Raw genomic sequence first — 64,628 nt, forward strand, 5'->3', positions numbered from 1 at the left:
ACCATCCAATTTGCACGTTATGAGAAGATGCTCTCCAATATGTCACCTATGCAATATATATATATATATATATATATATATAACCATGTAATATAAATGTAACTATTTTCAATTGAAAAAAGATAAAAGTTATGTTAACATAATTTGAAATTTCAACATCTTTTCTTAGAAGTAAATTGAGCTCTACGTTCTTTCATAGAACTAAATTCATCTATGATTGAATCACTGCTAAATTTTTCAACAACTTCCTTTTCTATATACACAGTTAGACAATCATTCAAGAAATTATCTTCCATCTTGTTTCGGAGCTTTATCTTGATTATTTTCATAATTGAAAATGTCCGCTCTGTAGTTGCAGTTGATATAGGAAGAGTAAGAACAAGTCTAATAAATCTGTCAATAAGAGGATATATCACTGATTTTCTTATCTTCACCAAGTCTTGACATAACTCATGAATACCAGATAATTCTTGCAATTGATGATGATTTGGAATGTCGAGTTCAAAATATTGAAGTTCTATTCTTAGACGTACTAGTTCTTGCTTTTAACAATTATGAATTGGGTCTATTTAGCCCATTAACAATTATGAATTGGGTTTTTTTATTCTAATACATCACATTGGGTCAATTTACTATGGAACATCAAATTATATGTTTAATTTTTGAAAGTTAAATAATTAGTACAATAAAAAATAAATAACTTTTTCTGAAGAAAAAAGGTAATTCAAAGATGACTAATTCATATATATATATATATATATATATATCTCAACTCTCATAATATAAACTAAAATTGTAAAAATTTAGAGGGGGCCAATTTTATTTTACACATATTTACATATTATGAATTAAAATTTTCAAAACTCATGGCCCCCTCTGTCCCCCCTTGGCTCCATCATTGTAGGCAACGCTGTACATGCACATACGTGTATGGATTGCATGTTTGGCTTGAATTGGTGTCTATTCTCTTCGTGTATAAACTCTCTTGGTTAGCCTAATGTATATGTTATAGGTCTATGGTATAATACTGATTTTACGAGAAAACAAGTTAGAGGCAAATTTGTCAATAGGATCAACTTTACAAAGTTGGGGGGGGGGGGGGCTTAAGCCCCCACCAGCCCCCCCTTAAACCAGCCCCCCCTTAAATCCGTGGCTGATGGTTAGTAAGATGCAAGTAGTGCAACCTTTTGTTTTAGTACTAGATTCTGGTGCTATTGCAATTTAGGCCTGAGGATTTGGAGTTTAACTGTTTTTAAAGTTAAAGTTTGAAATGTATCCTTACCTTAAGGGGAAAAGAAAAGAAATCATGTACCATTTGGTAATTGAATAGTGTAGAGAATTTTTTTGGATTAACCAAGAGATAAGAAAAGAAGGAAAAAAAATAAAAGGGTAAATAGTATTTTACTCTTGTGTGATTTAATACTTTTTCACATAACCCTTTTGTGATTTCAAAATTTATTGATAATCCCCTCGCACTTTGAGACTAAAATGTTAAAGTAACAAAAATAAGCTCCTCCTGGGTAGCTCAATTGGTCACGGGAGCCTCCTTAAGACCCGTTGTCCATTTTCCTCTACTAGGAATCGAGTCCCAGTGATTACCGGTTGGAGGGGATGGGGCCTCTCTTCTTGGGTCTCAGGGGGATTAGTCGGGTCCGACATACCCGAAGCCCGGATACCCCTGAGTGGACAAAATAATAATAATAATAATAATAATCCTCTATAATAGATCCAACTGAAATGTCAAGATGAGTTTTGTTTAAAAATTAAAATGACTGAAGTGACAAGAATATCTAATTGTTATTTATATGACATTTTAACCTCTTATGATTTAGTGTTTTATCATATAATCCTCATAATTTTTAAAATATATACATAACCGCCCATGATTAATAAATAATTTATATCTTAACATAGAGATACTTCTAATATTTTAGTCAATTTTGTTACAAATTCCATCATTTTGACATTATAGTTTTTGAAATCATAAGAGGGTTGGAAAAAGGTACTAAATCATAAGGGGATAAAGTATAATTTATCCAAAATATGAAGGAGATTGCAGGCAGTGATATTATTGTTTTAGAACGGGGGCCGTTTAGGAACTTGAACCAATATATCTTACCAGCTTGGCCATGAAAATTCCCACCATTATTCCTCTATATAAAACTCTTGGCCGCTTTGCTTCCTTTGGATCATGGGATTTGTATTTCAGCATTTGAGTTATCAAGCTCACCTTCATCATAGTCATCTTTGCAGTTTTTTTCAGGAGGCTTAATCGATATAATTCTGCAAATGAAGGTACGGTTGAAATCATTAAATATCATGCATTAAGGGACATGCAAGTTTTATAGTAATGGAGCTCAGGCCTGATGTTAATACCTGTGCAGATCTTTAGTTGGATGCAAAGTAAGCTAAATGGAAACCAGAGATCCAGCAAGCCAAATACAAAACCAGCTAAATGTAAGTGTTCAGGGTTTTTCTCTGCTTCCTATTGACTTGTATTCAGGAATTGTTGTATCTCATCTTACCTGAATTCTCAGAAAATATTGAACAGCTTTGTTCTAAGCTCCGTAGCTAATTCATTAAATGATTGATCAGCTTCATCAAATTTTGGAGGCTCTGCTTATAATGGATAGAGGAATTGTCAGTTCACCACTATTTTAAGTTCTAAGAAAACCATCATTTATTTATTCCTTCCCTGTGACAGACCATCTGATGCATGATACCTGCAAAGAAGAATTCAGTGATTGGCCTAGTGGACTACTGGCTATTGGGACATTTGGAAATAACAATCCAAATGATCCAGAGAAGTCTAACTTGCCAGGAGAGGAATGTCCAAGTCAAGAGTATCCAGAAGAATTTACGCACGAGGAAATGAGAGAAATTCATACAGAACTGAAACTATTACTCAACCAACAAGCCCTTGCTGATTCTGATTTGGCTGAGGAATCTGCAAATGATATTCCACAAGAAAAATTCTTTGACGTTTCAAAGAGTTTTGAAGATGACAGATCAACCTGCGGCGAGCTTATTTCTGATAATTTAACAAGTAAAGGACGTCATTACCAGAGCAACAAATCAATCCATACCAAAGGCAAAAATAGTGATATGGATAAGAAGAATAACATCAGGAAAAGGTCATTGTCTTTTCTTATTCGGAAAGCATTTCACCGAACAGTTAAACCCCAGCTCAGTCCCCAGTTCAAAGATGCGCTTCCAGACCTGAAATTGGAGAAATCAATACTGGAAAAGGTTTGCATTCATTTTGAGCCCAATTACAAACTAATGCATTTCCATGAGAAGGGTTTTTCTGTAACATTCTTCACTATTACGAATTGATGATCCTCCGTTCTGAGCAATCCTAAAAGATTCCTTAAATACTTGTCAGTCATAGGTTAGTGGTCCATGTAGATGATAGATATCTAAGCGGAACTTACTAAAGTGGAATGCCATAAAAATAACATACTCCCATCTGAACTTAAGGTTGGCAGGGCGTCGAAAACACAATAATGCTTAGCGTGAGAAGAGTAAACATGGCATATTCTTCGAGGAAGATGATTTCTTGGACTAATACATCAATCTACAGAAGTTTTGAGATCCCATAACTGAGAATCCTGAAGCAAAGATACAGTGGAAGAGCGAAGACAACTTACAGAAATTGAAAGGCTAAAGGCAACGAATTACAAAATGTTTACCTGGAATATATGAATAGGAAATATGTAGTTCTAACATCATCATGTAACCGAATATCAATTAGAATTTTTCCTATCTTCTCTTGCTCTTCAACCGACAAACCCCTTTAGTGCTTTCCACCTCCCACCCACCCCCGGGAAAAAAAAAAAAATTACCTTCTCTTGTCATCAACGTCTCAGTTAAAAACTTAGTAAGTTGAGCTCAGAAGGTTTTAATCTTTCTTTTGATGATGACTACTATCTATTGAATTTTATCTTACCTTGTTTTAACTACTAAGTTGGAATTCATCTACACAGATTCTGAGGACTATACTGCACAAAAAAGTTTATCCCCAAAGTTCTACTCCAAAGGCACCAATAAAGAAGTGCCTGGACAGCAAACACCAGTCTGAGACTGACGGTGAAGATGAAATGCTTGATAGCACCAGTGAAGGGAGTAAATGGGTCAAGACAGATTCTGATTGTGAGTTCTCAACATTTTCGTTCAGAGACTAACTACCTTAAACCTACTAGCTAAATTCTGTCCAGTGGGCTTCATTTTTCTCCACCTAAGCAATAACAAAGAAAATGATTAGATGTTCTTGTGATTGCAGTTATTGTCCTAGAAATATGATTTACCCCGTCCTTAGCCAATTGCAGGATTCAAAAAGGTAATTCCATACTTCAAAGACATTTTCTGGACAATCTGTGTAACTTCTTCTTCCTTCTTGTTCTGTCTTATTTTGCATTTCAGCTATCAAACTTTCTCAGTAACTATTTCAAAATTATCTTGCTATCTTTGAAGAATTAAAGGCTGCTCAATTTTCCAGCTTTGGTTATGTAAGCATGTTCTGGAGAGATTCAGTATTAGGCGAAGACGACAATATGGCATTCCATCCATACTTTATGAACGAAAAAGGTTTAAGTCGATGATATGGTAGAGTTTTTTGATCAGCAAAATGAAACATTCTCCCAAGAATTATTCAACTGGAGGGCGTACATAGAAATGTCCTATTTTTGCCATGGCTGATGCACATTAGGAAATTCTATGCTATTGTTACGGCCATGGTTTTCACGATGTAATCTATGCATGTTTCAGTTTTTCCGACCTGTGTCGTGAGGTCGGATTGTGAGTTGCTGAAAGTGGATATTAATGTGTTGGTCTTGCATTCTTGACAGAAAAGAATGAAACTTGTGCGTTGAGTAATTTGATCAGAATCATATCAATAAGGCTTTTTCTTCCCATCAATCCACATTTTCGAATATGCAGCCCACTTGACTAACAGAAGTAACACGATCAATTTTTTGAAGATAATATCCTGCATCGGTTTTGGACTTTTGTCTAATGATCTTGAGGCTACTTGGACTTTTTTTTTCTGAGCCAAATGCAACTGTAGCGTAATTTGTTTGTAAATTCCATAGCAACGACATTCGTTACCACCTCCGAAGTCAGCCAGTCAAGGAAGAAAGACATGTTTGTTATCTGAAAGCTGTCGATTCACGAGTCTCCAAGCAAAGGTTGCTGGATATTATACTTATAGGTTCCAGCTTTGCCTCTTGTGGATCTGCACAGATGAGTAGTGAAAATTTAGGGAACTACTCCGCACAGATGTAGTTATTTTTCGGCAGTCACTAGAACTGTTTTGATCATAATGATGAAGTCTGGTGCAAGTAAGACATGGAAAATGACTATTTGTTAGATGCCAACATAAAATCATCCAATACATCAATGAAAAATAGTAAGGCTCTGAAAGTGATATAAATACTGCCCTTGTTGTTTACTAACATCAGTTATTGTTTGTTTCTGTGTTAGAATCGCCAAATCAAATTGCCCCAGAAGAAGCTTAATAATGTAGCTGAGCAGCATTGACTTCTAATGTACTCCCGGGTTGGAGAACAGCAAAGCAATTTTGGTACTAGTACCATTTATTAACATTATTAACTTTAAATGTTGGTCAAATGGCTTCTCCAGGAAATTTGGCATAGCTATGTTGGTCAAATGGCTTCTCCAATATTATCTTGGCTGAGCTATGGGGAATCAGAGATGTAATGGAGCTTGCTATCTCTCTGAAAATTTTTCAACTTGAAAGTGAAGTAGGTCGTTCAGATGTTATTTCCTCTATCAATTCTAACGAAAATGCTGGTCATTATCTTCATCCCATCATATCGGATTGCAAATTCCTCCTATTGGCAAGCTAATCTCACTCATGTCCACCGCGAGGCCAACAACAGATGTGCTGAAAAATTAGAAAAATATGGGAGGCAAATTGGATAGGGACTTCATTGCTTTTGATATCTGTTCTCGTGAACTAGCATTTGTCGTTTACAACGTTTTGAAAGGGATTTGTCCCCCTCGTACTGTTCCTTCGGATCGTAATGGTTAGGAGCAATAAGTAGCTAATCATCACCTGAGTGTCGAGGAGCACAACCTTTACCAAGATCCGTCGCGGATCACAAAAGAATGAAAATAAAAATGCTACTTACTACTAAAGATAATGCAAAACATTGGTTCTGCCTAAAAAATCCCAAACCGTCCTACCAATGTATTAGCTTGATAATCGTAATTGGGCATATAGGAATTGGTTAAAAATAATTGCAAGTATAGGTCAACCCATTTTTAAATTTTAGGCATGTTCTTAACTATGCATTGTATCTGTGAGGAATATGATATCGAAGAGCTTTTACATGTCAAAACTCAAAAGAGGAACATTGACTAATGACATTATTACGGAGTGAATCATGGGACTTCTTAACCAACAAAAAGATGATCTTTCTGCAAAAGAATCCCACCGGCCAAAATGTTTCACCAAACCCTTCACTCAAAAAATGGTAACTTTAATCATAACTAATGCTCCATCTCCAAACTCGGTTCTTCTCACTATTTTAAATGGACAAATTACTCTAAAGGTCCTTGAACCTTTTATCAAATGTACCCCAGACTACCAAAACTCTTATTAGGTTTGGTCAATTGAATTTTGCTAGACGCTTCTTTTTGTCTTTCTGCTGAAGTTCGTGCTTTAAGTATCCAGCAGCTGATATAGCCTATAAACTTTCTCATCTGTTGATCATTTTCTTTTAAAAGCTGATGGGGTGCATGTTGTTCTTAGTATACATGCCTGGTGAATCCATTAATTTTTTTTTCTAACCATGTCCTAAGTAGCTTGCGTATACTAGCTAGCGTCATCATTCATCGATCAAGCCTTACTGTTACGTTCCGCTGATCCTTGTGTTATCTGGTTTATCCTGTGATCAACTTCAAACTCAGGATCACAAGATTGGGATTCTTGAAAAATATACGCATTGATAAAGCTTATCTAGAATGTAATATGTTATTGGTGCCACACTAATGAATTTCAGCAGTAAATTTTCTGATTTAATAATTTGCAGTTTTTTTTTGGCTTGATGATCAGCTTGTTAATCATGGCTTCATATCTGAGTTTCATCAAACACATCTTTGGTATAATTCCTAGTAGTTGTCCAGATTCTCTCTCTCTCTCTTCCCATGTAAAGTTTTATACAATAATCTCCTTTGTGTCATCAAATATTTAGGTAGATAATGAAACAGGTTCGGCCATCCAAGCATTATGTTTTTGTTTATTGCTGCAGAAGCTAGGAAAAGTGATGTTGTCCCTTTACGCTCTGTATAATATTTTGACAGGAAAAGTTGTTGTCTTGTTACGTGATGGTATAGAAAGCTCCTTGGCACACTTCGTTCTTTTGATCAATTTGGTACATTCCGAACCTCAGATGGTATCTTTTTCGCCATATCAAATATGTACAGGAGTGTGTGTTTATTTTTCAGCCATTTAGAGAAAGCGTACCGATTAACATCTTGTACGTGTGCATTATTACTCACATCACAGCTAATGTAGTTTTAGAGGGTGCATGTGAGAGAGTAATAGCGAGACATCTCTATTCCGACATTCCCATGGGTCTAGATGTCATCAGAGGGGAGAATGTAGTCTTAACTGGGGAGCTGGTATCCTACATATATATATCCTTTATATTTATAAGAAGCACTTTGTGCTTCTACTGTTGCCTGTTGGTGGGATTTCGAGTGCACGTTGTGCTTTAAGCTGTTGTGCGTTGGGCTGCAGATTTGTACGTTGAGTGGTGGGACCGTTCCTGCTAAATTGGAGCCAAGCACTTGATGTGAGCCAAGCACTTGATCTTGGTAGACTCAATGCGCCTGGTTCATGGTATTGTACTTTGCAGTGATGGTTTGTACATTGATTGGTCCCACTGCTGCTTCAGCTTTTCCACTGATTTGAACATTCCACTGGTGGCTGTGCGGTTGGGTTTGATAGCTTCTGTTGTACTTCATTGCTGTGTGGATGGAGAAGTAAAAAAGGATTTTTCTCTTGAAATTAAATAATTAACTTCGGTTATAAATGATTATTATGAATGTTTACAATTTGATTACGTAAGTGATAATATATAAATTTATATATATAGTTTGTGAGAAACATAAGATATGCTTTATTCTTAAATTTTGAACAACCAATTTGATAATTTGTTATAGCGTTCAAAGTAAAACATGCAAAAAATTTTGTGTTCTACTGCATAATTGTGTGGGTATGAAAACAATTCGAGCAATTGAAAATCTCCAAAAATTTGGAAGAATTTAATGAAAATATGTACGTTTGTGACGAACATAAGATATGCTTTATTCTTAAATTTTGAGGAACTCCTTCGATCATGTATTATAACGTTTAAAATAACTTCCCTTAGATGATAATCAAAAAATTCACAAAATACTAAATTTCTAAAATGTCCAAAAAAAATCAAGAATTTAATCAAAATATTTAATTAAATTGCAAAAATAAACCATGGATTCAACTTCGTCCCACAAATTAAATAAAATGTTTAGATAAAGTATTAAAATCTGTATAATATTAGGAAATGTCTTATATTATCAAATTATATTATCAAACATTAAATCATGTAAAATGTTTTATATTATCAAACATTTTATTTATATTATCAAATATTTAAGTAAAATGTATTGGTTTCTAATATAAAAAACGATCAAGTCTTTTAAATCTTATTTACGTCAAGAGTTTACGAAAAGACCTTTTGAATTGAATCTTTTGAATTCAAAAGATAAACATGTGATAGTACACAACAAAATTGAGATTCAAAAGATCAAGTCTTTTCGCAAAAAAAATTCACTAATTGCATTCATGTGATTCCTAATATAAGGATAAGGATAATGATGTATATATTTATTTTAAAAAATAGATAAATTGATAAAGCTAATAATCATCAAAAAATCGCAGAATTATGGTGGATATAATAATTGGACTTCATAGATTTATAAAAGCAGTACATAAATATTTATGTAAATGAAAACATATAGATATAGATATATTTCGAAATTACTGAATTGAAATATGAAAAAAAGGTTCATCAATTGCTATTATTTATTTTGTAGTTATTGTTCTAAATATAAGGATGTATATATTCCTATATATATTTATATATTTATATATATTCCTATATATATTTATATTTCATATAAATCATGTACATTTATTAAGTGATAAACATGGATATGTGATAAACATGAGATATACTTTATTCTTGAATTTTGACCAAAGACTTCAATCATGTGTCATAGGGGTTAAATCAGTTGTCTCCCACTACCATCTATTTTTTACTGTTTTGACCATTGTGATCCTTGTTTTGTGGAGCAGCTTCTTCCTAAGATTGGCTATATGTGTCATTTCCAATTTCTTTGTCTCGGTTTTCCATATTTCTTGTTTTTTACTGATCAACGTTCAATACATAACTAGCAGAGATTTCATGCAAACAGTTTCCTACATTCACAGAACCAGTTTACATGCAAATTACAGTGCATTTTACATCTTACAACTTGCTTCATACAGCTTGCTTCAGATCAGGTATTCTGTTATCCTAACCCAAACTTAGTTCACATCAGCTATTCAGTTGTTCCATGCTACTGGAAATTTGTTTTATCTCTATCTGTACTCAGGTGGTGGAAATTTCATATAATACGCAGTAGCACAAGTACTTTGATCACCTTCGTCTGCTATCTTCATGGAGGTTTTCTACTCTCTTTGCTTCGTTCAGCAGCTTTTGTAATCTTTTTTAATATATTTAGTTCATAGCTTATTTCATCTGTACTCATAGACTTCATGCTTTTTAGCTGAATAGTTTGTTCCTTGCGCATCACCACTTATATACCTATCTACTGATATATGTACAAACAATATATATGTGTGCATACGCCTAGATTTTCCTCTGTCTATATTCGTTGCTTCCTTCGTGTATACGTATAAAAAACATGAGCTGCTCCAAACTATCCATAAGAGATGATCCTGATAAACTTCGTGAGAAAAGGGATAAGCGAAATCGTAAAAAAAGAGAAAAATTTGCTGCTCTATCTGTCGAAGAGAAACAGGCTCAGCGCAAAAAAAACAGAGAAGCTTATCAGAGAAAAAAATTGGAGAAAATGCTTTCCAAGTCGTTGCCACAACAATTTCAAGAGGCTTGTCAATCACCAGTTTCTGCATCTGTTATACGTAACCTTTCTCCTCAACACTGTTCTCATGGTACATAGTGATTCAAAAACTCTTATTATATTCTGATAATCTGTATGTGGATAGTATATTCATCATAACCTGTTTATTTCCCTTATTTTGTTGATGATTAGCTTTGAATGATAAAGTTATCGAAGCTATTGGTTCTCAAACTTCCAAACACAATGAGAATATCGATCGAATTATTGGTTGTAATCAAGGTTAGTCATAGAATTCATTGTTCTTTACCAACTTTTGTTACAATTCCAGCCGCTGCCTTTATGTATATTCAATTGCGTATTTTTCTGGCTCACCTTCAGCTGATTCACACAGTGGAGTCTCATACTCTCATTTTACAGAACACTTTACAGGTACCATTTCTATCTACTTTAAATCAATGAATTCAACTAAATTTAGTTGTATATGTATCTGTGTTTCCTGCTACATTGTAGTCAATTAGACTGTCCATTGTTTCTTATCCTATTTGAATTGCATTTTCTTCTTTATAATATTCATGCCACCAATCTCAACTCTATCTATTGTAATAGGTGCTTCAAAACCTGGTATTCAGATTTCTCCATCTCCAAATATCAGTGATGAACTACCTTCTGCTGAGTTGGGTAGAAAATTAAAGCAACAGATTTCTTCCTTCTCAAGTTATGAGAAAGGTACATATTGTACTTTGTTTTTGATATATCCCTCCTACTCGAATCATAAACAGTATTCTATTGATACAATGCTCTACTTTCAATTTTTACATGCAGGATCTGCTTCTAACTCTGCTACACAACATACATGTGTAGCTACTGACATGATACACAATGCAGGTCATTTAAGCTTCAAAATTGATTATTCATTGTTGCTTATTATATATAATCATCAACATTATGATGATGAGCTATATTAACATTCTTGTTTACTTTTCAGATAAATCATTCATATGCATGAACTGCTACAAATTCTTGACAGAAATAGCTGAACAAACTTCAGGTCAAATCTTCTTTCAGCTTTTTAACAAATTTTGGTGATGCGATTGTGTCTAACAAATCCATAAACTTTATCTTGAATAGATTTGTCAGCTATCCTCCCAACATACCAAGTATATGAAGTTCCTGATAATCGTTCTGCTAAAACAAGAAGAATTGCAGGTTACTAGCTCTGATGTGAATTTATTACCTTGTATACAGAAAAACTCAAATCACCTTATTCTCAATTTTGTTGTGTACTATCAGGTTTCTTATTCCTGACTATGGTTGTTTTATCCCATGATAAGCACAAATCTCAACCATTTTAAATCTTGTTGTTCGATCCTCATACAGTGTATTTCAGACTCATATTTCAGTAAACTATTTCCAAACTAATATGGGATGAAAAATCTATCAAACAATCATGTCATTAAAATATATTAAACTGTTTAATTGCTTCTGATGTTGATCAGACAACTTCAGTATGCATTATATAACCTCAAACCGCTTCTATTCATACAAATAGCTTGATCATATTGCTACCACTACATGTATAAAGTTAATGGCTTCTCTTTCTAACTATATATACTTGAATCCTTCAGGCAAAAGACATTCATCAGCGAAACAAGTGAAAGCTATTAATAACAAAAAGAAAAAAAACAAAGGTATAGATTACAAATCACTGATTATTCCTCTTTTACCTCCTTATCTTCAGTTCCAACCTTAAGTTTAGCTGAACTAATTGCTAAATCTATAGGTAATCAGGCTGTTGATGGAGTTCATGCACTCCAATTTATTAATGATCAAGCAGATAGATTACCTGCAAAAGTTGATTGTCAATACTGTGGAGCCAAAAAAATGCACTCTGAGACACCTAATTTCTGTTGCTCTGACGGACAAGTAGTTCTACATCAGAATAAATTGCCAGATATTCTTGTGGAACTGTTCACTGGTCATTCTGATGAAGCTTTATCCTTTCGTACATATGTGAGAACATATAATAATATGTTTGCCTTTACTTCCTTTGGAGTACACTATGATAAATCGCTTTGCAAGAGAACAAATGGCATTTATACCTTCAAAGTTCAGGGACAAACCTATCACTTTATCAAAGACCTTATTCCACATGGAGGATCTGGATTATATCTGCAACTGTATTTTCATGATACAGATCATGAGCTTCAAAACAGAATGGCAGTTTCAGAAAGATTAACAGAGAGTATAGTAATGAAGATCATGGAAGTCATGAAGTCTAATCCATATGCATGTTTTCTCCGCAGTCTAAGAAACGTTCCAAATTTGGATTCATATCAGATAGTCCTGAAATCACATTCACAAAATGATCAACGAGTATTCAATCATCCAACAGCTTCTCAGGTTGCAGCTTTTTGGACAGAAACAGAGAGTTCAGGAACAAGTTATGCTAGACACATTAAAATTTATACAAAAGAAGGAAGGGATCACCTCGTGCAGTACTATTATGGTTGTTACGATCCTCTGCAATATCCACTATTATTTGCACTTGGTGAAACAGGCTGGCATCCTGGAATCAGAAGATTCGTCAGAGAAAATCCCAAAAAGAGAAAAAGATCTATTCACAGAAACAAACCTACTGCTGTCCTCACCAATTACAAATCTGCTGAAGAGATGATATCTGCTGAAGAACAAGGTATTCCTAACATGAATAACTAACACATTATCTATATGCAAATGACTTATACATTACTTATATACATTGCTCATATCTTACTTATATAATTAGTAACTACTTGTTTTCAGAACATAGTATTCCCATTATTTTCTATTAACCTCAGATCATGCTATATCTTATCAACGTATGCAACTTCATATGCTGAAACCAGTAACTGATACCTTATTTTTGTAACTTTCAGTTTGCAATGATCCTGAAAACAACGGTGAATTTGTGTCAATGCGAGAATATTATGCTTATAAATTGCAGATCAGAGACAAATATTCTCCAAACATACTCAATACTGGCAGATTACTTCAGCAATATGTTGTGGATATGTACATCAAAATTGAAAGTCAGAGATTGGATTACTATAAGAGCAAACAAGAATTCATAAGAAGGGAGCAGCTGCAAGGCGTAATGGATAGTGTTATAACAGGTCAATGCCAAGGTTCAAAAGTAGGCCAACGAGTAGTGCTTCCAGCTTCATTCATAGGAGGTCCTCGAGACATGAAAAGGAGATATGTTGATGCTATGGCTTTGGTGCAGAAATTTGGCAAACCAGATTTATTCATTACAATGACTTGCAATCCTTCATGGCCGGAGATAAAGAACCTCATGCTTCCAACAGATGAAGCACATAACAGGCCAGACCTGCTCAGTCGAATCTTTCATGCAAAGCTTGATGTTTTAAAACAGGAGTTATTCAAGAAAGAAATATTTGGATCTGTTGCTGCTTACACATATGTCATAGAGTTCCAGAAACGCGGTCTACCTCATGCTCATTTCCTCATAATTCTGAAGCCATGTTCAAAACTTTACTCCACAGATTCTTATGACAGGATAGTTAGTGCAGAGATTCCAGATCAGAGCAAAAATTCACATCTTTTCAACATGGTCCGCAGACACATGATTCATGGCCCTTGTGGAAAAAGAAATCCAACCAATGTTTGTATGCGAGGAGAACATCAAAAAAAATGCAGGAACAATTATCCAAAGCCATTTGCCGATAAGACTTTTCATGCAGATAACACATACCCCACTTATCGAAGAAGAAACAATGGATACAAAATGATGGTCCGTGGACATGAGCTCGATAACAGATGGGTTGTTCCATACAATCCTTACCTTCTTGTAAAATTCAACTGTCACCTGAACATTGAAATCTGTTCTACAGTCAAGGCAGTAAAGTACATGTATAAGTACATCTACAAAGGTCATGACAAGATTCATTTTCTACTTAATTCACAGGATTCTAGTGAGCTAAATTCTGATGGTCATGTCCCTGCAATCGATGAAATCAAAGACTATCAATCAGCTAGATGGGTATGTGCTGTGGAAGGTATATGGAGAATATACAGATTCCTACTATTTCAAATACATCCTGCTGTTATTCACTTACAGCTTCACTTAGAAAATTGTCAGCCATTGAATTTCAGAGAAGACCAAGACCTACGTGATATAGTAACAAATAGATTTGCTAAGAGAACCATGTTGACAGAATTTTTCTACATGAACTCTACTGACTCTCTGGCTCAGAACCTCAAATGCACTTACAAACAGTTTCCTGAGCACTTTGTTTGGTATCCAGGAAGGAGAAAATGGGAACCAAGGAAACAGAAAGACTGTATAGGTAGGATAGTAACAGCCAGTCCAATGGAAGGAGAACGATACTTTCTCAGATTGCTGCTCACACATGTCAAAAGTCCAACTTCATTCGATGACTTAAGAACAATAAATGGAGCATATGTACATACTTTTCGTGAGGCAGCAATTCTCAGGGGTTACTTTGAATCTGATAAGTCACAACAACAATGCCTTCAGGAAGCAACTATGTATCATATGCCATATACTTTGAGAAGATTATTTGCCACACTACTTGTTCATTTCCCTCCTTCAAATGCCAGATATCTTTGGGAACAATTTGAAGAGCCATTATCTGAAGATATCAGCAGAACTCCACAAATATCAGCTGATCAAATCCGCTTCCAGGTACTATACCAGATAAATCAGTTCCTACAATCAATGGGAAAAGAGATCAATCAGTATGCTTTAGTTCCAAATATCATGAATTTTGATAGCTTGAACAACAACACTCGTGATATAATAGCTGAAACAAGAATCTGTGTACCAGAGCATGACTTATTAGCAATTGAGCAATTAAATGCTGATCAAAAAATTTTTTTTGATATTATTATAAATGCAGTTTTTGTTGAGAAAAAAGGAGCCTTTTTCATTGATGAACCAGGTGGAACAGGAAAAACATTCCTTTATCGAGCACTACTAGCAGAAATCAGGTCAAAAGGACACATAGCTCTGGCTACAGCATCCTGCGGAGTTGCGGCTTCGATTCTGCCAGGTGGAAGGACAGCTCACTCAAGATTTAAGATACCAATTGGTGGAACACGAGATAAGCAATGCAGAATTAGTAAACAAAGCTCATTAGCAAAACTGCTGCAGTCTGCAATTCTGATAATCTGGGATGAAGCTCCAATGACACATAAGACTTCAATTGAGAGTGTTGACAAAATTCTCAGAGACATAATGGACTGCAACAATTTGTTTGGATCAAAGGTTATTGTTTTTGGAGGTGATTTTCGTCAAGTCTTGCCAGTAGTAACAAAAGGATCAAAATCTGAATTTATTGATGCAAGTATAGTGAACTCATACATATGGCCACAGCTACATAAGTTGCATCTCACTCAAAATATGAGAGCAAGATATGATGCAGAGTTTACTGAATATCTACTTCGGATAGGAAATGGAACAGAACCACTTATCTCCAAGAATTCTATCCAGATACCTGTATCAATGCTGATAAGATATACCAATGAGGAAGAATCAATGAACACATTGATCCGGACAGTATTTCCAGATTTGAACGCTTTTTCCAAGGACAATTTCTCTGCAATTAATCGTGCTATTCTGACAACAAAAAATGACTTTGTAGATCAAATTAATCAGAGGCTCATTCTACAGTTCGAAGGACAATTGCAAGAATATACCAGCCGAGACAAGTGTATAGATACCTCTGAACAGACAATCATGGAAGATTTGCTAAACAGTTTGACTCCAAATGGTTTTCCCCCTCATAAGCTGCTTCTCAAACCATACTGCCCCATCATGTTACTGAGAAACATTGATCCGCCTCAGGGATTATGTAACGGCACCAGACTGATATGCAAATCATTGAGCTCCAATATTATGCATGCAGTTATAACATGTGGAGAATTTGCTGGAAAAGAGGTCTTCATTCACAGAATTTGTTTCAGAGCAGAGAATAATTCAGATTCACCAGTATCATTCGAACGAATCCAGTTTCCTGTTCGACCCTGTTTTGCTATGACAATAAACAAAGCTCAAGGACAAACACTTGATTTTGTTGGCATATATTTGCGTGAGCCGGCTTTCTCCCATGGACAGCTATACGTAGCAATGTCAAGAGCTAAGAATAGTAGTTCTATTAAAATTCTGATTAAACCATCGATATTTGATGACCAAGATGACTCAATTACTGAAAATATAGTATATACAGAAGTACTAGATTTAGCTTATCAATAACTCTCCTAACCATGTGCATATCAGTTATTTCTCTATATTCATGATATTACATCTTTTTTTCCCTTCATTCAGTACTCAGCTACTTTTATTATGAGTTGCAGGAGGAAAAAAATATGCTCTCATTTCCTGAAATAATTCCGGGACTACAAAACTGGACAACTATGGTTCAGGTTCTAGACAAGCAAAAGCCATTACTCTCAAAGGCAGGAAATCGATATCAGAAGCTCATATTAATTGATCAGCAGGTAATGGAAATTCCCAATTTCACCTCATGTTCTTTATTACTCAATTTTGATATTCACATCAAAACAACCATGGCTATTCTCAGGGGACAACGGTTGAAGCAATGATTTATAAATCAGACATTGAGTTTTTTCGAAATCATTTTCAACTTTACAAGCGATACATTCTCTGCAATGCTAGAGTTGAGTACACACCATCGGAGTATTCCACTCATCCAAATCAGTGCACATGGTACATAGACAACTCTACTCTTGTTCAAGCAGTGAATGAAGTCGAACCACCTCAGATTCCAGCTGTGTTCAGATTCTTGCCCTATAGAAGATTTCACCAACATATGGATGATAACACAGATATAGGTAACCAACAAATCTTACTACTAACTTGCTACTGAACGCAATTTTCATTAGACTTATAACTCAGCACAATTCAATATCAGATGTCCTAGGCATTGTTGCTGAAGTTCATCCTCGAATAGAAAGGGCCACTACAGCTACTAGAGAAGTGGTACTCATAGATAAAAGGTAAGTAAAACCATGCATTTATTCTATATCAGTTCTGAACCACCACACATTCATACAAATACTCGGTTCTGACAAATGTTTCATGTATCAATCAAATACACTACAGCATGATGCCAGTTATTCTAACACTATGGGGCGAGCATGAAACAGATGAAGGCCAAGCACTTGCAAATATAATTGACACAATGCCACTGATTGTTGCACTTCGGATTAAAGTATCATCATATCACAGTGAGTACATAAGAAATACATTATGGTCTACATATTTTCTGACTTAGAACGTACTGATAATATGATCTACATTACGGCATGTAAATATTGCAGCACTGAACCTGTCAACAAAATTTGGATCAAGCATTCTCCTTAACCCTCCAATACAGCAGGCTGCTGATCTCAAACACTGGTGACAATTTTTGTTAGCAAACATCATTTGAAAATATTTTCTATTAACTGCATATTATAAACATTACAAATAAAACTTCTCTATTCACTCACAAGGGCTATTGAGAATGAAGCAGAAATCAAAAAATTGATAGCAGAAAAAGCATACCACAACCGAGTCAAGCTTCTACCACAGCCAAGAGATGACGAGCTCACCACTATTCAAGACTTTCTGGCATTTCCTACGGTAAATTCTACATCCCATCATTTATTGACAATAATATTTTCAGATTTCTAACTGGTCACTGTAATTCAACACAGAAAAAAGCTTACTGGTTGCGTGGTACTCCAAAATTGCTAGACAAAAGCCAGCGATTATGGTATAATGCTTGTCCACAATGCCATAAATCATTCAGAGCAAAGCCTATCTGGAAAATTGTTTGCACGTCATGCAACAAACATGTGAACATAGTTACAAGATGTCGATTAACTGTGGAACTTGCTGATTATTCTGGAGTTATAACGCTTGATCTTTATGATAACGATGCCCTTCAGTTACTACCTTTCACACTTTCGCAGATGCAAGGGTTGGAAAACAAGGTAAGAAAGACTATTTCCATATGCATATAGAATATTGTGATTAACAAGTAAGTATACTGTATCTCATGTCAAGCTGTTGATTTTAATTGCACAGCATGAACTCAATTATCAAGCTATTGAAGAAGCTGTTAACAACACTCTCATAACATGCTTTGTGAAGAAAATAGTAAACAACCATGCATCTGGCAGTACTGAAAAATACTCTGCCATTATTCTGCACAAAGCCCTCCTAGCAGAGGTTATATCACAAGTTCCTTCGATCATTGGCTATTCAGAACCAAATCCAGAACTCCCTTCCACCAGTATTGATGAAAATGTGGTCAGTCGTGCTCCAAAAGACACAAATGTGAATTCCAGTTGTCTCTCTACTCTTAAGATCACTGAGAGCCCAACCAAAAAGCAACGGAGCGACAAGTATCAAAAACAAGATTGAAAATGGCATCTACTGGTTTTTGCTATTACATACTTTTGAAGCTCTGCTGGGTTAACTTTTGATAGCTGAAGCTTTCCTGTATTTTGTGGTGGTCAAATATTCTACCAGCTTTTGTACGCTTGCTCAGGTTTCCCTGCACTTTTGCTTAAGGATAGTTAGCTAAGCTTTTTCAAAGTGCAAACGTATCACAGTTTCATGTATAACTTTTGATCTCCGCAACTTGCCTGCTCAACTATCTATCCTTTAACGTTTGCTTCATCAAGTGTTAGTACAGTTTGTGATTTGCAAATATTTCAGGTGCTTTTGTACAGTTTATCAACTTTCCGTGCATTCCTAATCTCCCTTCACTCCTATTCTTTTCCTTTATGCTATCAGTCAAAACAGATTCAAAATTTACAATCATTTATTCATTGCACCTTCATTTGCAAAATAGCCAAACACCACACTACAATGGAACTGATTACCACCTCACCAAATACAAAAACAAATACACCAAGTACAAATATCATCCAACTAAACTTGGTAAACACAGTATCCAACCACCAACTTACAGATCGAATACACTAGAGTACAACAGCAAACATTTCCATAGTACAAATTATAAAAACTCATAGAAACATACATAGCTATCCACTACAAATTTCTGCCACTCGCATCACAAAATCCACCCATGGCACTTTGAATTGCTTTTCTCTGTTCTTCAACTTCTACTTCCATACGACCAGCAATGATCTGCAGAAACGGCAATTCTCCAATATTTCCCAATGTACTTTCCAGCACACGAGCTTTCTCCGGATGCCGATAAAAAGATTTGAACAAATCATATATCTCATTCCTAAGTAGAATATTATTTGCTAGAACTCGATCTGCACCACTCAACATCCCATTATCTTCAGTATGTCCAACCAAATTTCCCCGCACACCACTTAGTGATAACCGATTGAACATAACCTCAATATCTGGATGCAAATCACGCAATACTCCAACACGATTATGAGTGTAATTCATGTTAAACTAAGAAAAAACCACAAACACAAATCACAATATACCAACCAAATAATGAAATCACAGAACTAAGAAATTTATACACAACAAGTACATCATAAACCAGAAACAGACAAATACAAAAAACAAAATTATACTATACACATGTGAACCAAACAATAATAACAAAGACATATATACCAGACAAAAAAACACTATACACACGTGAATCCCCTACTCTTCCTACGAACCAAAACAAAAGCAATCAATAGTCAAAACACATGTCACCCTCCCAAACATGAACCTGTCCCACTACATTGTCCCAACATTCACAGAAAGCTCCGTACTCTATATTATCTTCAAACACATACCTTTATCAATTTTATTATATCCAATCCAATCTCCTACAATTATTCACCATTCATTAGTCCAAAATCTTATATATAACATGGAACATATTAACATATTGCATAAATATCCTTCATTTTATTAGGCATTTGATCCGAATATAAACTTTTAAACACATTCATCAGTTTATAGATACAAATCTGTGTAAAATCTGAACTTCTTTGCTAAAACGATTATATTCTTCCCAAAAACTCAAGCCTACATTCATAACACACTCATACAAATAAAAACATCAGTACTTTATACAACAGATAGAAATACATATCATACTACTTTATCTAGCAAATACAGGATTATCATATCCTTCACAAACTGACAAACACATCTTAATGCTTAAAAATCATACGCCAAATACAAAACTATACATGTCACCCAACTCCTTAATCACTTTCGCCACCCATGTCACTAGAAGATGGCGGACTGGGAAAGTAATACTTTTCTTCTAACACCTCCAGCCTCATTCTATTGGCAATCAACCCCAAAATCGGATACCCTCTTCCAGTCCTAAGCGCAGCTTCCAAAACTGAAGCCCAATCATCATGCCTGTAAAGCTCTTTCAACAAATCACATAATTCATTTTTCAGCAAAACATTTGCCACCTGAGCTCGTGCAACAGGTTCTGCCGGACAATTTCGACACCCATTTCCCATAGGATAAGCTGCTCCACGAACAACAGCCAGCTGATTAACCTCTTCGTCCACCTCTGGATAATATAATTGAACAGTGGGAAATCTTCCGCTTCTGCTCGCCATTCCGACACACTAACTATCTAGAAACAAGTATCAAATATATACTACTTCTCACTATATGAGCTTCAACTACGTAAGCAACAAACAACAGTACGCCCGTGAATTTTCTGTACTTTTTACCCTCCTGTCTCATACCACCTGCACACGCAAACAACTAGCTACCGTGCAAATGTCAAGACCAGATATATTCTAACATCGTCAACAGGGGTGAACATTCTGCTACTTAATAGACTAACATCCCTTGATAAATATATAATTTAATTCAATAAATATAAAATATAACACTAATATACACCAACACTAATCAATAAACCTATATACAAATATAATATATAGTAACACTAATTTACACAACATTAATTTAATATATACACATACAAATTAACCATTAATAATAACTAAGCATTAATTATTCATCTATCTAAACAAAAACCTTTTTTTTCTTAAGTAACTTTTTAAAACCATTTTATTCAACGTATAGAAACCAAACTTTAGCACAATTACGGTCCTACCTAGCGCCCGCGCATTGCGCGGGCCAGCCCCCTAGTATATATATAAAAAGGAGTTGTTGTATGATTCTCGGGTGATTTTCATTCTACGTCTGTTTGTAGGGGTATTTTGGGAATGGTAAAACAGTAACTATATTGATTAAACAAAGTGCACAAGTTTCTGCTGATTAATTTCGCATGGTTCATCTACTGTACCCTTTGGTGGCTAATGGTTTGGCTGCTTTGCCATTGATTTAGCAAAGTGGGTAGAAAAATGAAATCAACTCCCCTCAAGTATGTTCAGCTAAATTGATTTTGCAAATTAAATACATTTAAGGAAATATTAGTGCACTAAAGTTAAAGATGAATGCTTGAATTGTAATGGTAGAAAGCTCCGTCTTCTTCATCCTTGAAAGCTCAAGAACCAGTAATTCAGTTCTTGCAACAAATGACACTTATTTGAATCAACACGTTGATGAGGCCATTAAAGTGTGAAAGGTGAAGAATCATTTGGGGTGATTAACTGCAGGATCTCCTATTTTCTTCAACATTTGCTCATCAATTTGTAAATTAGGTTACAATAATGGCTGTTGTTAAGATACAAAATTATGGATTCAAATGGCTCTATTGTACAGTATCAGAGTTGGGTTTGTAGAGGTATGCTCAATTTTGCTCTTACTTTCTGGTCTATGGACTGTATAGCTTCCATTCAACAATCAAAATTATGAATAAGCCTTTGTGGTTGCTATTGCAGGCAGGTGAAGTATGGAGAGATCTCGCTCTTAGATTATACTTTGTTGCTAAGGTACAAGGTAACTCTATATTCCCACTTGATGTATGTCATCTGTTGATTAAATGTGATTATGACTGTAATTGATCCACTTGAATTGTGTGCTCGAATGAATAAGTGTGTGAATGATTGTTCCACTTTGAAAATTATATTGCAGTTGATGCAACTTATTAGTTCAATAGTTAAGCAGCTGAGATGTTGTGTATGGATAAAAATTGCTATTTGAAAAGACAAGTGGCTATATTTACATGCTCTATTATTTTTGTACTGAATTTCGTAGACTTGATAATTGTCTGATGCAAGTTAGTGTTTGTGACAAGGAAAATTGATTTCCCCTCTACTTATTTGGAGATGCATGTATTGATCAAAATAATGGTTTTTAGTTGTAGTAGTTAAGCAAACAAATGGTATATATATCCAGATTTTCTATGTTTAAGTTTAGGGCTTGTGGGTTGAAATTTAGGATGGATCAAACAAACAATATCGATAAACTTAATGCTAAGAAGAAATTTCGAAATCAAAAAGCAAGAAAAAGATATACATTATTACCCGTGAAAGGAAAAGATAAAGTACGACAAAAACAACGGAAAAGTATAGAAAATACAAATATGTTCTGTTGAAACAACTGAACAGAACAATGGTCCTGATTGGACAATCCAATTAACTTTGTTTGAAAGATTAACTGTAGGGGAAAATGATACATATGATAACACCGTCAGCTTCCATTTATATTAGCCATTGAAAAGGAAAGTAGGGGACTATGCCAACAACCTCTGGTTATTATTTGATGCAAATTATGTGATGCCAAGTTATTTAATGGGAAAAATGCACTTTTCATCCTCAAAGTTTGGGGGCTTGACCAATTTTATCCTCAATGTTTAACCCCAAACACATTTCATCCTCAATGTTCCGTAATTTTGACCAATTAAGAACAATTGACGGGAAATATCCAATTGACCGTTACAACCAACGGTTTTACCCAACAAAAAATGGGTAAAACCGAATGGAGCTAACTTTAAAGGAACAAAATGCAACGGACGGACGAAAAGCTCCATTGTTGTCCTTTTTCCCTCTGCCCTTCAACCCCAAAATTTTCTTGCCAATCTTTGCAGCTTTAAACATTCATCCTCAGAGCATCTGGCAGTGGAGCTCCCTGTGCTCTCATTTTTGCCTAAATGAGGAGCAGAAGTTCTGAAGTCTCCAGTGGTTCATCAACTCCATTCTGCAAGTGTGGGTTAAGAACAAAAATGAGCACCTGTTGGCGCGGCGAGAATTCGGGAAGAAGATTCCTTGGTTGCTCTCTGTGGCCGGTAAGAAATATTTGTCTAAAAATGTTGGTCCTTCAATGTGTTAATTTAGCTAACTAATTTCTGAGAAATGTCATTATTGTTATGGTAGAGACCCGAGAGATGCAGGTACTTTGAATGGGTTGATGAGCCAATTTGTCCAAGAGGGAGAGTTCTCATTCCTGGTTTGCTGAAAAAGACTAACAAAATGGAAGAACAAGTTGAAAGAATGCGTAAGAGGGAGAAATTTTTTATTATAATAATTGTGCTTTTGGTGGTTTTGCTAGTACTGAGTTGGAGCAGTAAAGGCGAGGAAAAAGTAAAGGGAGGCAAGTTGCTGCTAAGACTGGAGTGATTTTGGTAAAATTGCAGAAGAAAGAACATTTTGAAGCTGGCTGTGTTTGTTGTTGGAACGAGAGTTGCATTTTTTCCTATGAAGTAATATCCAATTGCAGGGTATAGAAAGGGACTTATTTTGTTTGTACAAAGGTTCCAAATGAACTCTGCAATTTATGTAAAAGGTGGGATTTAGGAAGGGAAATGTATTTGGCAACAATGCAATTTATGAACTCTGTAATTTATTTTGTTTGTAAAGCTATGCGTTGAGTGTAAGAAAATGGTCCTTGTCAAAGTGTTGTTCATATCATAAATATAAAATGGCCATGAACTGATAAACCACATGTACTGATAATACAAACAGATGCAAATAAACCACGCTAGAAAACAAATGCAAATAAACCAAACTGGCAACTAAGCTGAAAACCAAGATTGTCCCACATGTACTGATAAACCAAGTTGGAATATAAATGCAAATAATACAAACAGATGAACATGAAAACAGTTGCCATATATGTATATCATAACTTCAATACAATTAAAGTGCATTCTCAATGAAATAAAGCAAGGGATAATATCAGAAACCTCCCCTGAGGTTTCTTGAAATATCACTAAGCTCCCTCCACATTTTGGAAATCTCTCCTACCACCCCTTGAATTGACATTTTCTTAACAATGTCAGCCCCTCTAAGCAAAAGTAACAATAGATTAAGCATTTTGGAGGAGGGAGAGTATTTTAGTTCCCTTCATACCCTTAGTTTGACTGATACAGTGACAGAAGAAAGTTGCAATAGGTGAAAAATATGAATTGGAGAATATTTTCCTGGCAGAATATTTTCCCTTCATAAGCTACTTTGAATGCTTCTACTGGTATTAAAAGGTGAAGGAACCGCTGGTGAAGTAAGGCAGATGGAGAGGTAATTGGGCAAAGCAATGGCTAGTTCATCCTTTGCTAAATAAAATCAAAGCAAATCGTGTTAAATAAGGAATCGGAGGGCATAAGAAAGCAAATGATGGAGGCAGTGGGGGACAATATGCAGGAAAGGAGCAATGTTGAGGAGAGGAAGTCAAGAAAAGCAAGTAAGTTTAAATAGCCTGCCTGCCTGCGGGTTTCCCCCTTATGTAAAATGACTAAAAGCTGCGTTTCTGTTCTATTTATATCAAACACATACTCTCAAACCCTCACCTGAAGGGTGAGGATGAGAGGGGAGGTTTGCTGGGCATCCTAGGGCCCTCCGATGGGCATGTGCAACTCAACGCAGCTTGCATGTAAAAAAAATTTTTTTTTTTTAAGTAATTTGTTAAATAGCCTGAAACCCGCTTGCGGGTTTCCCTGCCTGCCTGGAACCCGCTTGCGGGTTTCCCCCTTATGTAAAATGACTAAAAGCTGCGTTTCTGTTCTATTTATATCAAACACATACTCTCAAACCCTCACCTGAAGGGTGAGGATGAGAGGGGAGGTTTGCTGGGCATCCTAGGGCCCTCCGATGGGCATGTGCAACTCAACGCAGCTTGCATGTAAAAAAAATTTTTTTTTTTAAAGTAATTTGTTAAATAGCCTGAAACCCGCTTGCGGGTTTCCCTCTTTTTTTTAAAAAAAAATAAATAAATTCTATGGAAGAAACTTTTGTCTACTAACCAACTGTATACACTACACTTAGAGCTTGTCATATGTATTGCAACTTTAATCTACAAAGCTAAGCTCTTCTTATGTATTACAGCTTCAAAAAACTCAATATTCATCAACTTTTTTGTTCATCAACTTTATAAAGGTCAGGCATACATCATCAAATCACACATTTTTTATAACATCCAACATCAATAATACTTAATAAAACAAGAGCATACAAAGGGTCTGGTTGGATTATAAACTCAGTCATCAAGTCTAACAAAACAGAAAAATATAAGGAAAACAGAGATCCCATAAAGCAAACTACATGATCTGTTGTTGAACATGGGTCCATAAATGAAATAAAGCCAGCTATCACATTACAGCTTGCACTTCCATAATTACTAGGCAAAGCAAAAGTTGAAACAACAAAAGTCATTCACTAATTACAAAAGCAGCAACTTGGCTTGAACAAAAGCAGCTTGGCTTGAAGAAAATTCAGCATGTTGTTTCTCCTATCACAGTACTTTCTCCTTTCCCTTCGATCTAGATGAACTAGGAACACTTAAATCTGCCTTGCCAGCAGCAGCAGCATGCATATGAACATCTCTAATCCTGAAGGGCATCTGTACTTGTTCTTTAGTTTGTGTTCTGGGTTCCTTGGTGCTATATTTCACTTGAGACCTTGACAGCCCAAACACTTCGAACATATCCTGGTCTACTTGATCTGGGGCAGAGGATGTTATGTCAATCTCAACCAGTGGCTCAGCATCCTGTTGATGTTCAATGTTTGAATCATCATTACAAACTGCAGCTGCAACTCTTCTTGTATGTCTATGTCTCTTCTGCACAAAACAGTGAGGTAGCAAAAATCAAATTGCATAAAGACAGAAAAATCAAAAGATGTAGCAGGTTTTTCTACCCTTTTATTTGAAGACTCAGCAGCAGGCTTCTTGGTTTTCTTTGTTCCCTACAGTTTAAAAGGAAAACATGTCATTTATATACCAAATAGCAAAGATAGCTGTAACAAGTCATCAAAACAACTTACAACTTTTTTTCCATCTTGGCTAGCTGGATTGTTGGTAGAAGCAGCAACTTGGCTTGAACTAATATCAGTTTCTGCAACTGCAGGATCTTGAGCATCTTTGAGAAGCTTGCAGGACCTCATATTATGTCCCCTTTGATGACAGTATCTACACTTGTTAATCTGTCCCACTCTTGTCACCTTCTTCTTAGTTTTTTCCTTGGCTTGTTGAACCTCCTCTGCACTTCTCCTTCTCAGCTTTTTAGGCCTTCCAGGTGCTCTCCCATATAAGGGTGGTAAAGGACCTTCACCAACATCAGTAAGCCCCCATTCACTTTCTCCATTCATGGGACACACTGATCCTTCATAGCACTTCATATATGTCTCCACTGTATACCATTTTGAAACATATAGCAGAGGATCCTTTTTAGCCATCCACAATGCAGCAATGGCATGGGGACAGGGAATACCTGTTAATTCCCATTTTCTGCAAGAGCATGTTTGCTCCTTGATGTTCACTGCATATTGGTCACCATATGGGCAACTGACTTCATAAAGATCATCATTTGACTTGAATGGAAAACAGTCAGGTGCTCTATCTACATTTTTCTGCATAATGTGAAGAATTCTGGGGCAATAAGGATAAGTCTGCCACTTCTCTTTGGCCAGATCCCTATTTTTTTGCATTCTCTGCATCATGTACAACCGTATTGTTTCAAACATTTCAATTATTGGCTTCTCCCTAGCATCAAGAATTTTGCTGTTGAAGCACTCACAGATATTATTCAATAACATAGCACATTTAGGATGAGTGCTAAAATAAGCTCTGCTCCATTGACTTGGTGGTTTGCCATCAAACCACCTGGCTGCCTCTATATCAATTTCAGCCATTGCTTCCATTCTGCTACTGAATTGAGCTGGTGTTGTTGCTTTGGCAACAGTCCATAACGCTCTCCTCAAACCTTCTCCTTTGAAACCAGCAGATGAAAAGTTATTGTGCAAGTGTTTCACACAAAATCTGTGGGCTGCATTTGGAAAAATCATATCACATGCTTCAATTAGACCTTTTTGTTTGTCACTCATTATTGTCCACTCATAATCCTTTTCAATCTTCAAATCTTCTTTCAATAGTTTGAAGAACCAGCACCATGAGTCCTTACTTTCACCCTCTGCTGCAGCATATGCTATTGGAAAAATGCCATTATTAGCATCAACTCCAACAGCTGCTAGCAAAACTCCTCCTACTGATCCTTTCAAAAAAGTACCATCTACTCCAATAAATTGCCTACATCCAGTTAGGAAACCATGCTTCACTCCAGCAAAACAAATGTACAGCCTCTCAAATCTGCCTTTCCCTGTTTTTGAGTCTCTAAAGCCATCAACAGTTTTCATTATAACAGTGCTACCAGGGTTGGATCTTAGAATTTCATGCATATAAACTCCTAATTTGCTGTACTGGTCCTTTTCACTGCCCTGAACAATTTTCATTGCTTTTCTCCTTGTCCTATATGTTTGATTTTTTGTGAAGGAGCACCTATTTTCTTTCATTACTGTCTTCCTAAAATGCTCCAAATCTAATTTAGGATTACACCTAAACTCTTCACAGTACTTCTTAGCTACCCATCCAGAATGCACAAGAGGATTATCATATGTAAAACCACATGTGTGATTATCTTCAAATGTTCTTATTTGAATAGTTCCATCCCCACTTAATTTTCTAGCATATATAACCCAATTACATTCACTATTTCTGCATCTAGCCCTCACCCTCACTCTATCTTGTTTCACAAACTTACAAGGCCTGCCTTGTTTCACACTATAATTATGTACAGCAGTCTTGAAAAGTTTCAGACTTGTGAAGGACATATACAGCTCTAATTTTGGATTGTCAATATGCTTAGGATCAAAAGTACGAGACCTCAATTTAGACTCTTCATCATCAGACTCATGAATGCTTTCAAAATCAGATTCAGAATCAGGAACCTGTTCTGTTTCATCAGAATCAGGAACCACCTCTGCTTCATTCAAAGGATCAGGAACCACATTTTCTTTCCTGTGATTATCTACTCCCAACCATTCAGCATTTTTGTCAACATTATCATGAAATATACCATCATCAGCATCATCACCTATTTCATAATCTGAATCAATAGCTGAAAAAAAAGTCTCATCACTTGCGTCAGAATCATTATCACAATTATTAGCAGCACACCTTCCTTGACCTTCATCCCTAATATTATTGTTACCATCACCATTTTGGAGTTCATTTTCTGTCTCATCTACCTCATACGGATCATAACCAAGTTGTTGCACTAGAATTTCATGAAAAGATACTTCAAGATATAAGTTAACTTCCTTAGTTGGTCCAACCTCCCCCTTAACATAACCATTTAACTCCCTACTGCTGTCTATCCTCCTAAAGGTGTTATTTTCCCAACCATAGTACACCTTATGACCATATACACCAGCACTCTCAGTTAATCTATCCACTTCAAAAACACTTAGACCTATACTCTCAACATAGTCAAACACACACAAATCTCCACCTTCGTAATGGGGATCAGGAGTATATGAAATGAGGCCTCCATGGTGACATCTTAATGTAATAAATGTGCTGCCCGTTTCTGGTTAAAGAAAAGAAAATAATATAGATCAGACTCTTCAGGAAAAAAAAATGCTTCATCATTTCAGCATAACAAATTGTTGACCCACACAAAAACTACCAAACAAGGACCACTTTCACTTTTTCCATACACATGGCCAGATACACATGGCCGGCAAAATATACCAAGTATTATTGTTTATTAGTCACTCTCACCACAAATTTATAGTCAATCGGCAACTATCATCAGACATAAGGGACCACATTCACACTATAATAATCAAACCAAGACAAATTTTTTGATTTATTTATACCTCATGCAAATGGCCAAATCTGGAAAAAAAATAGCCGTAAATTGTAGTGGGGAAACAGTACAAACACAAGGGACCACATATCAGGTTTCCTTCTCCAAAAAAACACATATCTTTATGCAATGTAGTTGTTGATTTTGGATATAAATACCGTAATTTGGGGGTGGACAAATGTGGAGCTCTTTCTTCCGCAATGTCATATTTTTCTTCACCTAAAATGCTCCACGGATGCCGTCTATGCCCTCCTTCTTGCTAGCAGATGCTCGAAAAGTGGATGGAAAGATTGGCACAAAAATTTTTAGGGCTGACAACGGAGAAGAAAGAAGGAGAAGACAGAAGCTTTTTTCCTTTCGTTTTGCTATTTTGTGCATTTTTGTCCGTTAGAAAAAATGGATCCATTCGGTTTGACCCGGTTATATTGGGTATAAAGTTGGATCTAACGAATTGTGCTTCTCACGTGCAAAGTTCCGTCCCAATTTTTGATTTGTCCTCCAATTCCCGTCAATTGTCCTTAATTGGTCAAAATTACGGAACATTGAGGATGAAATGTGTTTGGGGTTAAACATTGAGGATAAAATTGGTCAAGCCCCCAAACTTTGAGGATGAAAAGTGCATTTTTCCCTTATTTAATCACACCACAGGTTTCAATCTCCACGCTTAGCGTGGGACTTCCTTCTAGTGTTTACTATATTCGGGACAATTCTTCATCAAAGTATGCTCATTGGAGTTTTGCTGCACTATCATGAAGGGTGTGGAAGAGGATGAGCTTCTGCGACAGATGACTGGCGTCTCTGCAGCGGAAATTCAAAGGGTAAAATTTTCACGCGTCGCATTCAATGATCTCCACAATCAACCCCCATTCTTACTATCAGGAATTTTATCTTTATTTCCGTTGTGAAAATTGAAAATGAATGCAGGAACAGTGGCGCTTTTGTCTTCCTGTTTCATTATCAATTTTAAGATCTCTCCTTCAATGGACTCTCAGGCACAGAGAGCAGAAAGAAATGCATCAGATTTGAAGGGTTTCGTGCGAAAAAGAATGGAATTTCTGGATTTGGATTAGTCACACGATCTTATCCTACGAGAATGCCAGAGGTATGCATTTAGAAGATAACCTCCTTATTATAGAGGGATACATTGGTAGGAGGATCTCAAAGCCAAGTGCACAGAAGAATAGCAATAAGATCAATTTAACCATCTGACAGTGAAAGAAAACAAGCAGATTTAAGAAATATATCACCCCAAGACCTAATTCATTGCTAGCAGTGATGGAAAAGAGCCTGGAAACTCAAATTTAATCGCTTCATGATGTAAATGTGGTTGCATTTCATTCATTTTTGTCTACAAAATACACAAAAACGAGCCAGTAGCTCTATACAATCAATGGAAAAAAAAATACTGATGACTTGTATGGTAGTTGCTGAAACAGTCGTGCCACAATTTATTCAGTCTGTTTTCTTGTAATTAAGCTCCACAAGGATTATTTGCATGAGAAGCATAAAGGCGAGAGCCACAAACTTTCAGAACAAACATATACGACTCAGTCAGGGAAAGTGAGCAAAGAAATTATGGACTCGTAGTCTGGAAAACGTGAAACGAGCTCAGAACGTTTTGCCAGCTCAAAATCCTCAAACTGAAATGCTGGAGCGCAGGTGCATCCTACAAGAGAAAAGTGGTTCTCGAAATCCCTAGCTGGATTTTTAACTGCCTTCATGTCATTTGAAATCCTAATGTCCTTGGTTGGGAACGAACCAAACCAGACATTTGGAGGAACCGTGTACTGCACTCGTTGATTATCAGCAACTGGATCAGGACCAATGCAGGTCAGCTTGATACTGCCATCCTCGTCATTTAATTCCAACACCTGGAACAATTAACGTTGACAACCAAAAGATGGGGAAACACTACATAGCCTCTAATTTAATGGGAAGAAAAAAGATTTTGTTGATATGGATGCTTGTGAGGTAGATTATGAGGAAGCAAGATTACCGCTGAAGCCTCCACTATGAGCCCACCCTCTTCCCATTCCTCCCCAACCAAAACATGATGCCCTTTGAAAGGTATACATATACATATACATACATACATACAAACACACACACACACACATGCATGCATGCATACATCTATTAAGTACAGCAGAAAGCCACAGGAAGCTTTCTGCCTTTCATGATATCAAGGGAGGAAAAATGAATTTGGACAAGAAAGCTTGCTCAGATATCAAGTTGGAGACAAACTTAGTTCAACTTCTGTTGGAATCATCACAAAACTTCGTTACTCTTGACTCAATAAAACTTTTCTGACCAACAAATTACATGTGGAATGAGATTCATTTGAAAGATTGGTCAATGACAGAAAGTTTTGTTTGTGATGATCTAGCCAAGTTTGACAAGTTCCAGCCAAAAGCAGTCAAACAGCATGAAATATTAAAGCCAATTATTGCAAAGAAAATACACAATTTAAACTCACTGAAAGAGGCTCCCCAACGTAAAAGTGCCAAGTTTCTGCACATGGAATTCTGTGAAGGTGAGACACACTGCCTGAAGGCAGCAAGAAGTATATGCAGGTACTGATAGGCCGATCAACCTTGTCTGTCAAGAAACCAAAATAAGGATTCTGGACGAGAAACTGGATAAACAAAGCCATGTGGCAAGACTAGTTGACATTTAAGAGTTTGATTTAGCTAAGCAACTATATGCATGTGGAACTATCTGAAACAGACTCTAAATCTCCATCTCTATCTAGTGGGGGGAGCATGAAATTTTCTTTACTCAGGGCACAATTTACATTGCACCTAAAAATACATTTTTATCTTGTTCATATCTCACACTCGTAACATTATTGGATTTGGTTTTCCTAATTTCAAAGTTGGCATCATTTTAGCTTCACTATATTTTGAAAGCTGTTACATGAAATAGGCTAAGCAGACACAACAAATTCATACATATTCAATATTATAGAATTGAAAACAGATGCATTTATACTATTTATGTTTGGTATCTAAAACTTGTTTAAAAAATGTTTACATACAATACTAATGTTTAGAAATTAATTATATGCAACATTAAAATATGATGACCAAGACATAAGAAAATGAACAAAGTGCAATGTTTTATATTTTATCTAAATGTATATTAAACTCAGTAAATTGTAAAAGTTAAAGGACTATGGTTTAATTTTTGTTAAGTTCAACATTCATTTACACAGAAATTGAAATAGCATGCCCATGAAATCTAAGGAAAAGTTTTGAGAAGTTATGGATAAATACTATAAATTTCTAATGAATGTTAGTATTTCTTTGATGTACTCTAGTGGGGGCACAAGCCATAACTGAATTAAATTTTTCAAGTTTATACTTAACGTAATTGGTCAGTAGGGACGCTCTCAGTTCAAAGATAACAACAAAGTATAGAAACGACAGAGCACCCCTCTGGAACCAACCTCACAAAGAGCACAAGAAACTCACAGCTCCTTCATCCTTAAATTCATGGAGCACCATAACCAGTGACGGAGGAAGAGGAATCTCCAAATTTCTCTTTACCTATGAAATATTCCATTACTGGTGCTAATATGTTAAATTTGAACCGGATTTTATAAATTTTGGAGGTTTCAGTCAAATCACTCCCTCGTTGAGTTAGCATTACAGTTGTATTCAAGCTCAAACAATCATCACATGAAAACATCATAATTTTGACTTATACTTTAAAGCTGACCATCGGGATTCTTCTATTTCTTCTTTTCTTGGCTTCGGCAAAATTTTCTGACTCCTGATTATACAGGAAGACGAGCAATATCATACTAATATACATTCATTAGCACCAATATGTTGTGCTGCAATAATTATGTGACCTGTACTGTAAACGACAAAATCTACCAAGTTGCTGCAGCAATAAAGTAGTCACTCAAAAAACAAAATAAAGATCGCCAATTCAATCCACAATCAAGATATTAGTGTTGCAGGGACTAAAAATGACGCATATCAGAATAAACAGGGACAAGATCAACAAGCCAGGAGTGAAAAGGGGCAGAGAAGATTTACAACGAGAGGGAAGTTGAGACTTGGAGAGAATGATGGAAGTGTCCCTCATGGTTTCAGAGTAAAATCCACCTTCCGGGTGGGGCTTTAGATTCAGCTTTGCTACGATCTTTGAAGTTGTAGCCATCTTTTCTCCAGCCTTCCTCTGTATTTTTTTTCACAGTGCAAACCCTTAGAAGTAGACCAGCTTGCCAAACCAGGACGAAATGGGGCAGCAGGGCAGTTGCGGCATTTTCTTTTTCATGATTTAAATATTGGTATATCCTGCCTGTCATATCAATTTCGTTTCTGCAAGAGCACCAATTTTACATGATTTTCTACACGTAACTCATACTGTGCATATATGAGAATTGAAGGTCATAGCATAACTGGATTAGTATTATGCATATAGCAAAAATTATATGCAAGCATATCTTGTTTCTATATAATTCTCAAAATCTTTTGAATCTACAACTCAACTCAACTAATAAGGACTCCGTTTGTATTTGAGAGTTTTTCAAAAACTTGTTTTTCATTCACAATGCTACAGTAAAAATTTTACAAAAACAACTTCAAAAACACTCATATCCAAACAAATATTTTAAAAACAACTCCAAATATACAAAAAATAGGTCATCTGCAAATCGAGAATAATAAGGTCATCTGCAAATAATTCTCGATGTGAAAACACAGAGCCTGGGTTAATCTTTGAATAGAATCTTTGAATAGAAAAAAGAGTGGATTTGCAAGTTTCCAATCTAACATCTCTAATAAAAAATTAAAATTGTTTAATAGAGTTAGTCACCTATATGGCGTGTGTACTATTAAAAATGATCGTTGTGATCCATTATCTTTAGGATCGTATTCAATTTTATTCATAATTATATGTTACTGCATACCAATTCAGGTGCTATAGTTTCTTTTTTCCTATTCATGTTTTTTTTTGTTTCAGATGTAGACTTGCACTGCACAAAACTGATTCCATTCGGGTTTCCTAATTTTCCATTTAAAGTTCTATATTGATTTTATTTTGTAAAAGTAAGAGTTTAAATTACTAAAAGGACAAAATTAGATACGACCTTGAAAATAATTAGAAACGATCAATTTTAACGATTCACATGCCACGCACATTACTAACTCCGCTAGAAATTTTTCGTTACTAGATTGGTTTTTTTCGTTTTTTTAGAATAAAAATAAGTGACTAAAATGATTGCGATAATAGATAAGGAACAAAATTGACCAAAACCCCATAGCCGAGAGACCAAAATGGCCAATTTCTCTTTAGACGAATGTCCTCCATTTGACACGGTGTAACAAGCAGCAGTAACATTTGACACCAAATTGCAAGAGCATTGGATTACAGCAGCGTACATTACACGATACTTGCAAGAATCACTACTACTCAGAAGCATTTCAAGATTCACTTGCCCTTCCGAATCTCCAACATTGAGGAACTTCCAACAAAAATAGTTTATTATTGTTGCTGGATCACTACCAACTTTGCAAGGAAGAACGGTACTTTCTATTATTGTAGCACGCAGTGTCAATAAGAAAAGGTTCCTAAGGAAGAATATCTCCGAAGCTCCTCCCTTAGCTCCCTACGTATTTCCACCCTGGAAAACTCGCTTCATTAGTCCTTGCAAAGAGCCTCCCATTCCTGCACTAACTGCTTCTGCAAGATACTTAGCCTGAAAGAACAAAATTTACAAAATTCAGCTAAATCTTGCAGTAACATAAAAAGCTTTAAGACACAAACTTAGAAACACTCTCAAAAGTGACCTCCTGAACACTCTTTTTTAAATCAAAGGCATCTCTTATTCGTCCCCCCAGGAATGACCATGTATCGCGAAAATCTGTCAAAACAGAGGAAAAAAAATGAAACTATTATCAGTATCTAGTATAAAAGCACACTCTCAAGCTTCAAACCACATTTGCAACTATTTAGGAAACTAAGCAATGAGACACATGAACCAGAAAAATGGCCACCATATGTTTACATTAAGATAGTATCCCAGGGAATAGATATTGTATGAACGATGAAATTAGAAGTATATTTCTTAGGATTTCCTTTCTGGACTGGGAAGAGGCGGTTTTGCGAGACAGAGATCCAGGTTTTAACATGGCAAAGAAAGTCTGACATTGTGCAAAATTATCCAGTTCAATAAGAATAGTTTTCTAAAATATAGACATACCTGGGGAAGCATCAGTTAACATGTATAGCTCAGTTGTGGAGTATATCCCACCAAGAACTGTGCGCTTGACATACCAATCAACATCAGTGGAGTCATCACCAGCAGCATGCCAAATCTCATCCATCAGCATTGCTCGCTGCTTGAAACCTGTTGGGATATTTGCAGGTTGAGCCTGAGCAAATTACATGTTAGAATCTCTAGCGTCACTATATCATGCATAAAGATTCCTAATAGGGAATGGATTCATACCTGTATGCTCAGGGCTTGAGGCCATTTTGATACGTAAGGAGCCTGCATTTCCAATCTAATTCGGACAAGCTTTGCAACACGAGCGCTAGGTATCAAGTCTTTCAAATCCTCTCCCGAGTCAATTACATCAATAAGTCTGTGCAGGCACTCATCCATGAAAAACTGAACATACAGATGATTGGAGGAAGCAAAAGACAAGGTGGTTAGAATGCATTTGGAGCCTAAATTAGTTAAGATTAACAAACATAAAGGTATTTGGGGAAAAAAATTACAGAATAATTAAAACACTCCTTCAAACATGCGTTCTCATCAAGCAAAAATGCAAGGGAATTGAATACAAGAAAAAAAAAAGGACTTCAGCTATTCAAACGTTCAAAAGACACCAATGCTAGTATCCCAAAAAGGTTGCAGAAGTTTCTACAGGAAATAAGCAAAAAGACTTGCGCAAATGCTAACTCAATGTGGTTCCAGCTAAATCATTCTCATTTGGAACACATTTACTACTCTACAAAAATCTAATGCAGAATATAAAAAGTCTCTAGGAAAAGCTTATGTTTCATTTTTATGCTCATATAACTATTAGGCCAGTAGATGAACATTTGCAACTTAATACGCAATAATCTTCAGTCAACAGCTACTCCAATTGTATGCCTATAACATCCGCTTGCAAACTCTGTCTAGACGGCCAAAAATGCTGGTTACCATAACAATAACACAATCAAAGACCACCAGTTTCATCACATTACTTAAATACTTCCATTTACAGTAGCATTGAACAAAGCAATGGATACTTAAAAGCTAGTGTTATAAAGTAACGATGATTATACCTCCACTAGAGCAGCATCTTTTCGCCGAAATGATCCAACAATGGAAGGAGACACCCCAACCTCCCTGGCTCCTGCTATCAAAGCTGCTTCCGTCCATCCCAGTCTAATCTACACAACCCATTTCACCAGCAGAGCATATAAAAGCCGCAAAATTAGAACAATGACCATATAAATCATGTGGGAAAACAAATTATCAAATTTAACTTGATTTAGACATGAATATAGGCGAATTTCCTCGTTAATGTATTTGCCCCAAGAAGCTCAAATGTTTAATAAAGTCAAAGAGCATCAATATCTACAGAGATATACGCACGTATATAATTAATTAATTATGCATATCAGAAGAAAATAGAAAAGGGGGGAGAAGTGCTAACCACGTGATGGAGGGACGCGTGAAGCACGCGCGCTTGTTCATCCAGGTACTGAGTTCTTCCTGGTCGCGAGGTCCTCGAACCCTGACCGTCATGATCATGTTCACGCGCTTTCTCATCGTCATTCAATCCCGCCATCGTCGCTGTGGATGATGATGAAGACGACGAGGCATGGTCAAAATGTCTACTGTTTTTATTGGGAGTTGTTTCGGATGTTGCTGACGTAAGAAACCGAGGCTTGTTATTTACAATTGAAATTCCTTGAATCGAATGATTAGTAACTTTCCGGAGACGGCATAACGCCGGCAATAACCGCTTCGCCGCCGATCGGTACATGGCCAAGTTGCCGTGGTTGGGGCTCTGCTCACTGAGTCTCGTTACTTGGCGTGGTGAATATGCCTTTTCCCCTTTTTATTTTTTGGCTTTTTCAAAAAAAAAATCTATAATTAGGTTAATGGCGCCACGTAGATTTCTAGTTTGGTGGTCACCTGTACTTTTTTTTCTTTTTTTTTTAATGTAAGTAGGAGGTAGGATGTGCAACTTGATCCGGTAATCCGAAAAATCTGATGATCCAAATCTGATCCGAATTAGAGGATATTCAATCCGGTGAATCATATGCAGATCAGATCATATCCAAGTCAAGGTGTTTTTTGTGATTCATGGATATCCGATCCAATCTGCATGTATTTTTTATTCTTTAGAAATTTTTATACATTAAATCCACTAATTTATAATTGTTCTATCTGTTGTTTCTTATTTTTATTTTTATGTACTCTTCCAAAAAAAGGCTTTTTTTGTATATGATGTTAAATTTTTTAAACATATTGTCAAATAATTTGTGAATAAAAAATTATAGATGAAATATTTAATCATATTTGTTTGAGTCAAAATAAGAAAAAAATGTGGAAGTTGCTTTATATTGCAACAAAAAAAGATCAATTTTTACTAAAAGCTCTTTTATGTGATTAAAACCTCATATGTGACTACAACATATCATTTATATGATTTTTGGAAACTCCAATACATTTAAATTTCATTTTATCTTTGAAATTTTTATTTTTTAAAGAAATTTTAAAAATCGAATATAGATAGTGGATCCGGATGCACATCACAAAATGACTTATCCAAATTTTATGGGCCGGATCAATATTTTGGTTCGTAGCCGACACATGAACCTGTCAGGAACACTAGGTAATGCGACGTAGTTTTGAGGAATACGGCGTAGTTTGAGGGAAGCTCACACTTCTGGCAAATATGGTGTCGTTGCACTTAAGAAGTTAGTTAGGAATTCTGTTGCAATTCGTTTCAGTTAGTTGCATGGTTAGTTGCCAACTTCAGACACGTTTGCATGGTAGTGTAAGAAATTTCTATAAATAGCCAAATAGAAGAAAGGCTTGGCAGACAAGATTCATCACAAAGTATTATCAATAAAATCTTTCTTTACTTCCCTCATTTCTCTCTCAATTCATGCAGTCTTCCTCTTCTTATTCCTCTTTATTTTCTTCCTCCGAGAAATCATCAGGTTAATTCCTGACAAGTGGTAATCAGAGCCTTCAATCCTCGGTGCAACTTAGCTGCAAATTCAAATGGCAGACGGTACCAGACTCAAGAATCTGGATGAACAGCTCAGGAAACTTGAGACTAGGGTTCAGATTCAAGTAGATTCCTTGCAAACGGAGTTACAGGAAACTCGAACGCATGTAGATACCAAAATGGAAGAGTTCGACAAGAAAATTGACGCGCTAATGGCAGGAATGGAAACGAAGTTGACTTCATTCCTGCAGGCTCTCAACAGAGACAGAGCAACAACAACTGGAGATTCCCCTCCACCAGAGAAGACTTCTCTATTGACCAATCCACATACCAGATGCAGAGAGTGGGTAGATCAGTTAGCAGCAAGCAAGGAGTGTAAGGTTACAGTTCCAAGCTTACCTAAAGTAGAACTTCCTTTTTTTGAAGGAGACAGACCTCAGGAATGGATCAGAAAATGTGAGAAGTATTTTCTGGTTCATCAACTTCCTGAGGATCAGAAATTGGAAGTGGTGGAAATGTATTTGGTAGGGAAAGCCGAAATATGGTTTCAAGGAATCAAAATGAGCAAGGGACGAACTTCTTGGGAAGGATTCTGTCAACTAGTAAACAGGAGATTTGGAGACAGAGAGAGGAGAGACGAAGTGGAGGAATTCAACAAGCTTCACCAAACCACTAGTGTCAAAGACTACTAGGAGAAATTTGAAGAACTGAGTTCCTTGATGCTAATCAGAGATCCTTACCTATCTGAATCCTATTTTGTTTCCAGCTTCATCAGCGGTATCAAAGAAGAGATCAGGCCGATGGTTAAGATGTTGAAACCTGCTACCTTAATTGAGGCCTTCGAGATTGCAGAATGGCAGGAACAGTTACTGGCATTAAATGGGAGGAATACCAGAAACTCTAGGACTTGGGAGCCTGGGGAAAGCTCCAAGTCCCTCAGTGCTACCTTCACAACCAATCCTGGGGGAAAGGCTTAGAACAATTTGGCCAAAGGAAGTTGACTCCAGAGAGTACAAACCAGGAACATAGGAAGATCTCTCCTCAGGAGATCTTGCGCAGGAAAAACAATCATCTGTGTTTCAAGTGTGGGGAGAGGTTCAGTCCAAGTCACCAGTGCAAATATAGACACTTAAACCTCATTCTAGAAGAGGATGAGGAAACTGAATTTCTTGATGCCGTTGGAGAGCAGGATGAGCAGACTGGCCATCCAGGGCAATCCGTGGATATATCCTTACATGCACTAACAGCCTCTATCAAGAGAAAAATCCTAAAGTTGCAAGGGGTATTGAAGGGACAAACTGTATCTATTCTGGTGGATACTGGTAGCACTAACAGTTTTCTGAATGCAGCTTTACTGGAGACCATGGAGTTAAGAACAGCTAGGATGACACCCTTAAAAGCCACCATTGCTGATGGAACCATTATTTCCAGTGAATTGTTTTGTCCAAATGTAATATGGAGTATCCAGGGGTACAACTTTAGTTTTCCCTTGGTAGTCATGGGACTGGGAACGTGGGATCTCATACTTGGAATAGATTGGATGGTGCAGTACAGCCAAGATTTGTAAAATCGGGATCCCACGTCGGATCGATTTTAATTTCACAGAATCGGATCGTCGGATCTTAAGATCCCACCAAAAACTCCTAAATTTACTAAATTAATGAATTTAAAATTCATATACCATTTTATACATCTTAAAAGATATCAAATAAATAAGTTACTCATAAATATATAGTATTTTTTACTTATTATCTGACAAGTAATAAAGAAGAGAATATAAACCTGTTATCTGTCATGATTTCAAGTCTTAAAACCAAATGCTTCACAGTTTACACAATCATAATTTCAAATATAAAATAATCATCAACCTTCACAAATACTAAAAAGCCAAACATCCAAAAAGCTAACCATCAGTTTGGTTGGAATTTAACAACGGCAACGGCAACGAGTATCAAAAGTTCCTCAATGGTAATAGGTTTTGGGCTACTGCTTTTCAGTTATTGGCTGATTAGGTTGCAGTAGGAATCTATGAGATATTTTTCATTTTCTTTTTGTTACTATAATGGATTTCTTTTTTTTTATCAATTTTTTTCCCTTGCTTCATGAATCATGATAGGATCGGCTGATCTCTAAAGCCAAACCGCCGCCAAGCACCGGCCAACAACCGTAGCTGATGACATCAGGAAACATAATAGTAGTCCCGAAAACTTCGGAAGTGTATCTCAAATGCTTCAAATCATCTCCACCAATTTTAGTAAAAGCAAATTTTCAATTGAAATTCAAGTTTGTACAAATCTGAAAACCCGCTACCGTCACCACCAATTGCTGGAGCTTGAAGCTTTAAAGCTTGAAGCCTTGAAGCTGTCGGCTGTAGCTTGTGGGTTCTTGGTAGAAGTCGCAGCGATTTGTCTTGTGGGTTTGTGGTAAGAGCTGTAGCCGAAACTTGAGGTGGTTTGATGGTTTAAATTAGGGATTTGATTTGGACAGCGGAGAGGAGAAGAGAAATGACAATGATCTGTTTGAGAAAAAGATGAAGAAGACCCGAAGCTTTTTGACGGAACTTTTTGACTTTGAGGCAAAATTTGTTAAAACATTGCAACTAAGGCCTGCAATTCTTTGATAAATGACAAGCCTACCCCAAATATTTTCATTTACTTGCAAAATGAGCCTTGTATTTCACAAATTAGCAAAAATTTGTGGGATCGAAGTAGGATCGTAGGATCGTACGATTCTACACGATCCTACCGATCCTATGTAGATTCAAGGAATTTGCAATTTTGAGTACGATTCGGATCGATTTTGATTTTTCGGATCGTACGATCCTACGATCCGGATCGCGATTTTAACAACCATGAGTACAGCCCTATCACTTTTGATTTCTAACAGCTATTGATCAAGCTATCAGAAGAAGGAGGCGAAATGGTGTTAGAAGGGGTAGCTGAGCAACCCTCAATGAAGCTAATCAGAGGTAAAACAGCAAAGAAGTTCATGCAACAGAAACACAGAACCATGACAACCGAATGCTCTGTGTCTGAGGAGGGCAACTCGAATAGAGTAAGTCCACTTCCTAGTGAAATTTCTGAATTATTGCATGAGTTCTCAGATGTGTTTGCTGAGCCTACACAGTTACCACCAGAACGAACACATGACCACACCATCCCCTTGCAACCAGATGCCCAGCCCTTTAAACTCAGACCCTATAGGTATCCACGCTCCCAGAAAATAGAAATTGAAAACCAAGTCTCAAACATGCTTCAAACTAGGATCATTAAGCCTAGTACCAGTCCATTCTCGTCTCCTGTCTTACTGATCAAGAAGAAGAAAGGCACCTGGCGTTTCTGTGTAGACTATAGGTACCTAAATGACCTTACCATTAAAGACAGGTACCCCATTCCAAACATTGAGGAGCTCTTAGATGAATTGTTTGACTCCAACTTCTTCAGCAAAATTGACCTCAGATCAGGATATCACCAAATCAGAATCAAAGCCTATGATATTCATAAAACAACTTTTCAAACTCACCAAGGCCACAATGAATTTCTAGTGATGCCCTTTGGCCTGACTAATGCGCCTGCATCTTTCCAAGCTCTCATGAATGAAATTTTTCAGCCTTATCTCAGAAAATTTATCCTTGTCTTCTTTGATGATATACTAGTCTATAGCCCAGATTTACAATCCCATGCTAACCATCTGAGAATAGTGTTAAGAATTTTAAAATCTTACCAGTTGTATGCAAAGATGTCCAAGTGCATGTTTGTTCAGCTGAGAGTGGAATACTTGGGCCATGTCATATCCTACAATAGGGTTGAGATGGATGCTGCGAAGGTGGAGTGCATTAGAGCATGGCCAGTACCTGAAACTGTGAAAGCCTTGAGAGGTTTTTTAGACCTTACAGGTTATTACAGGAGGTTTGTACAAGGCTATGGGCAAATCTGCAAGCCTTTGACCGAGTTGTTGAGGAAGGATTCCTTTTGTTGGACTGAATCAGCTGCTGAAGCCTTTCAGAATCTTAAGGACATCATGAGCACTACTCCTGTCCTCAGGATGCCAGGTTTTACTAAACCGTTTGTGGTAGAGAATGATCCCTGTAGTAGAGGCATAGGTGCTGTGTTAATGCAGGAAGGACAGCCTATAGCCTATCTCAGTAAGACTTTAAGTCCTAAGAATTTAGGACTGTCTATATACGAAAAAGAGTTGCTAGCAGTTGTGATAGAAGTGACGAAATGGAAACACTACTTGTTGGGGTACCACTTTGTTATTAAGACTGACCATTAGAGTCTGAGGTTTTTGCTAGAGCAAAGGCTGAACACTCCACTACAGCACAAGTGTTTGACAAAACTCCTAGGCTTGGATTACGAAATTCAGTACAAAAAAGGGGCTGAAAACAAAGCTGCTGATGCCTTGTCCAGGAAGGGATTTCCAGAGGAAGACTCTTCAGGTGAAACTTGCGCCATTACTTGTGTCAAACCACAATGGCTGATAGATGTATCTGCGAGTTATGAAGGTGACTCATCATGTCAGGACATGATTGCTCAACTACTGGTCGACCCCACTTCTGTTACTGATTATGAGTACGCAGATGGAGTTCTGAGGTTGAGGAGAAAGATCTATGTTGGGAGTCATGGTGATCTACGGCACCAAATCATTCAACAGCTACACTCTTTTGTAGTAGGAGGTCATTCTGGACAGTTGGGATGCCTGAAAAGGCTAGGTGCAGTTTTCTATTGGCCTCGGATGAGGAAGGATATAGCTGACTTTGTCAAACAGTGCGATGTCTGCCAGAGGAACAAACATGAGAATGTTCCCTATCCTGGGCTGTTGCAGCCCCTACCAGTGCCTAACCAAGCGTGGTCATAGATTAGTATGGATTTCATAGAGAGTTTACCTCTCTCTGAAGGTGCCGACACCATACTGGTGGTGGTAGACAGGTTGACAAAATTGTCCAATTTCATTCCTCTTAAACATCCTTTCTCAGCAGTGGAGGTTGCCAAACTGTTTCTCATACACATTTTCAGACTGCATGGGCTACCAGAGGTTATAGTATCAGACCGATATAAGCTCTTTACCAGTCTTTTTTGGCAGGAATTATTTTGACTAGTTGGTACTCAATTGAACCTCAGCTCAACCTACCATCCATAAACAGATGGTCAGAGTGAGCGTGTCAACCAGTGTTTGGAAACATATCTGAGATGTATGACTAGTGATAGATCCCAGAAGTGAAAATCTTGGCTACCTTTGGCCGAATGGTGGTACAACACTAATTACCACACTAGCCTTCAAATGACCCCCTTTGAGGCCCTTTATGGTTATAAGCCTAATCAGCTGCCCTTAGGCTTCATTTCTGATACCATTGTCCCTGCAGCTAGTGACCTTGTTAGGGGTAGACAGGCTATTTTACAGATTCTTCGCCAAAATTTGACTCAGGCGCAGCAACGTATGAAGTATTTTGCAGATAAAAAGAGGAGTGAACGAGCTCTGGAGGTTGGTGATATGGTCTACCTGAAGCTTCAGCCTTATAGACAGCAGTTAGTAGAAGTGAGGCGTTCCTTGAAACTTGCCTCCAAGTACTATGGTCCCTTTCCTGTCGTTGCTCGAATTGGGGAAATAGCTTACAGATTAGAACTGCCACAGGGATCCAGGATTCATCCAGTGTTCCATATTTCGATGCTGAAAAAGAAAATAGGAGGTTCTCAGGAGGTCATGCCTGCACTGCCACTAGTTGGTCCTGATGACCAGATTCAGGTTGCTCCGGAAATGGTTCTCAAACGAAGGGCTATTCTGCGAAATCAACTGCCTGTGTCGCAGGTTCTAATCAAGTGGATTAATCTGGGATTCGAGGAAGCCACTTGGGAGGATCTTGACTTCATCAAGAACCAGTTTCCAGAATTCCATCCATGAGGACAAGAATGCGCTCAAGGGAAGGGTATTGTCAGGAACACTAGGTAATGCGACGTAGTTTTGGGGAATACGACGTAGTTTGAGGGAAGCTCACACTTCTGGCAAATACGGTGTCGTTGCACTTAAGAAGTTAGTTAGGAATTCTGTTACAATTCGTTTCAATTAGTTGCATGGTTAGTTGCCAGCTTCAGTCACGTTTGCATGGTGGTGTAAGAAATTTCTATAAATAGCCAAATAGAAGAAAGGCTTGGCAGACAAGATTCATCACAAAGTATTATCAATAAAATCTTCCTTTACTTCCCTCATTTCGCTCTCAATTCATGCAGTCTTCCTCTTCTTATTCCTCTTTATTTTCTTCCTCCGAGAAATCATCAGGTTAATTCCTGACAAAACCCCACTGAGGCGAGCGTAAGTGGGAGGTATTCAATTTAAAACCTCTCATTTATACTCTTTTCTCCCTACCACCCAACCCATCCCTATCCTAATCTATTTTGTCTTTCTGCTTCTTTAATATTTTTTCCCCTGCTTTCTTAGTTTGCTGGTGACTGGTGAGAGCATATATATTGCATTTTTCTCCCCAGAAAATGCCCCACCTTCCTTTCAGGCCACAAAATGTCCCTCCTACCAAAATAAAAATTGAGATGAAATTCCTTCCTAAATTTCTAATTAGTAATTATGAAATTAGAAGGAAGATGAGATCTGCATTGCTGTGCCATCTAGTGAGCGAATGAAGAATCAAAGTTGAAATAGAAAAGAAAAGAGAATTTGTTGTTGGCAGACGAGATGTTAAATATAGTAGTGCAAAAATAAGAGAATGATCGATTCATTCTCTCGCCAAACCAAGAAATGTTCCATCTTACACCAAAAATATAAGAGCAAAACTCAATGTATGACTAAAAATTGAATATGTATCGTCTCAAAATAGAAATTGTGATGATTATACTATTCACTGAGAATAGGGCAGAGAATTAGGGTTTTGCTTCAAGATTATAGTTTTGAAAAATGAGCTGTAATCCTGGAAACTGCAAAAGATGAAGCCAAGGACGTGAGTGGAAGAGAAATGGAGTACTGTTAATCATGTTCAAGTTGCATAAAAGGAGTACTGTACAAAAAGCAAAAAAGTGGGTTGAAAACACATATAATAAGTTGGGATCAAACTCCCTCTGTTTGTTTCTAAAAACTCTACGAAGGATGCCACATTCTTTTCAAGATGCACAGAACCAGCATCTCCACATAAAAAGCCATTAGACAAGAGCTCATCACATTCCCTGGCAGCTTTCTTTCAGAAAGCTCTCAAGCATTTCTTTTGTTGCTTGGGCAGCTCAAACAAACACAAGCATAAGAACTGAAAGCATTTCACCGTTTGGTGATTGGCACCTTCCCTCTAACCATATCTTCCTACAAAGCCTCTGGATAATCTAATCTACCATCCTGAAAATTTGTTCACTGCGTCAATCAAACTTGTATTTGTTCTATCCTCCTTATAGCTTCCCTCAGGTCGATTCGCTTATCGGGTTCACTTTCAGTACAAGCAGCCCCAAGATGGAGAAGCTTTTCCATCTCTGCAAGGGAACCTGTTGCATTGGCTATCTCTGGATCAATCAACTCTACTTCTCTGGACTCAGCAACAGCTGAGTTGACCCATTGTACAAGGTCTGTTCCACCCTTTTGATTGTTCAGATATTGGGAAGGAAACTTCCCTGTTAGAATTTCTAGAATGATTATTCCAAGACAGTAGACGTCACTTTTAGGTGTCAGTTGCTGGTATAGTATGGCTTCCGGAGATTTATACGCGAACAACGATTGTGCAGTCTGCGTGTTGCTAATTAGTGGAAAGAAAGCGTAGTCTGTGAGGAGTGGGTCGTAACTCGAAGAAAGCAGAATGTTGGAAGACTTGAGGTTCCCGTGAGGCAGCTCGTAGGAGGCAAATTCAGAATGGAGAAATCCCAATCCTTGCGCAACTCCCTGGACGATTTTCAAGCGAATAGGCCAATTCAGTTCAGCATGAGAAGTGCCGCGATCACCTGAGGAAGCAGTGGAACTTTGTTGCAAAAGTAATCCTAATTTCTTGAAAAAGAAAAAGAGAACGAACTTGCAGGTGACAGCAGTAGTTGATTATCAAGAGAATTTAGTTCATACTAAGAACGGTCGTCGCTTAAAACATCGAAATCCAGAGTAATTTGTAAGCTTTTAAGGTGCAGTTTGAATTAATTCAGCTCATGCAGCTGTCTGGCTTCTTTATATGCATCCTTCTGAAAGCACGTGTCTTTGAATCGGTTGTAATCATGAAATCTACTCTTCTAAATTCTTAAAAGCATGCAGAAATCTTTTGGAAAACAAGTTTCCAGCATGACATCATTTATATCTGAGAGAGATATCCATAATATTTGTTTTTTTTCCCCCCATTTTTCCATGCATTGAAACATGTTTTGCCTAGCAGAATTAAAATTCCAATGCACATAAGGCTAGCATTTTACTAGATTTTAACTTTTTTCCCCCATAGCCGATGCTCATAGCAAGAAACTTTATAAATATTTAAATGATGACTGTCAAAGGAATTAAACTAAAAATCCTCGTACCATGCAAGAGATACAATAAGCTGCCTTTGGGAATGAATTCAGACACCAAAAGCTTCTCATCCTTTCTGTAATGGTAGGCCAATGGTGTTAAAATATTCTGGTGCCTCAAGTTGCCAAGCCGTCTGATCTCAGAATCAAAGGCATCCTTGCTCAACTTGTTCATCTCTCTCATCCTCTTTACCACGACAGACACCCCATTTCCCATTAACGCCTTGTAGGCTGACCCTAATCCCCCATTTCCAAGTACCTCTGCAGCTGCCTTCATCAAGTCTTGCAAACCAAATGTACCTTTTGCATCATTAACCACCACAAGATCACCAACAGACTTCCCATGATGGGAGCTTTTCCTCGAGTGGAATGAATCATTTCCCCTTCTGGAGCTTGTGCTCCTCCTGTTTGAACTGGGAATGCGCACTTCCACTATGTCATCAATATTTTCTTTCGCCAGCACATCGAAGTGATCCTCCTTCTGCTTGGCCTTGAAAAAAATAGTCATCAACAGGAGGGCGACCACAACCCCCAAAATCACCCATTTTGTGCCTGATCCTTCAGAATCATCGTCAGTACCACTTGGAGACATTTCATCATCCGGTGGGGTTTGGTTGCAGTCCTTTTGCAAAACAGTCCCACAAACCCCAGGATTTCCCTCAAAAGACTTTGCACCGAATCTTGACATGCTTTGAGGGATTTCACCCTCTAATTTATTATTTGCTATGCTAAGGTTTGATAGAGAATTCTGGTCTATTAATGGAACAGGACCTGAAAATTCATTCCTTTCCAAGTTCAGCTCAGCGAGATTCTGTAATTGGCCTAATGATGCCGGGATATTTCCTGAAAACTTGTTTTCTGCAAGCCAAACTTTCCTTAAGGACCCCATTTGTGAAAAGAAATCTGATGGAATTTCACCTGAAAATTGATTGCCTTGAAGAAAGAGAGCCCTCAAACCACCTAGCTTGTTGAAAGGTGGTATTTGGCCTGAGAAATTATTATAGGCGAGTGTGAGGCTTCTAAGGTTCTCGAGCTTAGATAAATATTCAACATCAATATCTCCAGAGAGACCAATACCCTGGAGTCTGAGGGTTTGGACGGTTTCTTCATGACACACAACGCCTTTCCATGTCTTACCTGCGGCACAGGGTGATGTGCCTTTTATCCATGAAGAATCTATAGCTGCAGTGTTTCTTAATGAATCTTTGAAACCAAAAAGAGCTTCATCATCTTTTAGGGAAATAGAAACAGGTGACAGAAACAGAATCAGGAAGAGAGAAAGGAGTTGAGAAGGGAGAAGGCGAACAGCAGTCATTTTTATGATTAAACAAAAAGTTGACACCTCCCAGAAGAAATGTGCCGCTGTTCGGAGAGATTGGAATTCTCTGAATTTTTGCATGGGAGGTGTTTTGCTTAGCTTTGATTGTTTTGGACCTGAAATGATGAGTCATGGTGTGATGTGGTTGTGCTGTGAGTTTTACAAAAGATTGGTGATGGAGCTAGCAGCTCCTCGTAATGAGAAAATTCCAAGAATAGACTCAGATTTTGGGGTACGAAAGAGAGGTGAACCTTGCATTGACCTTTTCAGCGTTTTGGGAGACCTTTTCGGGCCATAACGAGGCAAAGTTTGTCTAAACTCCCAAAAATCGGGGTTGATCAACTTTGGTACATACTACCAACAACGCTGACAAGGGGCAGAACTGTACAACTGTAATCACCTAGACTAGATGGTAGTTTGGAGTAAATCAAGATGGATTACAGAAGTAAGAGGATCGACACCACGACTGAAACTTTCCACTAAATCAAGAACACCATCAAATTCAGAAGAAAAATGGCACTGGAACTGGACAGAGGTATATATCAACCAGGAGGAGAAATTGCGCTCTGCCAGAGTTGGGATATATATACATCTCTCGCAGGAAAATCAGTGAATCTGTTAATCATGGCATTCATGAATCATCTGAAAGATCTTATGATTGGCTCCTTGTAGATGCAATATAAGAAATTGCTTCCTTTAGTAACATGACCGTCACTGTATGTTGCAATGGCAAAAGTTGAGCTCCTGGTGTATGGATTGGAGATCTCTAAGATAACAGCTAATTTTGCATCTCTCCCTTTGCAATTTGCACATGGCGTTTCTGCTGCAAAATGGTACAAATTACTAATATGGCGCAGGTAAAAGTAAAACTTCTGTCTGGAATTCTGGATATCTTGCTAGTTTGCATGATGTGGGCAATCTAATATTGCATAGGCTTGTCATATGCTGACAATCCAACACCCCTTATTTCTTGAGCCCCATGTCTCTGCCTGGCTCAGGCAGTGGGCCTTCCCATTGGCTGATTCGAGTGTTTTGGATATGAGTCCAGCATTGTTCCCAGCTGCTATTCCAGTATTTCCCTTCTCTTTTTTATTACGGAAGATTGAAGTGCAGCAGCATGATGAAATCAGCTCAATAGCTCCTCTTTAGCCACCTTCATCCTAAGTCTCAACTCCCAATACATCATTCATCTCCTTCTTTGTCATAGCAGTGTACTCTCTGACACTCCACATGATAGAAGCAATAAGTTGTTTTGCCTCCATTTGTACTCATCGTCTTCAACAGCCTCCTTGAAGGCACAGAATCCTCTTCAGTAATTTTAATCCCTGAAAGCCCCGTACTAGCCAGATGCCTCCTATAGTCCTATTACTATTTGGGTTTGTCTCAAACCATTATCATCCCCACTCTTCTTTGATGGCAACAAATTCTAGGCTTTGTGCAATAGCTAGCATCACAAAAACCAGACTAGAAGAATTGTTGGTCTTTACAGCAGAAGATGGATTCTATGTTTAATGTATACGATTAATATAGAACAAAAAAAAAAAGTGATACTGCTAACTTGGGCGTTGAGTTGGAGATCAATTTGAATGCAATCGCACAAGATTGGTGATCTAATAAACTGCATGTGTTATCGCTTCCGATGGACAAACTGAGATCTGATTGACCAAATTTATTCCAGACTCAAGTGTCCACTTAGTCGTAAATTACTAGAAGGAGAAGACTATTAAAGTGACGAGTTTCTATATTCATTCAGAATGTAAGAGTCGAGAGTATATTAGAATATAAAAGAACAGCAAGAATAAAACTCGGAGATTGCCTTGTCATACTTCTTGCATCTTCGAATGTGTTCATGTATCTAGCCCCAACCCAAAATACCGGTCAGTGTGATGTGAAAGCCTGCAATAAATAAATAAATACGTTCAACATTAGCCCATGTAGTTTCCTTGAACTGATGATTGACATGCATAGTCTCTTGACTGCTAATATTGCCATTCATATTTGGAATCTCATCACTTCTCCTTTTCTTTGATAAATATGCTACAATATCCGGTTCTCTGAGATCAGACCAGATAAATTTTAATTATAAAACAATCTAAATAAAGGAACCTCCAATAAAGAATCAGCCAGAAGAAGTTTGAAGGATCAACTTCACATCCACCCACATTTCAACAAGACATTGAAATATGATCTTCTATGGTTCAAACTTTGATCCAAGTAGAGAACGGACTCAATCTATGCACTTGAATACAGATAAAAGGAGTTTCATGAATTAAGATGAAGTACCGAAAAAATGTTGTGGTGGCCTGGATCTGCTATGTGAGCCATCAAGTTCTCAACGGGACCTTCTCCAGTGTAAACGGCCTGGAAACAAAAGCCAACAAAAGCTAACATTGCAAGTCTCCCATTCTTGATTTCCTTTGTCCTTAAGACCATAACTGGTTCGGGTGATCCCCTTCCCCACATGAACGGATCAAACCACAGACCACCAGGGTAACCAACATCAGGCTTCGGCTTCTTCTTATGAGGTAATGTAGGTTCAATGTCAACACACCCTGGATTCATCATATCAGCCCATCGTCGACCCTCAGCCCATCCCATCAGCACAAGCTGCACCACAAATAAGGTTGTGGGATCTGCAAAATATTCCCGTGCACCAGCATCATACCAAGAGAAGTTCTCGATGAAGCCTAGACTTTCAAGCCATTCTGGAATCAGTATTCCAGCTACAGCAAGCATTGCCCATCTGCTATGCATTAGTTCAGCTTGAGCAAACCATTTAAGCAGCTCTGGATCAGATCCTAATCATGATGACAAAGGCTCATCTTTTAATGAAAACCGGCCTAACATAAATATCTGCAGGAATGAGTTTTGCAAGTAGCCCACATGATAAGTTATTTTAAGTCATAGCTGCATAGTGCATACCTAGTCCTAAAGGGTCAAAACCAAAATCTCCAGGGAGGCTGCGAGAATTAATGAAAATGAACATAAGTAAGCACATCAATCAGTAATTGCAGTCTTAATTTCAACAATGATCCATCACTTCTTGGTTGCAATTTCAAGAAAAAGAGAGCACTACGGTCAAAATTTCTGAAACTCCAAAATTAATCTTCTCATCATCAAGGATGACTGATTATGTATCACACAAATTCGTAGCCCAGGAAATTTAGTTAATTATTGGATGAAGCGTTGCGCGGTACAACATTTGAACTTGCATATCATGGAGCAGTAGATACGAATAGAGAGAGAGAGAGAGAGAGAGTTAATATACCTGCCATCAAGCCATTCTGGAGGTGAACTCCCTGGGAACCACAAAGGCCTATCCGGGGGAAGTGGCTCACAGACACTGGACACCCCTTTTGTAGCATTCAAACGACTTCTTCCTAACAAGCATGCTCTTGTGACTCTTCCTGGCAACGATTTTGTATTTATTTCGCTGAAAGAAATGACAAGCAGAATTAGATTCTATGACTGGAAAGTTCATTCATTAGCAAATGACAATTGATACTGTACTGTGCATGTCCAAAAAAAAGGTCGATGCATCTTAAGGATCAACGCAAACCTCTACAATTAGATGAGAACTTGCGAAAAAAAATGAGGAAAGAAAATGTGACCTGGTTGGAATGCTTGAAAGTGCAGTTGAAGCAATGGACAGAGCCATTTTGATGGAAGTTCACAGGTCTTCCTAGACTGAAGAGGGTAGCAGCAGCTTAAGCTTACTGATGTTATTCTAGGATGGCATTTCCACGAGAGTAGACTCATCCACAGGTTAAAGAGTGGTGAGATGTGGACCAATGAGGGCCATGGTAGTTTGATCTTTGATGGATGTGGAAGTGATGGACACCAGACTCACTGGCTTAATGAATTCTCCTACTAGTTATAAAGTGGGTTGGCCCATTTGGTTCAAGGCCTTCATTCTTCTTCCCTTGCTTGACCTGTACAGTTTGGACTAATTAGTGTGACTGTGATCCAGCACTGTCCCAAAGTCCAAATTAAGCTGGGAAGGACATTTCTAGGTAAAGTCTTGCTTTCTTTTTTAATTCTTTTTCTTTTAATAAAATTTGGAATCTCTCCCTAATAGACTAATTAACATAAAGAAACTTCACTCAAACTATATATATATACATACATATATATATCTCATAATACAACTCCTTGAAGTCCTTACCTATCAAATACAATCACTTGTCTACAAAGAAAAAAGGGAGGGAGGGAGGAGGGGGGGGGGGGGGCAAAAAAAGTTTGCTCAAATGGGCATGTTATAATGTCGTGACAATTAAACGCAAAGTTAGGGTCTAAGGAATGCAGCAAAAATTAGGTACCGGGCTCTGTAAAACCTTTTCTCACATAAACATAGAACTGGAAGCTTGCCATCCTACATTTTAGCAAAACTTTCTCCCAATTTGAAGTTCAGTCCATCAATCTTAGCCATTCAGTTGCCACCTTTTCTATTTCTCCTCTTCTTCTTACTGCCACTAATTGGTGCCGCAACTGCCCAAATGCGTACACTGTAGAATGACAGAGTCTTTTTTGATCGAATTTTTTGTGTTGCAGAATGACAAAAGTCTATGTCAAGTTGTCAACTGATTACAACCGCGCACCCATAACAAAGCAACTAGTTGTTTACGTTTGGCATTTGGCAACTGCACCCTCTCTTCTGAAAGAGACGTCACAATTACAATTGCTCCATAGTATATATACTATGCTTCAGCGTTAGAACGTGTCTATTAGCATAGTATCTTTTTTCCATTCTGAACTAAGTTGACATTCCAAGACTGTTAAGACTGGAAATACAGCTAACTTGTATACCTATATATCCATTAACACAATTATGCTAGTGAAATATTCCACAAAAGAACTCGCGGGTTCTTTTGATGGAGCACTTTTTATCCTCTCGTATTTTCTTTAGGGAGCTTTTGGGTCCTATCTGAATGCAAGGGTAAAGGAAAGGAAACTGCAGGAGAATCAGTCACTTTTTCTTCTTGACTAGTAGCACTATTTACTTTGATTTGCCAAATCTTATATATACTCACAGTGTATACACTATCATCCTTTGATTCATAACATGTATGTAAAACTTGAATTTCACATAGTTATCATTCGAATTGATACTAACTTTTGTTAGTACCATTTCATTAGTACTTGCTTCTCCTTTTTTATAAAAAAAAATTGATGAAAATTCAAGTGCCAATATCCTCACCACTTCACAAATTATTTCGAGTACGTAATAAAATTAGAGAAGAGAGGAAAGAAATGGGAACAAAAAAAATAAAAAAAGAGAGAAAAAGAAAGCCCAAGACAAAGTGGCCCAAAACACACAGGAGTTCGAGCAGCACCAAAACATTCACGGTTCCCCCAACCAACTTCCAATTGAAAATGAAAAGCAAACTCTTTTCTGTCTTTTCTCCGTCTCTTCCCTTCAAATGCACTCCTCCATTCCCATCTCTCTCATATCCCACTGCTGATTCCGACTGCAACCTGCCACCCTCCTGTTCCACCCCCACCCCTTCCCCAATCCCCCAAAGCCTAAGCTCCATACAACCAAACCAGATCTCTCTCTCTATCGACTATTCTGTAAGCCCGATATTAATGTATTCAAAACGTTCCCACCTTGCTCCCTTGGCACTTTCCTAGTCAAAAACAGAAACACAAAAATTATGGTTGAGACTGGTACGACGTCTTCGTGGTGGCGGACTCAACTCCAAATCCACCATCACCGGCGGTGGATCTCTACATTCTTCACTACCCGCAAGACCCTTTTGGCTGCTCTTTGGATCGCCTTCTTCTTCACGGTTTTTTTGTGGCAGCAGAGGAGTGCCGCAGCTGGATTCTCGATTTTTCGGCGACCCATTTCTTCTAGGGCCTTTCCTAAGCTCCGGCCGGTGGCTTTCAACTTGACGGATTTTGGGGCGGTGGGCGATGGGGTTACCGTAAATACTGCAGCTTTTGAGAGAGCTATGATGGCTATTTCTAAGCGTGGGAAAAAAGGTGGTGGACAGCTCAATGTACCGCCGGGATATTGGCTTACTGCCCCTTTCAATCTCACTAGTCACTTGACTTTATTCCTTGCTGAAGGTGCTGAATTACTTGGAATTAATGTGAGTTTTCTGCCATTTGACTCTTTTTGTACTTGTGTCTGTTGAACTTGCTTGTAAGTAGCTGAATGTCAGTTAATGCTTAAAAGTTGTGCATTTTAGCACAGATTTTGTATTGATAATCGGGTGGAAATGCTCTTTTGAATATGTCAATGAGATGGGTCCTGTTGGTGGGTGAGGTTGGTGTTACTACATGCCTTTTTGCTACACCATTAGCATGCTTCCTTATATCAAGAGGCAATTTGCAGAATTTGGATTAAGCTGGATCTGTGATTGAGTTCATTTGAGACTTCGATTATAAATTAAGTTCGGTATAGTTACTGTTGTACTCGATGTGATCGATTGAAAATTGAATGGAAGAGAATTCTGGGCGGAACATTCTGATTTAGATGGAACTGGAGTTCTGTGATTGAGTTCATTTGAGACTTCAATTATAAATTAAGTTTGGTATAGTTACTGTTGTACTTGATGTGATCGATTGAAAATTGAATGGAAGATAATTTCTGGGCGGAATACTATGATTTAGATGGAACTGGAGTTCTGTGATCCATTATGGGATTTGCATAAAAAACACATGGTTAATTAGATACGCAAATTGATGTCTACTTTACCCAGGGGCTTTCTCTCGAGAAAGATCATGCACAAAGGCAATGAGAGTATTGTAACTGCTTAGAGTCTTAGACCTCAACTTTCAATTGGTTGAATATCTTCTTTTGTAGGACCTTAGCTGAATGTTTATTTGAGTAAGTTTGTTTCTGATGGAGAAGGTGCAATGATGATCTTATCCAATCTCGTTAATCTGATGATTACTGAGGACAACCCTCTAATCCATTTTCAATTGACTGAGCACCTTCCCTTTCTTTCCTTTTACAGATGTGCTTACTAGTTTACCGTTACCTGCTTGTTTGATGAAGTTTATGAACTATCTCTATCAATATTAGTGAAATGTTGCTGGCAAAAGTGATTTGTACTGAATCCAGCTGTACATTCTGTTGGTTCATAGGTGATACAAAAGGATGCTTTAGTATAAGGGCCTCTCTAATCTACATTGTGGCTTGTTTGATTTTACTACTCTTTCTTCTGTAAAGAACTAAAGATAATCATTAGATGTGATTTCCATGAGCTTGTGTTCAGTTAAATTTGGCATCGTTGTACTACTGCAAGTTCTTGGTAGGACAGCAAATACACGTTGATAGAATAGGGACCCTTTGGTTTGAAGGCCTTTCTAGACTTAGGGTGCGTTTGATAAAACTGAAATCTAAAAATTGAAGTCTAAAATCTAAAATCTGAATCCACTAAGTTATTGAATTGTTAAGTATTAAATCTAATACATTTGAGTGCATATCACATTAAGTGATAAGTGAATAGCTTATTACTTAATTTTGGGAAGTTTTGCCTAGAAAATTCAATGTCACTTAATTAATTCAGATGTTCAATTTTTTGTTATCAAATGGTCTGAATATATTAAGATCTGAATCCATTAAATTTAAGTGGAGAACGGAGTTATCAAACAGGACATTACATTACACCTTTGCTGGGTTCCTTTACCCTTTCTTTTATAATGTTACTGATTAGATGGGGATTTCATGAGCAAAATGAATTTTATATTTGGATGAACTTTTGTTTGTTAAGGAGTTTTAAAAATGATGAGTGATTCTTAAGTTTAGGTAGAAACTTCCATGGTTCTTGATCACACTGCAAGAGGGGAGCAGGGGGAGTAGTGGAGAATGCATAGTTACTTTCATGGCTCTTTATTACTTAGAATGGACTGAAAATCAAAAAACTTCGTCATATACAATATTTTGTGGCTGTAAGCATACATGTGTCTTTATCTACTGCAACCTTTCTAAAATTTTATGGCATTTTTAATTTGAAGCTCAAAAGTATTTTGTTCTCACTGATGCTTGCCTAAAATTAAAATGTACCCTACAATTTTTGTACTCTTCTGCATAGCTGATGTGTCTTATCTATTTTTCCAAGATTTTGTAAAGAGTGTGTTGTGATTAAAATAAGTTTGACTCTTCTGGTTTTCATTTCGACTTGGTATCTTAATAATTTCAACAGAGCCGTCTAATTTTCTCTATCATTTAGCAGCTTGTTCTGCATAAAACATGAAGGGTTAACTAAAGCCAATTTTCTTGGTGAGTTATGAGTTGATAACATTTTGGTTTCTCAAGCAGAGTTTCATGCTTAGGTGTACATTCAGAGATTGCTTCTTCTTGGCCTCATCAATACTTTCTACTCATATTGGAAGATTATCTGTGTTTGCTTGGAGCTTGTTGATGTGGACAATGGGCTGTCATTTGGGTTGTGTCTTCTTAAGCACTATCAACTTCTTTTTCATAATTGCTAGTGTTATATCTCTGACAGGATGAGAAGTACTGGCCTCTCATGCCGCCATTGCCATCATATGGCTGTGGGAGGGAACATCCTGGACCTAGATATGGAAGTTTAATTCATGGTCAAAATCTTAAAGATGTTGTCATTACAGGTTAGCATCTTGGCCCTGGTGAACTGGTAGGACATTTAAGAGTTCTGATACTTCCCCTGTTCCTTATGCCCCCCAAAAAAAAATGTAAAAGAAGAATGAGTGTGTGTGTGTAGATAGGTGCTGAGGCATATAAGAAGCAGAAGTTTTGAAAGAATCACATTTGAAAGAACAAAAGTTGTATTTTTTTAATGCGTAAAAGATTTGAGATTATTTTCTTCAATCGCAAATTTATGCATTTAGCATATACTTCATGTGCAACAATAATCTTAGTGATATGTACATCTAGTCTAAAGGACTCTGAATAGCTTGTTCACAATCTTATACTTGTTTCCTCTGCTGAGGCTAAAAACCTTATCACTGATGATCATGTCAAATGATCTGAAAGCCACTAATGTGCTGTTGTGACTTCAGGACATAATGGTACAATTAATGGACAAGGTCAAGCATGGTGGAGGAAGTATCGACAAAAGGTTCTTAACCACACCAGAGGGCCACTTCTGCAGATTATGTGGTCTAGTGACATTTTGATCTCTAACATAACATTACGTGATTCTCCCTTTTGGACATTCCATCCATTTGACTGCAAGAATGTGACAGTTAGGAATGTGACAATCTTGGCACCTGTCTTTGAAGCTCCAAATACTGATGGAATAGATCCTGGTAAGTCTGTTCTATGTCAGAACACTGTTTAGCTTTTCTGTTCCACCAAATACCGTTGTTCTTGAGCTTTGAACAATGAAAATAATTTGGTATAATGTCAATATATCAGCAATGCCTTGTTATTGTAACTTAATCTGGATATTTCCTCAAGTTTTCTGGAACTTGGAGACGTGTCATAAATCCATTATGGAGTTGGATGAAAAATATCTAATCTTGGAGGGATTATCACAATACATGGTTTTGTCTTATTTCTAAGAGCCTAAAGTAATGGCAATACCTCGATTGTCATCATTGAAGAATTGAAGCCATGGACCTTTTACTTCACAACCATTCATTTTTCCCACTGTTTAGAAAAGACAATCGCCTAACTTATTTTGTGCAACAAACAGATTCATGCGAGGACATGGTAATTGAGGACTGTTACATTAGTGTGGGAGATGACGCTATTGCAATAAAGAGCGGATGGGATCAGTATGGCATTGCTTATGGACGGCCTTCCAGAAATATACTCATCAGAAACCTTGTAGTTCGATCAATGGTCAGGTCAGAACTCCCCATGTCAATACGATCTTAATTGTGCTGCGCACTTGTCATTTTTTATATCTGCCTCTTTCCAATGTGCATTTCAGTTTTAGAAAAGCTGTTAGTATGTTGAAGGAAAATCAGATGCCTACTTGATTGATAAAAGAATTTAGTCTTTTCTCTTTATGTTTTAAGTTGATGATTCTCGTCCTGCATTTTGACCGAGTTCAATCTCCTATTTCTTATTGCTGTTCAACTCAAATGAGACCTTGATTTTGTTTTTTCAATTGATTTCAAAGCCTGGTCTTTTAGCAGACAAATCCCAGTACCCCTTTCAATCAAGTATTTAGTGACTTCCCCATAATGGAATTATTGCAGTGCTGGCATATCCATAGGCAGCGAGATGTCTGGTGGGGTGTCAAATGTCACTGTGGAGAACGTCCATGTTTGGGGCTCAAGGCGTGCCGTGCGGATCAAGACAGCCCCTGGAAGAGGAGGATATGTGCGACAGATAACTTACCGGAATTTGACATTTGAGAATGTCAGAGTGGGCATTGTGATCAAGACGGATTATAATGAACATCCGGACGATGGATTTGATCCGAAGGCCGTTCCGTCCTTGGAGGATATAAACTACTTCTCAATCCATGGCGAGGGAGTTCGGGTGCCTGTTCGTATGCATGGGAGCGCAGAAATTCCGGTGAGGAAAGTGACTTTCCGGGATATGTCGGTCGGGATTACTTACAAGAAGAAGCAAATATTCCAGTGTGCTTTTGTTGAAGGCCGGGTCATAGGGACCATTTTTCCAGCACCCTGTGAGAACCTTGATCTATACGATGAACAAGGGCACTTAATCAGGCGTTCTACATCTCAAAACGTGTCAGATATAGATTATGATTTTTGATATGATTTTGACTTCTGTCTCTAGGGCCAATTTTCCAAATGGGGGGGCAGCATGCTTGGATCAGTAAAAACTGTGACCGCAGGTTTTTCCCAAGACAGCACCTCTCTCATGCCTTTTTCTTTTCTGCGCTTTCATTTCTTGAGGACTCTTTACGTCGTACGTACAGTGTATATATACTCTGCAAATACTGGAGCTGATGTATCCACAATTTCAAAGTGTGAAATAGGAAATGTAGGTTAGCTGTTACTGCAGTATCCGATTGTAATTGTCAATCTACAAATTTTTGAGCCATGTCAACGGGTAAAGATTCGAATGTTGTTCACAAAGCAAACGAACAGGAGGGATGTCCATGACGGTGTTGATTCGTCTGTATTGAACTTGCTCAAAACCTCGTACGAGGTGAAACAATCATGTGATAAACTACAAGCTTGAGAGCTGGGATCCCCCGGTGAAAACTGAAGTCGGTGTTTCTAGGTGAGACCGTACTAATCTTTTGTATTTGTTAGATCTCTTAGTATTAGGGAATCAAAATCTTACGATAATGCTTAATAGTCTCAAAATCCAATAATTCCATGCCTACAAGATGTTTTGTTTTGTTTTTCGAAGCATATGCCTATAAGATGTTAAACATTATTGTAAATTGCTTTAATACAAATACTCCAGCACCTGCTCGAACGAACGAAAACACAAGAAATTGCTTTTCTCATGGACCTTCTTCCACATTTCGCCATCGCACATCCGTATTTCCTTTGACACGATAATACGTGGGTGGACAGCCCGAAGTCTCCACGATATTTCCTTTGACACTACAGAATTTGCGCGACAAAAACGAGCGAAGGGGCATCACTCCAAACTTGGAAGGATGAATGAATTAAGAGCTGAAAAACATGGTACCTTAGCATATATTCCAATTTTTAGGGACCATCATTTCACAATGCACATTGCTTCAAAAATGTTCATCACCCCTACCTTTTTTCTCTCTTTGGGGGTACGTGAGTGAACTTTGAATGTATAAACATATTTTATGAAGTAATCCATTTGATTTTATTTTTACTAATCATATCAAAATTAGTGACCTCGCTTGACTCTTCTTTTACAAAAATATTAAAAGATAAGTTTTATTGAAATATTAAAAGTTTACAATATGCGGACAAAGGTCCAATTGTCTGTACAAAATGTGCATTGAAGTAGAGAAGAAATGAACGAATCCATTCCTCATCATATAATTAACACTATACAGAAAGGAAACTATTGAAACAAAGCTGATAAGGCAGGAATATCCTCCATTAAACCTGCCATCCTGATATCTCTAGTCTTCTTTGTAGAGTGATTTGCTGGTGCACTGAGTCTGATGAATTCTCTTCACATGGTTGGTTTTGTAAATTTTATTTAACAAATGATACGTTTACATACTCCCCAAGAATTTTCTGTTACGTTTTACTATACATTTCAATCTTCTTCAAAATTACTAATCCACTTATAGCATGGGTGGTTCAACAAGCAGCCAGGGTAGGTTCCATATATCCAAATTACCCCAAAAAAAAAAAAAAATTAACATGCTTCTTATATTATAAGAGAAACGTTAAATATTCTGGATCATGGAGCATTTGACCTGTAATTTTGATAAACCATCAATTGTCGGCAAGCACAGCAAAACGTGTGGTGAATCCGAACATGTTCTTGTCAGTTCAGCAATAGGTGATTAATTTTTGGCCATTTGATGAGAACCAGCTGCTATGATTGCTTTATTATTCTTGTTCTCATAATTATTGCAATGATAGAAACGGATGAATTGTAAATCAAGTTAACTTGTGACTAGGAGTAAGGCTTAGGGTGTTAATCCCGTCAAAATCCATTCCTCTTCATATTAAAGTATAAAATACGTAATTTATTTTCGAGGGAACATCATCTTTTAAACAATTATGGCAAATTCGCTACGGCAATCAAATACATTACATAGAACTAAGTTGTGGTTTAGTCCAATGCTATTAAACTCGGATCGGATAGTGACTCGACTAAACTATTGGGTCAATGATCAATTGGTCAAATCAGTTGGACCGTTCTTAAAAACTCGCTGACGTCAACATGATGTCATAATTATTTTATATTTTTATAAATTTAAAAAATATTGAAATTAATTTCTTGATTATATTCGGCCAATCATAGAAAATGTTCCAAAAATATTAGACTTTCAATCAAATATAACCTAATAATTATATATATATATATATATGTAAATTCATGGTTAAATTATGTCCGCTCTCCAAAACTACTTGAAAAACTAAATTAAAACAAATTATGCAAGTTAAAATCACTGATGCTAAATTGATAAGATCATAGAGATGAAAACATTTTGATTTAGAGATCATTCAAAAAAATGAATGATTTTGGTATTTACACTAAATGGGTGGCGTTTTCTTATTTCTATTAATAAATGAAAGTGTTACAATTTAAGTAACTCAAATTATGAATGAGAAAAAGAAGAAAGAAATATTTGAGAATCGGGTCACTGGTTTAGTCAGTTTTTTAGGGTTTTGACTAGTTTTTTATTAAAACAGCTTTGTGCTACAAACCAATTGGGAAAGAATGCCGGTTCATGATTGGAATAGTTGTACCGACCGGTCCGGTCCGGATCTAACAACACTAGTTTAGTCCAATTTGGATCGCAAAATTGTTCCATCTCCAATTCTTCTGTGATTAGCTTAGAATTTTTTTAAGATAATAAACTCTACACAGTGTGGAATGTGGATGTTTATATCATTTCTTGTGAAAGAGAACATGTGTATCTAGTACCCTTATAGCTTCATTCTTCACTCCTTGCTCTCAACTGCTTTATTGGACTTGCTTTTTAGCTTTTAATTTTGAATACTCTGTCATGCAATTTTTTTATTATTATTATTTGATTTAATTCATTTTTTGCCTCGTCAAAAGCTAAGACAAGCCAAACTCAAAAACTACAAGAAACGGGTTTCTTGTATCTTGAGGGTTTATCTAATCAACTTTTAAGATAACTCGAAGCAGCTGTATGCGGGGCATGGCTTCAAGCATTAAATTTTGGGTTTTTGTCAACTCTTTCAAAGACAGTGATAAACTGCATAACGTCCCCACAACTATCAATCCCCAATACTTTGCTTTCGTATTTTTCTTCTCTTACTCAAATGTCAGTCCACGACTAAAAAGAGCACAAAGCGCAAATTAAGGGGTGGAGCTGGAAGACAAAAAACAATGCATTGTGATGAAGAAATGAAATCTTTAAAACGTTGTGAAAACCTTCAAATGAACGAAATGCATTTAATTTTAAGAAAAACGTTGGGTTTAAACTTGCGTCTTATTATGCACTTTCTTTCTGGACATCTCAGAGGCCCCATCAAACATTAATCGAGTCGTTCTTGAGAGGGACACGAATTAGTTGCTTTCTATACATGCATTTGTGAAATATCTAGACTCGGGATGGGACGCTTGTCGTCGCTTGAACATATTGGAGTATGGACTATGGATATGATCAATTGACATTCAGAGAATGGCTTAGCTGTTTACCTAACGTTAATTCCAAAACAGTAGTAATTTTTGAATTGGACCTAAAAAACTCTTAACATATATATATATATATATAATAGTAGCAATCTAAGTAAGACCTAAATTTTTTTCTAAAGCACTACACAATCCCTGCACAAGACAGGGAACAACGACAAAACATTTGCCAGATAGAGTGAGCTGAGCTGAATTTGTGGCTTGTGAAATTTGGTAGCCTTTGAAGCAAATTGATCATGGCTGACAAGTGACACAGCCCTTTCTGTGGATAACGCCACAGATGGAATCCACACAAGATGGTTCATCATCATATAGCAGTTGATATCTGAAAGCGATTAATCGGCCCATGTTTTCCGAATTTTCACAAGGCAAATTAGGAATTTCGACATGTCTAAATCACATAACTAAATTACAAAGAGGTACCAGACAATACATTAGGTGATCGTATTAAAATCAAACTGCCACTTCTGCTTAGTTTTCTCGCAGAGCACGTTTGGGCAGCTTCCAGGCTATTTCCAAGGCAGCACAGCACCTCCTCATGCCCTTCTCTCTTCTGAACTTCGTTTCTTGAGGACTCTTTACATCGTACAGCGTACATATACTGCAAATACTGGAGCTGACGCATTCACAGTTTGAAAGACACTCCGGTCATGTGAAATTGTAAATGTAGGTTAGTTGTTACTGCGGTGTCGACAAACGTTGAGCCCTGTCGACGGTTAAAGATTCAAATGTGGTTCATTGAGCAAACCAACAGCAGGGATGTCCGTGAAGTTCATCTGCATCCGGTTGAGTTGAGTGGGACGTCATTTCTTGGTTGGTTGACCAAGACTTGTTCCAAGTCTTTGCCCATTCCTTGAAAATAAGCCTATGCAATGCATATAAAAGTTATAGACCAGTAAAAATAATGCAAGATCCACAAATTTTGAGCTGCCTAAGTTTAATACCAAAATATCTAATGTGACTTCGAGCTCATCTGCATTGAAACTTGCTCAAGAATCAATCATATGGCATTCTACAAGGTTGAGATCAAATGTCATTAGTAACCGGACTAAACAAAAGCCTTGTAAATTGCTTTAATACTAAGGCACTACATCACTGAAACGTTACTTCATCCATATTGCTAATACTTCAATAGTTGCAACTTCGACCACAGGACTGGTGGTTCTTGAGCTCTATTTTGCTATTGGTGATCAAAGATTTGTAATGTCCTCCAACATATAAAACTTTATAAAGATTCAAGTATGAAGTATGATAAAGAAGCATGCAGGACAAGAAATGTTCCGTGCATTAGGTGAATCTTAACGCAGTTGAACTAATGATGCCAGTGCAGTTTTATTGGGTACCACTACCACATATGCATGCGCCTTTTCTTAGTCTTTATTTGACTTCACCAACATAGGCACCAGGAAAACAAACATGTGATATTTCTTTTAAGCAAAACTACGTTAGCGCTCATCATTTCAACTGCACTAAATTTTTCCTAGCAAAACATTTCCTTGATAAAGTGAACTGATCTGAATTTGTGGCATGTGAAATTTGCGAGCCTTTGGAGCAACAGGATCATGAATTAGGGCAAAAAAGATTATCAGTTACAATCTTCAGAAGTATTATGGTTATGATTGACGGAAAAATATACATATACATGGAGCTCAAAACATATAAGGCTCAGATTAGGTAGTGTATATTTATGCATGGAGCTCAAAACAAATTGTCATTAGTTAAATACAATTTGTTCAAATGAACAAAATTGTTCCAAAATGATTCTACTGAAAACTGTTTGTAACCTTTAACCCACGGGCCAAAGCACCATAAGGATTGATGGCTGAAAACCTTTTACGTGGATAAATGCCACAGACTGGATTATGCACAATATTGTTCATCCATGTTTTCCTCATTTTCACAATACAAATTAGGAATGTCGACATGTCTTCCAAATCACATATCTAGATTGCAGAATGGTAGCTGTCAATCGTAAGGTGATCATATCGAACAAAACTACCCCCTGTCTCCATAATTTTTTTCAGCGGAGCACGTTAATAGGCAACTTCCGGGCTATTTCTTCGACCTTGAGGTAGGACTAATTCATGTTTCCCCTCCCAAAAAAAAAAAGTAGCGTTTACTTGAGAACCTTTAAACAATTAAATTGATGAGAATACCCTGCAGATATTTGGAGTCTTTTCAAACTTTTGACTAAAATGATCAATAGCGCCTTTAAACAATGTGGCTAATTAAGATAGTTTAGTTGGTGAAACAAATCCTCCATCGTAT

At 37.2% G+C, this 64,628-nt stretch overlaps 7 protein-coding genes and 1 non-coding gene across 8 annotated transcripts; 4 read left to right on the forward strand and 4 right to left on the reverse strand.

Moving 5' to 3' along the window:
* The first annotated feature begins 2,289 nt into the window (after positions 1-2,289).
* Positions 2,290-4,302, forward strand: LOC113773552. Its single transcript, XM_027318189.1, has 5 exons — positions 2,290-2,295; positions 2,385-2,457; positions 2,705-3,249; positions 3,987-4,152; positions 4,283-4,302. The coding sequence occupies exons 1-5, from the start codon at positions 2,290-2,292 to the stop codon at positions 4,300-4,302; spliced, it is 810 nt and encodes a 269-aa protein (XP_027173990.1).
* A 1,621-nt stretch (positions 4,303-5,923) lies between these two features.
* LOC113773553 (sm-like protein LSM1B) lies at positions 5,924-30,253 on the forward strand. Its single transcript, XM_027318190.1, is given in 6 exon segments — positions 5,924-6,047; positions 7,327-7,355; positions 7,358-7,397; positions 7,532-7,647; positions 29,939-30,001; positions 30,176-30,253. Coding segments are annotated over 6 exon segments (450 nt in total).
* A 206-nt stretch (positions 30,254-30,459) lies between these two features.
* Positions 30,460-33,443, reverse strand: LOC113774904. The gene is made up of 3 exons (XM_027319555.1): positions 33,230-33,443; positions 31,660-31,781; positions 30,460-31,054 (listed from the first exon to the last, which is right to left on the reverse strand). The coding sequence occupies exons 1-3, from the start codon at positions 33,351-33,353 to the stop codon at positions 30,731-30,733; spliced, it is 570 nt and encodes a 189-aa protein (XP_027175356.1). The 5' UTR covers positions 33,354-33,443; the 3' UTR covers positions 30,460-30,730.
* A 997-nt stretch (positions 33,444-34,440) lies between these two features.
* On the reverse strand, positions 34,441-37,235 carry LOC113774498 (ubiquinone biosynthesis protein COQ9-B, mitochondrial). Its single transcript, XM_027319026.1, has 6 exons — positions 36,848-37,235; positions 36,474-36,581; positions 35,647-35,808; positions 35,398-35,569; positions 34,985-35,058; positions 34,441-34,893 (listed from the first exon to the last, which is right to left on the reverse strand). Exons 1-6 carry the CDS (start codon positions 37,178-37,180, stop codon positions 34,804-34,806), a joined length of 939 nt encoding a protein of 312 aa, XP_027174827.1. The 5' UTR covers positions 37,181-37,235; the 3' UTR covers positions 34,441-34,803.
* An 8,358-nt stretch (positions 37,236-45,593) lies between these two features.
* LOC113773554 (pollen receptor-like kinase 3) lies at positions 45,594-48,157 on the reverse strand. Its single transcript, XM_027318191.1, has 2 exons — positions 46,855-48,157; positions 45,594-46,299 (listed from the first exon to the last, which is right to left on the reverse strand). The coding sequence occupies exons 1-2, from the start codon at positions 48,155-48,157 to the stop codon at positions 45,731-45,733; spliced, it is 1,872 nt and encodes a 623-aa protein (XP_027173992.1). The 3' UTR covers positions 45,594-45,730.
* Positions 48,158-49,800: 1,643 nt separating this feature from the next.
* LOC113774550 (photosystem I chlorophyll a/b-binding protein 6, chloroplastic) lies at positions 49,801-51,901 on the reverse strand. Its single transcript, XM_027319090.1, has 5 exons — positions 51,772-51,901; positions 51,429-51,593; positions 51,083-51,120; positions 50,444-50,958; positions 49,801-50,056 (listed from the first exon to the last, which is right to left on the reverse strand). Exons 1-5 carry the CDS (start codon positions 51,816-51,818, stop codon positions 50,039-50,041), a joined length of 783 nt encoding a protein of 260 aa, XP_027174891.1. The 5' UTR covers positions 51,819-51,901; the 3' UTR covers positions 49,801-50,038.
* Positions 51,902-53,546: 1,645 nt separating this feature from the next.
* Positions 53,547-59,120, forward strand: LOC113775338 (probable polygalacturonase). The gene is made up of 5 exons (XM_027320169.1): positions 53,547-54,255; positions 56,623-56,743; positions 57,155-57,403; positions 57,793-57,946; positions 58,304-59,120. Exons 1-5 carry the CDS (start codon positions 53,815-53,817, stop codon positions 58,827-58,829), a joined length of 1,491 nt encoding a protein of 496 aa, XP_027175970.1. The 5' UTR covers positions 53,547-53,814; the 3' UTR covers positions 58,830-59,120.
* On the forward strand, positions 55,021-55,100 carry LOC113776595. Its single transcript, XR_003469085.1, has one exon. It is a non-coding gene; the product is annotated as a small nucleolar RNA U30 (small nucleolar RNA).
* Positions 59,121-64,628: the final 5,508 nt, after the last annotated feature.

Source organism: Coffea eugenioides, chromosome 6 (genome assembly GCF_003713205.1).
Source record: "Coffea eugenioides isolate CCC68of chromosome 6, Ceug_1.0, whole genome shotgun sequence".
In the NCBI taxonomy this organism is placed as follows: Eukaryota; Viridiplantae; Streptophyta; class Magnoliopsida; order Gentianales; family Rubiaceae; genus Coffea; species Coffea eugenioides.

Excerpts from the sequence above, each read along its gene's own strand:
- LOC113773552 (XM_027318189.1), top strand. Across the intron at positions 3,250-3,986 it reads AGAAATCAATACTGGAAAAG|ATTCTGAGGACTATACTGCA; the intron begins GTTTGCATTCAT and ends TCATCTACACAG. Across the intron at positions 4,153-4,282 it reads GGTCAAGACAGATTCTGATT|TTATTGTCCTAGAAATATGA; the intron begins GTGAGTTCTCAA and ends TTGTGATTGCAG.
- LOC113774550 (XM_027319090.1), bottom strand. The coding sequence starts at position 51,818 with ATGGCTCTGTCCATTGCTTCAACTGCACTTTCAAGCATTCCAACCAG. Across the intron at positions 51,594-51,771 it reads CTTTCAAGCATTCCAACCAG|CGAAATAAATACAAAATCGT; the intron begins GTCACATTTTCT and ends CATTTCTTTCAG. Across the intron at positions 51,121-51,428 it reads CCAGAATGGCTTGATGGCAG|CCTCCCTGGAGATTTTGGTT; the intron begins GTATATTAACTC and ends TAATTCTCGCAG.
- LOC113774904 (XM_027319555.1), bottom strand. The coding sequence starts at position 33,353 with ATGGCTACAACTTCAAAGATCGTAGCAAAGCTGAATCTAAAGCCCCAC. Across the intron at positions 31,782-33,229 it reads GTCTCAACTTCCCTCTCGTT|ACAAGGTTGATCGGCCTATC; the intron begins GTAAATCTTCTC and ends GTTTCTTGACAG. Across the intron at positions 31,055-31,659 it reads ACGTTGGGGAGCCTCTTTCA|GTGTTGGAATTAAATGACGA; the intron begins GTGAGTTTAAAT and ends TAATTGTTCCAG.
- LOC113773554 (XM_027318191.1), bottom strand. The coding sequence starts at position 48,157 with ATGACTGCTGTTCGCCTTCTCCCTTCTCAACTCCTTTCTCTCTTCCTG. Across the intron at positions 46,300-46,854 it reads CTTATTGTATCTCTTGCATG|GTGATCGCGGCACTTCTCAT; the intron begins GTACGAGGATTT and ends CTGCTTCCTCAG.
- LOC113775338 (XM_027320169.1), top strand. The coding sequence starts at position 53,815 with ATGGTTGAGACTGGTACGACGTCTTCGTGGTGGCGGACTCAACTCCAA. Across the intron at positions 56,744-57,154 it reads TAAAGATGTTGTCATTACAG|GACATAATGGTACAATTAAT; the intron begins GTTAGCATCTTG and ends TTGTGACTTCAG. Across the intron at positions 57,947-58,303 it reads GTAGTTCGATCAATGGTCAG|TGCTGGCATATCCATAGGCA; the intron begins GTCAGAACTCCC and ends GAATTATTGCAG.
- LOC113774498 (XM_027319026.1), bottom strand. The coding sequence starts at position 37,180 with ATGTACCGATCGGCGGCGAAGCGGTTATTGCCGGCGTTATGCCGTCTC. Across the intron at positions 35,059-35,397 it reads GTTAACTGATGCTTCCCCAG|ATTTTCGCGATACATGGTCA; the intron begins GTATGTCTATAT and ends CTGTTTTGACAG. Across the intron at positions 34,894-34,984 it reads TAAAAAAGAGTGTTCAGGAG|GCTAAGTATCTTGCAGAAGC; the intron begins GTCACTTTTGAG and ends TTGTTCTTTCAG.